Source organism: Gobio gobio, assembly GCF_949357685.1.
Source record: "Gobio gobio genome assembly, chromosome: 10".
NCBI classification, from domain to species: Eukaryota; Metazoa; Chordata; class Actinopteri; order Cypriniformes; family Gobionidae; genus Gobio; species Gobio gobio.
The window spans coordinates 23,831,975-23,904,063 of record NC_137116.1 but is presented as its reverse complement, the minus strand read 5'-3'; the positions used below and the strand labels follow the sequence as shown (position 1 = coordinate 23,904,063).

General features: G+C 38.9%; 2 protein-coding genes across 5 annotated transcripts; one reads left to right on the top strand and one right to left on the bottom strand.

The window, feature by feature from the left end:
* Positions 1-13,659: 13,659 nt before the first annotated feature.
* Positions 13,660-16,203, top strand: nkx6.3 (NK6 homeobox 3; the record flags this gene model as incomplete). The annotated part of the gene is made up of 3 exons (XM_079827109.1): positions 13,660-14,077; positions 15,094-15,263; positions 15,973-16,203. The coding sequence occupies 3 exons, from the start codon at positions 13,660-13,662 to the stop codon at positions 16,201-16,203; spliced, it is 819 nt and encodes a 272-aa protein (XP_079683235.1).
* A 3,183-nt stretch (positions 16,204-19,386) lies between these two features.
* Positions 19,387-69,604, bottom strand: inpp5l (inositol polyphosphate-5-phosphatase L). Of its 4 annotated transcripts, none has more exons than XR_013817367.1 (17): positions 69,077-69,524; positions 51,934-51,975; positions 50,999-51,099; positions 50,618-50,705; positions 43,739-43,802; positions 36,191-36,294; positions 34,330-34,382; positions 33,751-33,870; positions 31,707-31,785; positions 31,526-31,621; positions 28,702-28,776; positions 28,524-28,597; positions 27,827-27,938; positions 27,564-27,632; positions 27,381-27,440; positions 20,043-22,360; positions 19,387-19,776 (listed from the first exon to the last, which is right to left on the bottom strand). XR_013817367.1 is itself a non-coding variant. In XM_079827962.1 (16 exons), the coding sequence occupies exons 1-15, from the start codon at positions 69,134-69,136 to the stop codon at positions 27,399-27,401; spliced, it is 1,179 nt and encodes a 392-aa protein (XP_079684088.1). In that variant the 5' UTR covers positions 69,137-69,604; the 3' UTR covers positions 19,387-22,360; positions 27,381-27,398. The 4 variants fall into 4 exon arrangements, 2 of the variants coding, with proteins under 2 accessions (XP_079684088.1, XP_079684089.1); XR_013817368.1 differs by having other exon boundaries at positions 19,387-19,733; positions 21,090-22,360; XM_079827962.1 differs by having other exon boundaries at positions 19,387-22,360; positions 69,077-69,604.
* Between the last annotated feature and the right edge of the window lie 2,485 nt (positions 69,605-72,089).

The following is a 72,089-nucleotide window of genomic DNA, read 5'->3' as shown; positions in this document are numbered from 1 at the left end:
TGCTCATTGGCACTGAGATGCATGTGCTGAAACTCTCTGAGCAAAGAGCTCACGTCCATGTCCTCCTGTTGAAGAGATGTACATACTGCCTTATGCTGCCCTTCTGCAATGTCAATGTCTGAGGTGTATGTAAGGTGTGTGTGTGTGTGTGTGTGTGTATCACTATAAAGATAATTACCATTGAAGAGTTTCGGCTAGAATCTGAATAACTGTTGGATGAAGTCAGCCGGTGCCTTTGTTGTGCAGGATCAGGTGGAGGAGAGCATGATGGTGAGAAAGCATTCACATTCATGACTGTGGATGGTGTGTGTGCAGTCATCTGTGGAAAAAGTAATAGCCTAGTTAAATTGTATAGTAAACTAGTAGGTTGAGGTGCAAAACAGGTGTGGTATCTCCACAGTATTTAAGAACTGATTCATTTAGTAAATAAATAACAATTTCCTACTATACCTCATTTAAATCAATGTCCGTATCAGGAATTATATAAAGCTCGCTGTCACCCAGCTCCTTCTTCATTTTCTTCAGAGTGTCTGCATGTAATCTGCAAAGTCTTCCACGTTTATCAGCCTTTGCAAAATGGAAACCAATCAAATCCAGATTCACTAATGGATATCTGGAGCAAATGAAATGATTCAGCTTTCTCCAAGTCCAGTTTAGATCTATTCCTCTTGACTCCTGAACAGGTATGCCTAGAAAGCCATAGAACATATAGTAAGATTATTAATCTTTCAAACTGGTGTTAATTGTAAAATATGTGCACACTGTAGAGAACTGTTGATGCTGGTGATGTTTTTAAAGGGATAGTTCACCCAAAAGTAGCCAGACAGTTGACGGCACCCATTGATTCCATAGTATTTTTTTTCATACTATGGAAGTCAATGGGTGCCGTCAACTATCTGGTAACCAACATTCTTTAAAATATCTTCTTTTGTGTTCAACAGAAGAAAGAAACCCATGCAGGTTTGGAACAACTTGAGGATGAGTAAGTAATAACAACATTTTCATTTTGGGGTGAACTATCCCTTTAAGCTGAAAGTAGCCAGATAATGTACCTAAACCAGCTCTCGTGAGATCTGTACATTCTTTGGAGCTTGGGAATGCCGTCTGGTTTGCATACTGTACAAGGAAGAGACTTGGCTTCCAGTAAGATGATGTTTTCTGGACCGCTCTGGTGTCTAAGCATAATAAGGTCAATGGAATCAGTACACTGGGTTCTAAAACTAAAAAAGATGCTTGATGGATGGTTCATTATTGAAGTTGGCGTCTTAAGAAAACCTTTTCACCTGTTTTATGGTTATAACTATGCTCTTCCTCTGACATTTGTCTCGTCAACCAGTTGATGCCACCATCTACGGGACAAGCCGGGCATGATGTTCGGCTTCCCCTCCTGGAGCCTACAGCACATTAAACATTTTTTCAAAAAATGTTATACACTTTATAAGCAGATTCAAGTATCAGTTATGACTGAACTGAAAAACAAACTAAAATGAGGCTTTTCCCTCACACTTACCCAGAAGGCGGACGGCACTTGTGCTCCCGTACAAATCAATGAAAACCCACAGTGGATTATTCAGGTTCAGTCCTTTTGCTTTGAGATAATATTTCTCTCCACCCTTCTCTCGGACAATAACCATGCCTGCATAGTTCATCCAAATCTGAAGCTCAACACCACGCCTACACAATTCCTCTGGCACTGGCACAACACAGTATCCCTGTGCGTCCCTGAGGTTCGGTATAGAAGCAGGGGGTATATTGGTTCTTTGTGGGCAGATGTTAGTAAAACCCACACGGAGAGCTCCGTCCCATGACGAGTTGTGGTCCTCAATATATATACACAGCTTTTCGTCCACCTTTACAGTGCGGCTAAGATACACCAAACCATTCATAAAGGTTGAGGTGTCTCTGGATGCGAGTTGCCCTTCCTGGCTGAGGGTCACATATTGACCTGACAGGTCCACATTGAAAGTCATCGGACCCAGACATCGACTGCCACACATGCGATCGTGCTCTAATATAATACAAATTAATCTTACAGTCAGACTGACAAACCAATGAACCTATATAGAACCACTTTATATATTCTGACTAGTTATACTCACGCATTGTTGGTGTCTTTGCCTCATGAAAAGATTCTGATGTTCAAGATGGTAAACGCAAAGCAAAAAACAATTTGCGACTGCTTTTACTTCTCAAGCCTTTCTATACACCACAAAAAAAAGCCTGTTTTACAAGTTGCACTGGCTGAATGAATAAAAGACAAGAAGAAGGGGGCAGGCATATATGCCAGTGAAGCACAGGGAGTAAAATTACTGGCTGACTGAAGTTTCTGGGTTTTCCACACAGCGAATTACATTACAAGATGTCCGTTTCATTTCCTTAGAAATCTTAGGTGATGAGTGCTTAAGAAATATATATACAAACCCCATTTCCAGAAAAGTTCAGACATTACACAATACACAATCTGTGATTTGTTAATTTTCTTGAACTTTTTTTTAACTGACAAAAATTCAAAGAATAGTTTTCTAATGTCCAATGTTATTTTGTAAATATAAACACATTTTGATGGCTGCAACTGTAACGATATGGTTGTTGTGGAAAGCACACGACGAAGGTGATGATGTAACACAGTCTTTAATAAGCAGAAAATAAACAAAGAAGATACACAATCATGTAAAACATCAATGAGAACAGAAAAGGGAGTATAAATACACAGGGTAATGGAGGACACTAAACAGGAACAGCTAGACTAATCAGACACCATGGCAACTAATAAAAACTAATACAGAAAATGAATTAAACGGAACATAAGCTCCCCTTCCATAAGGTGTGACCTCGTGCTGTGACAGAAAAGTTTGACAAGAGGAAAGAGGGTGGAGGCTTCGCTGGAGGGTGTGGAGCTGGTGACGGATTGGAGCCTGGAGTAGTTAGCCACAGGCACCATGGTGGTGCTGGTGGTGAAAGGATCCAGGGCGGAGTCCTGACTGAAGGGGCAGACGGAACCCTGGGAGCAATCGGCGGAGGCAGAACCATGGTGAGTGGAGGAACCAGCGGAGCAGAGAGGTTGGCTGAGGCTGAGCTGCTGGCTCGCAGGACTGAGGTGGTGACGGGGACTAGGATGACCGGGACAACGCTGGCGCGAATGAGGACAATGGGGAGGTCGGAGGAAGGGAGGAGCCCGATGACGCCATAGGTGGGTGCAGGCAGGGTGTAGGCACGGTTGGAATCCCGGAAGTCCGTGGTGGAAGCTGGCCGTCAACCGCCAGAGGCCGACCTGGAGGGATGAGGGAGCACAGTGGAGTCTCAGGGCAGACGGGCCGCAGAAGCATCGAGGGCGCAGTGAGCCGAGGCAATGGCATGACATGGATGACATGGGCCTGGGGGCCCAAGGTGCAGCCGGGAACTCGGACTCATGCCGAGCTGGTGGAGGGGAAGCCCGATGCGAGGAAGATGAGCTACACGGAGCTAGTGGCGGGAGCAGAGACGAGGAGCTGGACAATGCCAGTGATGCCAACGAATACAGGGGACTGCCCGTGACCATCGATGGGACCAGAAGTCAGGCAGGGATATAGGCAGAAGAAGATCACTTCCGGACAGGACCTGCGAGGTAGATGAAGACTCGAGGGTGGGGACTTGGGTGGGAACTGGATCCGCGGACCACAGATCTATCAGGTCTAGGTCCGCTCCTGGCTCAGAGATGGACTGACCTGTATGCGTCGACTCCGGAGCTTTTCTGTTCTCCAGCTCTGGTTCCTGGACGAGCTTCGTGGGTGCCTTGGGCTTGCTGGATGTGAGGGAGGGGCCTCCGCTCTGGAGCATCCAGGCTAAATACCCCAGCCACTGGCGGTTCTTGGGGAGGAGGAGGAGGAGGAGATTTACTCGCTCTTGAGCGATCGGTTCTTCTGCAACGATATGGTGAAAATTAACTAAACTAAACATAACTGTGACCGCAACAAACTACAAAGAATTTGGGACAGAGGCAAAATAAAAGATTATAGAATATCCAAGTTAAATTCTTTTGAAAGAGTCCACAATTCACAGGTGAACTGGTATTGGTGAGGGTATTGTAATTGGGTGTACAAGGAGATTCTCTGTCTTTGCAAGAAAAGATGGGTCATAGCTCACCACTTTGTGCCAAATTTCATGAGAATTGTCAAACAATTCAAAAATCAAATTTCTTAATGCAAGATTGCAAAGAATTTGTCTTTCACCATCTACCATACAAAATATTGTGAAAAGATTCAGGGAATCCAGAGAAATCTCAGTCTGTATAGAGCAAGGCAGGTTACCTCCATTAAATGTGCATGACCTTTGAGTCCTCAGATGGCACTGCATTAGAAACAGTCACGCTGCTCTGTTAAATACAGCCACGTGCTCAAAACTGTTTTCACTTAACACAGTCTGACGCTGCATCAAGAAATGCAACTCTAATCTGTGTTACCCAAGGAGAAAGCTATACATTTGTTCAATGCAGAGATGCTACTGAGTACTCTGGGCCCGAGCTCATCTCATATTATCCAAAACACAGTGGGAATGTGTGCTGTGGTCACATGTTTCAGCTTGTTTTTTGGAAAAAAAACGACATCAAATTCTCAGTCCTAAAGATGAAAGGGACCATCCAGACTTTCATCAGCAACAGGTCCAAAATCAAACATCTGTCATGGGGGGTGCATCAGTGCCAGCGGCATGGGTGATTTGCATGTGTGTGTGAAGGTACCATTGAGGTGGAGGCGTATATTGGAACTGTTCAGAGACATATACTGTGTTGAGTGTGGAGTGTGTTGCAGCCCTAAAAAAATCTATTTTTTTTTACATTTACAAAATATAATTACGTTGGGAAGTGAAAGCATTGAAAATGTTTTCTTTGTACATTTTTCTGTTAAATAAAGGTTCAACAGAATTAACAAATCACAGATTCTTGATTGTATTGCATTTTACAAAATGTCCCAACTTTTCTGGAAATGGGATTGTGTACAGTATATATATATATTGTAAATTGGGTTTGTGTATGCTGTAAATGTATTGTAAATGGGATTGTTTATATACAATATAAATTGTAATGAACGAACCAGATGTCGCATTATCAGTTACAATCTTTAATTTATCATTTTTTTGCAGTATTGTGCAGTATGCAGTAGTTACTTATCACAGTGACTGGCTGCAGCAAACAGAACTCCACAGAATTTGAATTATTTTCTTTACAAAACTCTGCACTTCCATTGTGTATACTGTAAATGTATTGTAAATGGGATTGTTTATATACAATATAAATTGTAAAATTGTACTCTTTTTTTTAGCAATACGCTAATTAGAATGGGGGGGGGGGGTTAGCTTAATTTTCATGTAATGAAAACAACAAGAAATAATAAGACACACACACACCATATATAGTATATGGCAAGCTTATTATTTCTCATCAATTTAATGCATTAGCTAACAAAAACTAACAATAAGAAATATATTTTTTAAGTATTTATTCATCTTTGTTTACGTTAGTTAATAAAAATACAACTGTTCAATGTTAGTTCATATTAGCTCAGGTTGATTAAAAAAAATTGTACAGACATCTTTTGATTTAATAATCTAATATCTAATTGATCTAATAATGTATCAGTAACTTCTGAAATGAACACTAAGATTAATAAATGCTTTACCGGTATTTTTCATTGTTAATGTTAACTAATGTAGTTAACTAACTAACATTAACAAATGGAACTTTATTGTAAAGTGTTAACATTTAAACTTTCACATATGGAATCACAAATATTTCAGATGCGTTCTTTGGTAAATAAAACGCATACTTTAGAACAACAATGTTGATCGTCAGCTTGTGATTAACCAATGAGATAATTTTTGTTTTGAAGCCTTCTAATCCAAGCAACAATAGAAAGCTTAGTGAAAGGATAACTTTGGCTCATTGAAATACTGGTGAAACAAGACATGAGGCGAATAGTTTCATGATTGGTTTTTAAAAAAACAAACAGCTTACACACTGTATTATCCTTAATGATGTTTAAGGGTTTCAAGCTATAGAAATATGACGCTGACGCTGAGATTAATGCAGGGATCTCCCATCAGTTGAAATCTCCAAAGTGCCCTGCCCTGCATTTAATTTTAATGTAGAATACTGTAAACTTATGGAAGTTTTTTTTGTTAAAGTATGACATCTAATTATATTCATGTGTCATATAATATATCATATATTGTAAGTAGTTCAGGTGGGTTTGAAACTTTAAATATACATGTTATACCAATTATTGATATGAGCTATTACCAAAATGCCATGCTGTGATACCTGAGTTTCCATTTTACTGCAGTCCTTTTCTCAGAAATCATAACATACCTGGAAAATCCAGGGACCGGAATCATGAGATCAAGGGCCCATCCCACTTTCCTTTTCTGCACAAACAGGTATGTGGCAAGAATACTGTCATTACGAAAGCAAAAGTATGACTCCACTTGAACACACTTGACTCTCTAAAAAAATATGCATTTTGTTATTTTGTTATCTGTTTGGTTTTTAACCTTAAGACATTAACATTCATAAATCAAGCACTTAAATTGATAGTTTACCCAAAAATGTCATCAAAAAGTTCATAAAGAGATTGTAAAACTAATCCATATGTGAAAAAAGCCTAAATTCAATGTTATCATATAAAGTGATCGTGTCTCTACAGAACATTATGGACTAAACTGCTCGATTCATATGGATTAGTTTTACGATCTTAACTTTTTGAAGCATCAAAGGGGTAGCGTAGCTCAGCTGTGTAGTCAACTGAGGGACAGACATTTCTCAGATTTCATGACAAATATCTTCATTTGTATTCTGAAAATGAATGACAGGTTTGGAACAACATGAGGGTGAGTAATTAATGAAAGAATTTTTATTTATGGTTGAACTAACCCTTTAACACAATAATAAAAATGTCCAGAAACAATATAAAAACTATAAAAACTCAAATCAATTAATTTTTACATTAAAAAAAACCTAAATAATTTACATTCTGTAGCATAAGTTATGTATAGAATGTTTTCATTTTAATCACCTCATCTCTTTTTTATCTTTCATCATTTTGTGAAAGAGTCAAAAGACCTGATAAAGCATGCGGAAACTGAACAAGTAAATAATGATGCAACATGCCTGACATGAGGGTTGGTGATCTACCTGCTGTAAACACAGCAAATGAGTTCAGGTATCTATATTTATAATATATAAATAATTGCTGTGGACTTTTTGTATTTGACCCTTCAATATACATTTGCTAAAATGTGTAGCATACGTGTGCAGTGAGCTTCTGACCTTCCATAGCTTGACGAATGAACCAGATGTTGCATTAACAGTTACAATCTTTAATTTTAATTTGGCGATATTGTGCAGAATGCAGTAGTCACAAACAGAACTCCACAGAATTTGAATTAAACTCTGCACTTCCACAATTTGCTGAAGCTTCAATAAGTGTAAAATTATCAGGTCCATTTAACATATTTATTTCAATCCATTCTGCAGAATAATGGAAAATTTCACACTGTGCAAGTCCAGATTTTATAGGCATGTTACTTCCACCATTCAGATAAATTCTGAAGAACTTGCAACAGCTTTCTGCAAACATTTGGCAGTGTGTGTGGAAGCAAAAAAAAAAAACTATAAATAGAGAGCTTTAGAGAGCCTAGATGAACAGATCAAGAAGCACTGCAGAGATTAAACAAGATATGGTGTCACGTGTAAACAAGAATTCCATGTAGTGTTTATCCCTTTTCTCTTAAAGCTGCAGTGAGTAAGTTTGTTTTGTTTGAGACCTGCAATTGCAGTTATTTGCGGAATTATCATCTTCATGTGGGTTGTGCATTGGCACTAGACTGAGTAAACCAAGCCTGATCTGCCGGCGATTTGATTTCGCCCAGCAACTCAGTCTGGAAACCTGTACATTAATTTCTACTGCTTCTGTTACACTTTTGCAGGAGCCAGACTGGCTTATCCACCTGGCGTGCTATTGGTGGGTTTAACACGATGACGGATAGAGAAGCGATGGATCGTTGCCTTAGACTGTAAAAAAATGGGTTGTTGCCCGTTGATCATGCCTCTTGTGGTCTGATTGGTTGAAGGACTATCCAATTGCATACGTCATTTGAATTATGCTCGTTTATCACGCCTCTTGTGGTCTGATTGGTTGAAGGACTATCCAATTGCATACATCATTTGAATTATGCTCGTTTATCACGCCTCTTGTGGTCTGATTGGTTGAAGGACTATCCAATTGCATACGTCATTTGAATTATGCTTGTTTATCACGCCTCTTGTGGTCTGATTGGTTGAAGGACTATCCAATTGCATACGTCATTTGAATTATGCTCGTTTATCACGCCTCTTGTGGTCTGATTGGTTGAAGGACTATCCAATTGCATACGTCATTTGAATTATGCTCGTTTATCACGCCTCTTGTGGTCTGGTTGGTTGAAGGACTATCCAATTGCATACGTCATTTGAATTATGCTCGTTTATCACGCCTCTTGTGGTCTGATTGGTTGAAGGACTATCCAATTGCATACGTCATTTGAATTATGCTCGTTTATCACGCCTCTTGTGGTCTGATTGGTTGAAGGACTATCCAATTGCATACGTCATTTGAATTATGCTCGTTTATCACGCCTCTTGTGGTCTGATTGGTTGAAGGACTATCCAATTGCATACGTCATTTGAATTATGCTCGTTTATCACGCCTCTTGTGGTCTGATTGGTTGAAGGACTATCCAATTGCATACGTCATTTGAATTATGCTCGTTTATCACGCCTCTTGTGGTCTGATTGGTTGAAGGACTATCCAATTGCGTACAGAGTCATTTAATTTTTGCTCGTTTATCACGCGTCTTGTGCAGCAGAAAATACATAGCAGACTCCCCAGACCAATGTTCAATCTTAAATTGAGCTTGGTCTGGTGATAGCCAGACAACATCGGCACGGCTCCTCAGCACAGATTAATCTAATGTTTTGAGGAAACATGAATTGTATCTACCGGTGTAGATTTCGGAATCACAGATTCTACGTTTTGGAAGTAGGACCAAAATAAGAATTTTCACCGGAAAATGTAATCTGAACAATTAAGTAACATGTCTGCCACTTTTGTTCTGACCGACTCTTGACGCCATTAAAATGATACATTTAATTAATCCAGCTGCTGTAAAAAAAAACTATAAATGATCCGCTACCTTAGGGCTGTGCAATTAATCGAATTTCGATTTCGATTTCGATTTTGCCTCCCAACGATCACCAAAATAGTACAATCGAGAAAAAACTATTATTTTGCCATGTTCAGTTTTGCAAGAACACTCTTATTTTGTCTTGCGTTCTGAATGAAACGCACACGCGCTCATCCGCCCCTCCCGAAGCCACAAACTTTCTCAGATCGTGAGTCTCGTGTGCATATCATCCGCTGGAATTTAAAAACTCGGCGCGAGTAAAGATGGCAGAAGGAGGGCAGTTACAGCAGAGTTTGGTGAGCAAAAAAGGCTAAACCAACTCCGTTGTCTGGGAACAGTTGGCTTCGAGGAATCAGACTACGAGCAGAAACATGCTACGTGCAAGATTTGCTACATGGCAGTGGCTGCGACGCAAGGGAACACCACGAATTTGTTTAACCACTTGAAAATTAAACAGAGTGACCTATGACAATCTAATAAAGAAACAAAAACTGACGAGAGCAGGGGTGCCGTGTAAACGTCCTTTTTTCCCCTCATATTTTTCAAATAATTCTCTCTTTGTAAACTTTGTTTAATGCATGCGAGTGCTGCCGTATGTTTGAATATGACCAGTCGTTTTCACCGTCATCCCCCGGGTTTAGTGCCAGAAGACGCGAATGAGAAGTGGCGCGCGCTGTGAGAAAATGTTTCTCTGTGCGCTCATCCGAGAGCGCGCACACGTCTCACAGCGCGCAAATATTGAGTTCTCTTTCAAGTCTTGCTCTTGAACGGACAAACTCACACAAAACGTATGTCAACGTCCATCTTGATGAGTATCCTAGCAGACATAGTCTGTATATGCCTTAAGTGAACTTTATACAGTCGATAAAGACGACGCATATCCGATCCGGATTGAATAGCTTTTGTAAGTTTAATAGGATTCATCTTTAATTTATGCACTCAACTATGCAATGTTATTTTACATTTGATACATTTCTGTACCTGAAAACTAATGTTAGACGTACCTGAAAAGCATATCTAGCCGAACCATATTGTTGATCTTATTTATTTGTGGTTATCATTTTTACGTGAATACTTTTATACTTTGATTTGAATATATGTTATATTATTTATTTTAATAGTTCAAAAAGTACAACAAATGTTACAATTTCAATTGAATTGTTGAAAGGTGTATTTTTAATAAATACAACACATTCCCAAAGTCATGTGAAATAATCGTGTTACATAATCGTGATTTCAATATTGACCAAAATAATCGTGATTATGATTTTTTCCATAATCGAGCAGCCCTACGCTACCTGCAGCATCCTCACATGCGATAGCCTAGTAGCCGGACTCCTTCATGTATACAGATGTGACGCAATGATGTAAAGACGAACGGCGCCATGCTCGAATTTCCTGCGTAAACCTACCAGTGACACTCAAATCATAACACATTATTACAAGTTTACCGCTGAATCGGGCTAAGGTTAGGAGATAGTTTTAAACACTGGCTGGTTGTGTAGGCTACTGCTCAAAAATTTATTTTGGATCATTTTTAACCAAAAAAGTTTGCAGCTTTAAATCAATAATACAACATATAATGGTAACACTTTACAACAAAGTCTCATTTGTTAACATTAGTTAATGTATTAACTAAAATTAACTAACAATGAACAATACATTTGTTACAGTATTATTTATTAATCTTTGTTAATATAGTCGTTCAATGTTACTTTGTTCATGTAAGTTCTCAGTGCATTAACTAATGTTAACAAATATAATTTTTGGTTTTAATAATGTATTAGTAAATGCTGAGAAACACTGCAGAAGTATATTCATTCTTACTTCATCAATACCATATATATTAACCATATAATTATTATAACATGAAATCTGAATGGAATGGCTGGATTTCTATTAAATCTCTTTCTACTAAATGTCCTACAAAGCCAAGAGCCAGTTGAGACAAGTTCAGCAGCTTCATATTCCTTCTGATCAAAGAACAGATTGGTAGATGTTTTTTAAAGCATTGACAACTCTATGATAGATTCAGCTTTATATATTGTATTTGCCAGTGATGTATGCATATATTGACCATATTAGTATTAGGACACATTACTTTGCAAATGCAATTATTCATTTATTATGTGCTTTCAACACTTGTGCTTGTTCCTTTTGTCTTCATCCACTGAATGAGGGATTGTCAATAGGTCTCAAGGGAGATTGTTGATGTCTGACATCATGACTATCATCTATCGCCACCTAGGGAGGAAATTAGGTAAGCAGCCCAAACAATAAAATCCAGCTATAGGAATTATTCATTATAAAACCTAAAACTCAGTGCAAGAGGTTTTTGAATAAATGTTTGGGAATCCCTGCACTAAAAAAAATCAAATATGGTGAACAAACTGTAAGCATAAAGCATTTTATGTCATAAAGGGGTTTATTTTCATTAAAACAAACAGATTTTCTTAGTTTGTTTCTTTCTTCTTATTTTCTTTAAGGTATAATTGTATTATTATAAAAACCTTTTATACCTATAGAAAAACCTACAACACTGACCCAGGGGTTAATTTTAATTAAAACTAATATTAATAGACTTTTGCTATATAAAGGTCATACACTGTAAAAAAAATTTACATTATATATAAATACAACTGTCAACTGTAAAAATATTGTAACAACGCTACGGGAAAAAAATTATTCAGTTACGTCTTTTGATGATCAATGAATGTTTATGCCATTATTTTCATTAAAATTAACAGATTTTCTTTCTTTCTTCTTTATTTTCTTTAAGGTATAAATGTATCATTATATAAACCTTTTATACCTATAGAAATATATATAATAGTGTAATTTCAACTGTAAAAATATTGTAAAAACGCTACGGGGGAAAAAAAAAAAGTTATGTCTTTTGATGATTTATGAATGTTTATGGCATTCTTTTAGTGTCATGTGTGTTACCATGATGGTGTGTTGTGTTTGTGAATGGAGCTACTTGTGATAAACTTCTACGTGATTCTTCACCACCTGCATTATTATGGTGGTTTTCAGTATATGTTAAAGGTACAAAATAGATTTTAGTAGCTGTGTGCGTTGTTGTATTTACCAGTTTAAATTGCAGTTTTCTTGTTTATAAATTACAGTTTTATACTGTAAAATGTACAGGTTGTTCTGTAAATATGTTTATATATATATATATATATAAACCTTTTTATACCTCAAAAACAAACTACACCACTGACCCTCTGCTGGTGAATGATTGTGTCAAGAAATTACGAATTTATGCATGAATGAACCCAGACATAATCAATAGCTCAGTACAAACTGTAATTGTAAAACCCTTCTTGTGCTGAACAGAATATCAAACAGTCTAAGACCAGAAAGTCAAGGACAATGCCTAGTTAAAGGTCAAACTTTTTAACTTTTGCTCCCAGAAAATGGGTTTTACATTGCTGTAGGTTCTTTACACTTATTACAATTATATAACATCATTTTGTCATTTAGATTACCTTTGGTGCGCTTGTTACACTTAAGTGTACATAAACAATTGCACAACCTCTTTAAATAAACATATTAAACATTTGAGTTTTTCCAGACATTTCTTGATTAAATATGAATCAAAAGTGCTTTCATACTTTTGATTAAAACTTTAAATTGTTCTACAGTCCCAGAAATAAAATTTTGATGTATGTGCATATATTTTGAGGAATTACGTAAATAGAGATGGGAAGATTTTGCAGCTAATATTAGTAAGAAGAAAATCTGTCAGACATAGTCACCAAACATCTTCATTATTCATCTTCCACAATGCCACAATCATTATGAAGAAAACAACTACGTGAAATATATTCCTAATGACCATTCATGACGACAAAAATCCCATTTCCTCGTGTTACGCTTCCTAGCTGCACCTCCACAGCCACGGCAGACGGCCCATTAAAAAGCAACTTATTCTCACCCAGACTTTTTAAAAAACTATTAATCTGTTGTCAACCAATCAAAGGCTGCCCCACTGCGAAAAGACCAATGAGGAGATCCGGCACGTTGAGCGCTCAACCAATCAAGACAGGGCATTCTAATTCTGTCCATCATTATGAAGGAAGTGCCACCGCGGTGTATGGTGCTTCTTATTTATGACCTGCAACCAGAGAGCCAGTGGGACATTTGTCTGTGAAAGTGAGAGTGGCGCTGGGTGTTTACTTTGGAGTTCCGGCATCCATTATGGACTAGTTAAAAGAGTTGAGAAGAGGAAGTAACAACAGACTCTTACCTGACCTTTGAGGCATTTTGAACCTGGGGTGATGTGAGGACCACACTGAGCCCTGGAAATACTCCAGATTATCAAACAGAAAGCTGTCAGGTTGTGTTGAACTCAGATTAGACCCTTCGGAGTACTTGATGTCAGGACCTTGGTAAGAAATCATTCTGGAATCATCATCATCATCATCATTGGAAACAGAAGAAGAGCGCACACTAGTTTCCATGGAGTCCAATATTTCAGGGTCTTTCCTTTTCAACAACGGCTTGAACCAGTTCCCCTCAGACATCAAGGCCCCGGTGTGCCAGTACTCCATTCCCAACTCCTTCTACAAGCTCAGCCACGCCAATATCAACACTCAGCTCCAGGCTGGCACTCCGCATGGCATCAGTGACATCTTGAGTCGATCCATGATGGGCGGCCCGGGAACCCCTGCGCTATTGTCTGGGTACCCCTCCATGGGTGGCTTTGGGACAGCTGTACCCAGTCCAGGGGTGTATTATAATAGGGATTACGCCCCATCGGGACTGACCGCTTTCCCTAAACCTGGTGTTGAATGTTCGGGTATGAAGGGCAAAGGCAGCAGCTGCTGGGTGGATGGAGGGTATGAGTGGAGAGGAGCGAGACAGCAGTGTGGCAACAGTAAGTCTGTGCAAGACAGAAGAAGAACTTCAGATTCATTTGACAGAGTATTATGTGTGATGTCATTTACTAATACTAATTTACGTACTATTTAGTACATTTATGGAAATTGTTTGAATAATATATGACTTGAAGAGATAAGGTTGAATATTAGTCCAGTTAGTGTGATTATTATTAGTGTAAAACTGACCGTATGCGATGTAAATTAAACTTAAATATAAGGATATGGACAATATTCACTATTTTTCAGTAAACATGATAAGAAAAAATATCTTTTGATGAAAAAAACTTATTAAACAGTTATTTATTTTAAGATTTCAGTGGAAATGTTACAAGATTTAACAAATTAATGTTAAATAATGTATAATGTAAATGAAGTTTAACTAAAAAGGTTGTGGACGATATTTCAAATTACTGTTTTTTCAGTAAACAATATATAAAAATAATCTTTTAATGAAAAAAAACTTAAACTTATTAAACAGTTCATTATTTTTAGAATTTCAGTGAAAATGTTAAAAGATTTATTAAATCAGTGTGATATATCAGTGTATATAAAATTGACTGTATATGGTGTAAAATAAATGTAAATGAAAGGGCAATATTTCAAATGACTTTTTTTCAGTAAACAAGATATACAAATATTGTTTAATTAAAATAATTGTAGGCCTACCGTTTTAAACACTTGAAATTGAAATATAAATATAATTGTATTAAATATATTATATTCAAAAAATTATGTATATACAATATAATAAACATTATAACATGCCATCAAACATTTGACATTTTATTTAAGATTGTTCTATTCCAAGATCTCTTAGTTTCAGTTGTAACTAACTAATATGAATGTTTCTAACATAAAATAAAAAAAAATTATAGATGTACATTTTTTCCCATTTTACTAATTCATGCTTTGAAGTCACAAGGTTAAAATAAAACAGAAATGAAGTCATAGGAAATGTGTCAGCACATGCAGGTTTATAGTTGGGATACACAATCTTGTGTTTTCTCTGTAGATGGTGGGCATCACACTGAGACTGCGGGGAAAAAGAAGCACACAAGACCTACTTTCAGTGGGCACCAGATCTTCGCTCTGGAGAAAACCTTCGAGCAGACCAAGTACCTGGCAGGACCAGAGAGAGCCAGACTGGCATATTCACTAGGCATGACTGAGTCACAAGTTAAAGTAAGATAACTACCACACTGTAAAAACATATTTCATGATTTGTTATTATACAACTTCTTGTCAAACCAACTTTAAAAAGATCATTAAAGGGACAGTTCACCCAAAAATAAAAATGTTGCCATAATTTACTCACCCTCATGTCGTTCCAAACCTGTATGTTTTTGAGAAGATATTTGGAAGAATGTTGGTAACCAGACTGTTGACAGCCATTAACTTTCATAGTATTTGTTCCTATATGGAAGTCAATCGTACCAAACAACTGTTTGATTACCAGCATTCGTCAAAATATCTTCTTTTGTGTTCAACATACAAGTCATACAAGTTTGGAACAACTTGAGGGTGAGTAAATGATGACAGAATTACATTTTCTGGGTGAACTATCCCTTTAATGTGGTTCAGGTAACATTTTGAGTTTCTGTTGATTAAACCAATCTCATTCATTGTATTAACTCCCATTTTTTATTTCAATGAACTCAATATATATTTTTTGTAGCCTACTGTTTAATAGTTCTCCAGTCGTGCATTCTCTAAATCATAAAATACACCGTGGAAACTTGTGATAAATTGGTTGGGGATTAAAGTTGGTAAAGTTGTTGAGAAGCTAACATAGTAGGTTCTGTCGACATAGCTGTCATTCTCAAAGGTTTGTTGTGAGAAATTATTATTTGTATTGAGTTTTAACAGCACCTGCGTGAATGGTTCCTCTCAGGTGTGGTTCCAAAACCGGCGCACTAAATGGCGGAAGAAGAGCGCGACGGAGCCCAGCTCAACACAGGCCTCGCGTGGAGAGAGCGGAGGAGACGGGTCAGAGAACGAGGTGGAGGACGAGGAGTACAACAAACCGCTGGACCCCGACACGGACGACGAGAAGATCCGACAGCTACTGAGAAAACACCGTAGAGCTTTCTCAGTTCTGCGCCTGGGACCGCACCATCTCTAAAGGCGAACGCACGTTTAGCCTAATAGGCTGTATTGGGCCAACAAACACGCATATTCATACCATACACAGTTATACACTATATCAAAAACAAGGGGTCTCAAAATATACACACACAGTCCTTTAACCGTTCTCGGTAACACTTTCTATGAACATTTCACCATTTGTTGTGGTGGTCAAAATTGAACCTGCACAGCCTATTAGGTTCTACAAATTTAAACATTTACAACACAATTAATGAAATGGCTAAATGAAATGTAAATGTTTGGGCAGTGTGTATTGTACATTGTAGCTATATGTAGCCTATTGTTACAAATTTTCCCTAGAAAAAAGAACACGCACATTTGTGGACTAGAATTTTGAATCAAAAGATGCGACAACCAGGCCTATTCCTACTCTGTTATTATTTTAATAATTGTAATATTAAACTATTCATGGTTATTCATTTGATTATCTATTATAACATTTAGTACATACCATTTTTATTGATTATTGTGTCATAATACAGTGTATTATTTAAATATACCTTGAATAAACAGTTATCATAGGCTACTGTAACTGATGACAATTATTATTATAGGTTATATTACAAGACATTATGAATCAATTTTAAGGAATTACGAATATGTTGCATTAGGCCTAAAGGCTTCAAAGAAAGTGTTATCTTTGAATTCTGTATTGAATATTTTTCAAATATATTCAGAGATAAAATGCATTATAAATGCTCATAGAACTGCAGGGATATGAAGCGGATATGATAAAATGTAATCACATAAATCAATAACAAATTAACTGTATTTTCACTCTCTTTATATCATTACATCACTGTAGATATACATTCTTCATTTCTTCCAAAAGTTCCAAGCATTTCATGTTGTGTCAGTGAAGTTTAAATAACCTGCAAATGCAACCCTCTCAGTCCATAAATCAGGTCAAGTTCAGATGTTTAGCATGTTTTCCATAATGCCATACAAGCACTGTAGAGATACTATTATTTATTGATTTTTTAAAAACTCTCGAAGACAGGGTAGATAGATATTCCCCCAATAATAAATATATTCAACCATAAATAACAGTCAAATGTTTAACATCTAAAATGCATATATAAAATGCATAATCTAATGTATATGATCTGTAAATTAATTATGAAGAAAGTGCACAATAAATTGCTGTTTTGAATGTTGAGTTTGTACTGTTTATTTTAAAAAGCTCTATCTCTTTTCCAAACCGCAATATTAGTGAAAAACAGCAAACTGTTCAGCATGCTAGATAAAGAACAGTATAAAAGGAATGAAATTTTAAGAATATTAAGTTACATTTTAAATTAATGCATGAGTTTAACCTGTTGAAAAAAAAGGTTGTTTGAACTGTCAATAAATGTAAAACTTGCTCTGATAATTCTACAGGAAATCAACAGGCACTGGATATAAAGTGGTCATTGTCAGTTTGATGAATCTCATTTAACTAATGGCTCCTTTGAGATCAGTTGTCTATAGGGAGACATTAGTCAGATCTCAGATCCTTTAATCTAAATGAGAGAGCAGATGGTGGGAGGGTGTGTGTGTCTTGTTGAGCATCTGCTTGTTATGGACGTCTTAACTGCACACCTCAATTAAAGGGTCTTATAATGATAATGACTCTGGATTGATCAATCAATGTGAACAGAGTCAATGTGAAACAATTGACCAAACAGGCATCAATGGATCCTCTCAGTGATGCTAATTTTAGCACCTGTTGCAATATTTAAAATATTGAGAAACTCGATGGCTGTGTACGAAAGCTGTAAAAAATGCTTCTTCCGCAGGCAGCATATGAAGGTAGGAAGGGTGCTTTTCCCTGCAAGAAATTACTATTATATTAAAAAAAATATACGCTTGTCACATCATCAATGTTTTTGAATAATAAAAAAGGCTAATTCTTAATCCTACTACGCATTAAATTTCCCTGAAGTTTTTTTTTGTTTGTTCGTTAAAAAAGAAAGAAATGAATATGCTTATTAATTAAAAGAGGGTAATGGCTGCTGAAAATTCTGCTTTGCCATCAGAGAAATACATTTTATTTTAAAATATATTAAAATAGAAAACAGTTCTTTTAAATTGTAAAAATATTTCAAAATAATACTGGTTTTATTGTATTTTTTTTGACAAATAAATGTCTTAGTGATCATAAGACACTTTATTTAAAAACATTTTAAAAATATTACCGACCACAAACTTTTGAATGGTAGTGTGTTCATATTTTCAATAGCAATAGCAATTCACATCATCTCTATCGCAATTAACAGAATTAATAAATAATTTCAATATTTTAGTTTGAACAGATGTTACTATTTATTTACTCAATTTAAATATTCTGTTATATTGGGACACCCCTCCAAATCATTGAATTCAGGTGTTCCAATCACTTCCATGGCCACAGGTGTATAAAATCAAGCACCTAGGCATAGAGACTGCTTCTACAAACATTTGTGAATGAATGGGTCGGTCTCAGGAGCTCAGTGAATTCAAGCGTGGTACCGTTGCCACTCTAGAGCAGTGGAGACGTGTTCTCTGGAGTGACGAATCACGCTTCTCTGTCTGGTAATCTGATGGACGAGTCTGGCTTTTAGAGGATGCCAGGAGAACGATACTTGCCTGACTGCATTGTTCCAAGTGTAAAGTTTGGTGGAGGGGGGATTATGGTGTGGGAGTTGTTTTTCAGGGGTTGGGCTTGGCCCCTTAGTTCCAGTGAAAGGAACTCTAAATGCTTCAGCATACCAACCATTTTGGACAATTTCATGCTCACAACTTCAATTTCATGCTCACAACTTTGTGGGAACAGTTTGAGGATGACCCCTTCGTGTTCCAACATGACTGCACACCAGTGCACAAAGCAAGGCCCATAAAGAAATGGTTGAGCGAGTTTGGTGTGGAGGAACTTTTGGGATGAATTAGAGCTGAGTCTGTGAGCCAGGCCTTCTCGGTCAACATCAGTGCCTGACCTCACAAATGCGCTTCTAGAAGAATGGTCAAAAATTCCCATAAACACACTTCCTAAACCTTGTGGAAAGCCTTCCCAGAAGAGCTGTTATTTTTACAGATTAAGAATGGGATGTCATTAAAGTTCATGTGCATGTAAAGGCAGGCGTCCCAAAACTTTTGGCACTATAATGTATCTGCTAAAAAACAAAACAAAAAACAATACAACTTATCAGTTGTTGAATATATACATTTTATTAGGAAATAAGACGTATTTAAGAAAAACATTCATTGGTGCTGCAGAAGGTATAGTACAGTAAGGGGTCTTTAGACCATTTCAGGCCAGTCCAACATTCGGCAGCACATTAGATACGCCTAGAGTAAATGCACTGCAACTATTTTACTGCATCGTGCGTCGGTTATAACAGATCTACCAAACACAAGGTCTTTAAAAAGTCATAAAATTGAACAAAAAGGAAAAAACAATACGAGGAAATAATATAATATTTGGCACGTTATCAAGCTTAAGAGAGTCAAGAGTTTTTTTTCTCCTGCAGTTTTTAGGTATGAATATGACTGTTTAAAGGGATAGTTCACCCCAAAATTAAATCATCATTTACTCACCCTCAAGTTGTTCTAAACCTGTATGAGTTTCTTTGTTCGGTTGAATACAAAAGAAGATATTTTGAAGAATGTGGGTAACCAAACAGTTACTGGTCCCCATTGACCTCAAGTCAATGGGAACCAGAAAATGGTTAAAAACATTCTTTAAAATATTTATGTTCAACAGAAAAAAGAAACTTACAGGTTAAGAAGGTGAGTAAATGACGACAGGGTTTTTATTTTTAGGTGAACTATCCCTTTAAGCAAGATTCATTTGTTTACTCAAAAACATACTATAATTTCCTAATGGCAAAAATTCTGATCCTATCGACAAGTTTCCGCCTGGCCCAGCAGTCACCATTTTTCTTAAAACTTTTCACCATACCACTATCCATTTTCTGGATAGACACTATATAACAATATCTTTTTCAATGGTTCTGGAGTGGCTCCATGGCAAAACCTGATTTCACCAAGTACAACATGTTCCTGGAAAAACATTCCAACCAATCAGATTTGAGGGCAAAAATTTGTTTAGGCTTGCAACCAGGGTTAGGTGTTTCTACATCAGTGTTATTTCCCTATCATTAACCTCTTGTTTTTGGGATAACTTATGGATAGGGTTAGGTTTAGGAGTAGGGATATGGTTAAAAATGATGTTCCAGGATAAACAAAATATGTTGATCCAGGAACGTATCTAAAATCGTGACGTGCTAATCCATGACAATTCCTCAAACAAAGTCTATTTTTTTAATAAAAAAGAAGAAGAAAAGTCAGAGAGACACAGAAAGTAGAAATAACTTAAAGGTTAACATAAAATAAGCAATGTGATTGATTTCACAATTGCTATGAAAGAAAAAATCCCTTTTATTTCATTATACTATGAATGCTCACATCACTGCTAAGTAAAATACTTCCCCAAAACTAGTGCAAACATGAATGGCTACATACACGTGTAACTTAGCATGCTAATAACAGTGCACATAAATCTCATAAGACTGTAGTGTTTGTGTTTATCTGTAAAATCTCAAATGCTAAATGACATCGGTGCCGTTCCTACAGCGACTCTGTGGCCTCCTATTGAACCACGGTTTGAAGCGATGCCCCCGAGAACAGTAAATTATGTTGACCATACCATGAATCAACTTCAACAAGTCCATTATTGACAGATGGGCTGTACGATTTAACCCTCGCACGTAAATTATGCGTGGGGATGTTCAGATTATATTGATTTAATCAATAAATTCAGGTTCGGTTAAGAAATCACAGTCCTGTCATATCTGGATATAACCGCTTGTAGAGATTTGAAATGAGGAACATGTTGCTGTGGACATTTAAAGGGATATTTTAGCATAAAAGTGTGTCAACTTCAATCTTGAATATTATCCGTCTGATTATTAATACATTTCTGAGCATCAGTGACTCCAAACATCTCCAGATTGACAAACAAGGTGATTCAATAACAGTTACGAAGCCTTATGTATTTACAATTTAAAATCTTAACATAAAGCAACGCATTTACCACACAGAATCCTAGTATATGAAATGTGCCCATTACAACTAGCTTTAAACAGATTTAAAGCTGGACCAACACCAATAAAAACCTATATAGAGTGGTTAAACTTAACTAAACAACACGAAATACCCAAGATCCAACGTAATTAAAACAACAAACAGATCTCGAATGCTATGCTCACATTAGCATTCCACATTGCACTAGTGCTCTAATTAAAAGTCTGGGGGCTTCCAGGCCAGGGCACTCTGGGTGGGATTTCCATAATTCACAAGTGCTAATGGCTTTATAACTTGTCCCTTGCTGTCCTGTACATATTCTATTGATCCGAGAGTCTGACTAACAACCCCGCAGAGACAATGACTGAAGCCGAAGACACGCTGACAGCCATAAGTGCTGAGGCGAGTGTAAATGCAAAAGCACACGATTATGAATCCATACTCGCACATGCGGGAACTGAAAAGCAACTAGCTGAAAGCTACAGTGTCAGCCCACACTTACTCGACGCACATGCACACAGATGAAACGCAGATGATGAAAGTCAATGCAAAGTGATTCCGGAGTGAAACAGCGGCCAAAGCTTGTGCATCGCAGCAGCTTGCGTTTGGATACGGTGTGCTACTTTCAGCATACTTGTACTTGTATTCACATCCTTACAATGAGTAAAAGAAAACGAATGAAGCTGTAATTTTAAAATTCGCATTCTAAAAGCTTAGTTGTTTGTACAAAATCAGGAGTTGAGAGCTTTGAGAAGTGCCTTTGTGTTCTTTCTCTTGGTCCTTTCTTGATTTTGTCCTATTTTTCTTTGTTCAGAAGTTTCTGGAGTCACGCTGAACATACCTGAAGTCTTTGTTAAATGTGCATTATGATGAAAGTAAAACTATGAGAACATAGCTTTCAGAAAATGAACAGTTCCTGTCCTTTACATTAGGTGCCCACTTGAGTTTGCCAGGAGATTTCAGGGGTCCTGTAGGGGTTTTCTCATTGTCTTGGTGTGAGAGTGAGTGTGTACTTGATGTAGAGCCCTGGCGTGATCGGAAGAAATTATCACAGAATAACCTCTAGGTACACGTCATCAACACAGGAAGTCCTGAGAAAGAGAGAAAGAGTGTTTATCATCTAGAAAAGAAAACTTCTTGCACATGACAATTTTGTGACTTATTTGGTTTATGGGTATTTGACATGAAATTTTGGTTACACTTTATTTTAAGGAGTCATTGTTATAGTGTAGAATAGTTTAGAAAATGGTAATAAAATATGGCAAGAACTCAGAGTTAAACTGTGTCAGAACAAATTCATCTTGATAATGTCAGATAACGTTGATAGAAAGGTATGTAATGGATTACAATCAACCAATCAGCTGTCAGATGTTAAATTTAAGTACACAATTAGATAATACCAGTTTAGGTCAACCAATTACCAAGCAATGCTTCATTTTGTTCAGTAGGTGGTGTAAAAGTTCGCATTAGCAATTAAAGAAAAAACGCTTAAGCAAAACATGGTCAGGTTAAAGTGTCTGGATAATTTTGGTTTGGGTATAATATTTCACAGTTTACTTTATTTCGCTATCCTCATAAATGAACTATAGTGCTCTGCACCCACTAGTAAAATATATATATATTTATATATATATGTTGTCTGAATAATTTTTGGTTTGACTTTGTAACAAGGACACTATAAAATACTGAAAAACAAAATGGTGTCTTGTCCTAAGACATACACTTCCCATTATATTGAAAAAAAAATTAACCCCAGGGCCCGTATTCTTAAAGCTTCTAAGAATCCTCTCAGAAAGCTAATTTAACTTAGAAACTTCTACGCAGGAGTGTTAGCTTAAGAGTGATTCAGGAACGATCTGAAAGCAACTCTTAGAGAGGAAAATACAAAAACTTTTATCTTAGTGAGGAGGCGGAGCTGACCCCGTTGCTACATATAACAGTCGTTTGAAGACTGTGATTGGTTGGTTGTCCAATAAGGGCAAAAAGAGCACTTTTAAGTAGGGTCTATATAAGCCTTCACTCACTTTGAAATTACAGGCATCATTTTTCCTGTTTTACCATACTCTCTCGCTCACAGACCCAAATCATCACTGCCGCAGTTTAATTTTTCCAGTTGCCAAACATGTTAATGTAGTGATTACTTCCATTTCTGGCGCTATGGCATTTCTGCGCTCAGAGATGTTAGCGTGTCTCTAATAAGATCAGTCACAAACATGATTCCTGCACGATCTAATGTTTAGTGTCATTAATTCACTCGTGCATTGTGTGCAACACATTTCTTCTCTCTTTGCGTTTCATCCAGTTTCTCCGCTGCTTAAGAAACTCTTTAGCCTCTTAAAAGTCCTCGTCCGTACTCCTAACACTTTTGGACCTTAAGACTTCCTTTAAGGGTTAAGATGTTTTCTGAATTACTTTCTTCTTTACTAGGAATTTTTTCTTTAATTTTAAGAGGAAACGCCCAACTTTCTAAGAATTTTCTTAGAATTTTGTCACTAGGAGCTACTCTTTGCATTAAGATTTTTCATGAATACGGGCCCAGGTTTTTCAACCAGTCTATGGTTTTGTTCATGTAGTGGAAACATGTTATTAGTAAAAAATAAAACATAAAATAAAAAACTTAAGCAGTGTGAATAGAAGGAATGAAATTAGTTTTTTTTTATGTATAAGAATTAATCAGAAAATGTTGTATATTGAAATGTATAATATTGCTGAGAAGGTAGTTTTAAAGGAGTATTATTCTATTATACTGTATTTGATTCCATTTTCTTTTAATTCATTTTAAATAAAACTGTTCTTTTATCTTTCTTTTGTTCTTAAATCATTTAAAATGGCCTTTTATAATGTTTGTGTGTCACACAATCCGCTTTAGACCCCAATTCTTCGATTTAAGCATCAAAGAATACTAACGTCCATAATTTAAGTCTATTTGCAGTTTAACTGACAGACCAGCTGCAGTAGTACACCCATCTAAACACCAGACAAGCGTAACCTATAGAACACACATAAAACTGGCAGCAAAACAAAATCACTGCCCTAAAAATGCCAATATGGGACAACCATGCAGGATAGATCTGTGTTCTGTGTATCTGTAATTAATGAACACTAGTGCGTTTATGGTTCAGTGCAAGGAATTGCTTGCGTAGGCTTAAGAGACAGGGAATCCAACAGACATAGATCAGGAGACGAGCAGCGGGACCCATCTTCCATCATGTAGCACTGAGGTGCTTCATCTCGGCTCAGCGTCACAGTAAACGAGGGCCGAGGGGCTGCTAACGGCTCCTCAGGGAAGATCAGAACAGAACTCTTAAGTGGACTAACGGACATTCTGCGACTAAATCTGCTAATGAGAGAGGTGTACTTGGGTGGTTGACAAATAACATGGGCATAAACCTTTTTTCAACATCAAGATGGTATGCCTTTTTTCAAAGTCTTGATTTTGTTTTTGGGATTTAGTAGGTTTTCAGGTTTGAATGTTTAAAAAACATAAATTTTCACATTTTTACATTATTGCAGCACCTCTTTTCCCAGTCTGTCAGTAAAGGTCTTTGCATCGTGAGTCCGACATTTTCATATGGGTTTTTTTCATATTCGTCATCCGGTGGTTTTGAATACATTTTATGACGGACGAAAGTTTCGGAGGCCATGCCCCCTTTTTTGCGTATACCGTGGGCAGGAATTATTTAAATGAGGAAAATTGTAGCTTTTGTTACCTGTCAAAACCATTTTAATCACCTTTTTGTCTTCGTTATTTTACTTGTCATGCAGTGTGACTGCATGACAAGTGTGTAAAATGTGTAAAAGTACAAACATTCCATGTTTACTTAATGAATATTAAGACATGCATAATATAAAATTAGATGCATGATAATTATTGGTAACACTTTATTTTTGGCGCCGTAGTTACATGCTACTACATGTACTTACTATAGTAATAACAGTAAATTATGCATAATTACAAGTAACTAACCCTAAACCAAACCCTATGGCAAGTACATATAGTTAAATAATATTACCCAGTACTTATTTGAGTAAGTACAATGTAACTACGCCACCTTAAAGGCACAATATGTCGTTTTTCGCCTCTAGAGGACGTCTGTTCAAAACAACGGCGTAGCTTGATGACGCCGAGATTGAGCACGGATTCATGGAAGATGTTGTCTTCATTTCACAGCTGGTGGAAAAGAATCAGAATCGGGACAGGACTTGGGCAGAAATCATGTTCATGGATGAGATTATTAATATTACAGTAGTATGAAGAAGAGCATGGCCGAGTGTTGTGGGAGCTGAATGAAGTCGCTGAAGCAATTGCTAATGAGAGACGAGTGTGACACATGGCTCGACAGCAGCGGAGCTTTTATTATGCAACAGTCACCGCTTCCGCTTCTTCAAGTCAAGCGTATGTGGGGTAACGCAGAGCTGTTTTATCATATTAGATACATTTGAGTGTGTTGAAAATTATGTTATAACGTTACTATGTGCGTTCGCTCTGCAGCTGCTTAGAGACACTTGTTGCACACTGCATCAAGCTAGATCGATATTAGATTGTACTGTATTGTATGATGAAGAAAATGCTGTACTACTGTACAATAATTAGTTTTCTGTCTATAAATGTATCCAAACAGTTGTTCCCTTGTCTAATGAAACGTATAATGTATTAAAGCGTCTTTTGTGTTTCCATGGTTTCTACGAAATAAAACCGGAAATCGAGGCTAACACAGGTATGATGTCACTGGGTGCGTTCCATTCGACCGTAAGTGGACTGCAAAGTGGACTTCAGAGGGTATTCCGCCATCTTAAGTGAGATTCCAATCCAAAGGGAGCGAACATGTTCAGTCCGAAGGGTACTGTGAACGGCGCAGGGAAGAAGGGAACATCGATACATCACTTCACAGGAAGTGGAGAGTGAAAATCACCTAAATGTCTTTGCGCGTCGCATGCATCACCTTCTGAACTAATGATGGTGCAGAGCCGTTGGTTGGAAGAGTTTTTAAACAGCTCTGCGATTAAGGAGTTTAAATGCGTTTGAATATTAGTTATTATACAAACTAGAGTATTTATGAATGGTTATGGCAATAACTGCTACATTTGTATATTATAATTTATGAATATGTAAACAAATTAAAAGTGTTGAGAAGCACCTGAGGGCTGTCATGTTTTATATTTTACTTTATTTACCTCAGGAATGTTTACTGTGCAGCTGCACTTGGGAAAGAAAGCGCACGAGATGAGACCGCTACAAAGACCATTAAGAATAGCCTACATACATAGTTAACCAAATTAAAGCATTTTCATATTGAATGACAGGTGCAGCTTCAAATCTGTTCATAGTCAATACAGGTTATAAGTCAACTAATAAAACTGATGGACAATGTTTTGATTATATGTTTTAGATAGCCTATACTGTGTGTTTTGTTAATGTATATGCTTATTATATGGTTTTCAATTTGAAAGTAAAGTAAATTACAATATTAATTTATGTTAGGCTATATCATAATCTGCACCCGTCGTTGCCTTTCTTTGATGACATTGCAGGGCGTTCCAAATGAGTGATTATTGTCAGCGAAGTCCACTTCACCTGATATACCGTGCTCAGGGAGTAGGAAGCAGTGAACAGTGCGTAGGGACCCTGTCGAATGGAATGCACCCACTGACAGGGATAATGTAAGTACACAAGTCAGCTAAATATATAACATTGTTCAAGTCGTTTTCTGGATATTTTAATCCAAAAATCTTAAATGTTGTGTCTTTAAAATGAAGTGTAACCTAATTATATAAAAAAAATACAACTATGTTATACAAAGTTTTAGTTGAATTTCATCATGTCACACTGCAGATAATCTTTAACATATCAAATAAAGTTAATTCTCGATTTTTTATTTTTTGGGGTAATTCCTGAAATTATATATAAAAAATAGAACTGAATTAAATACCAATATAGTTTTATTGTATTTACATAATACCGGTATAATGTATTGTCCATAATATTGCAATATTTTTTTTTTGTTGTTGTTGAAAAATCAGATTTTATGCTTGTAAGCAAAGTCTTTGTTGTTTCAGGTCCCGCTACAAAAGCAGCAAACACAACACAAACAAACTAATGAAATGCCTCACCCTTTAAATCTCCTAGTGTCAATGTGCTACTTTCTTCAGTGGAAAAAACAGGAAAACAGGCTGGAGACGAGACATAAAACATAACCAATAATATGGTGAATAGTTATTATCATTCATTGATTCATCCATCAGCATTCGTTGAAACATTTTGATGAAGATGGGATGTTTGAGAGATCTGATCACCTTGTGGTCTCCCATGCAGATGTTGGAGCCCAGTGTGTTATAAACAACACCATTCTCATCCTCTTCCACCTGCAGACAACAAACAATAAATCTACAAATTTAGCTGTTCATTCATCTCAAACATGCACATTTCATATAATATTGTACCAAATGATTATTTATTTTATCACATGGATGTGGTGTAAAAAGATATGTAAAGATATGTATGAAAAAATAAAAAACCTTCATTAAGATCACAATAAAAATGATAAATGTAAGCCTACCCGGTGAATGATGTCTGCCGCGCTGTGGGACATTAGGATGCGGTCACACCATGCCGGGCATCGTGTGTTCATGTACTGTGTAGGTTTAGTGTAGTCTTCACTGTATGGGTAACTGAAACATTAAAATGGTACATGCAGAACTCAGACATGAAAATTGCATGGTTTTGGACTGACAATCACAATTCATTATTTAACCCTTCAGTATATCCTCACTTTGCATGCACTCTAAAAGCGAAAAAAGGTTAACTGGTATTTCAAAAATTGAAATGGGCCACAATATATTTATCAACTGTAATATGACGCACTATCGTTGAAAAGTTTAGGGCCGGAAAGATTTTTTTCTTTCTTATGTTGATCATGGCTGCATTCATTTGATTAAAAATAAATTCAAAACTGTAATACTGTGAAACGCAATATTGTGACACATTATTTTTAAAAGTAACTTTCCACAATTCTGGTCTTCAGTGTCAAAGGATCCTTATTCCTTATTCTAATATGCTGATTTTTATCAATGTTGAAAACAGTTGTGCTGCTTAATATTTTTGTGGAAAACATTCCCTTTTTCAGGATTATTTTATGAATAACAAAGTTCAAAAGAACAGCATTAATTTGATTCCAATCGTGCCGAACCAAACTTTTGAATGATAGTATTTAAATGATAGTTTTCAAAAGTAATGTATTTCTGTAAAAATCTCACCTAGGAGGAAACCGGATATCCTCCTCTGTGATGATGTCGTGGAATGCAGAGATCTCCTTATCGTACTTCAGCAGCTAAAAGGACAGAAAAATACATAAACACAAACACATTTCTAGTGATATACTCTTTTGATTATACTCAATTAAATTAGTCTCATTTCTTAAAACAAAGTTCAAACCTCTTCTCCGTTGTTTTCTCTGAACACGGCCTGGTGCAAGTATGCAAATAACTTGGTCTCTATATGAAGGAGAACCTAGTGATGGAGTGATAAAAAGAAGGACAGAACGAAAAAATGAAATATTGAAAAGAAAGCAAAGGAACAAAACATGAGTAAAGAAAAAATAAACATAAGGAAAGACAAAGAGTAAAGACAAAGGTGAAAAGAGAAGGACAGAGGTTAATGCAGGGCATAAAAAACTAGCAAAGAACGCAGAGTAACTCCAACTTTGCTGGCACAAAAAATGAAGCACAGGTCTGCAGGAGTGATCTAAATGCAAGCTCGCATTTTCAGGACTGGCAAGAAGTCAATATCAACCCTCCAAGAACCATAAATCTGGCTGGACAGTGTACTGGATATGTCTGAGCGCACACAAAAAGAAAAAATTAATCATCTTCTGGATGCAAAGTCAGAGCCCTTAACATCTATGTTTACAAAATCTCAGGAAAGCAAGAGTCACAGCAGATTTGCTGGTGGCTCTGAAATTCTGCATATTGTTAAATTTAGAAGAAAAATCTAAAAATGTCATAAATCAATGTGTTAAATTGACACAAATGTTTTTTCTCTAAATTTACCAATATGCAGAATTTCAGAGGCACCAGAAAATCTGCCGTTACACTTGCTTTCCTGAGGTTTTGTAAATATAGATGATAAGGGCTCTGACTTTGCATCCAGGAGATGATTCATTTTTTATGTTTGCATGATATTAATGGTACTATATAATTAATTGTAATATATTATTTAATTGTAATAATTTTTTTATATAAAAAATTGTGAAAGACATTTACATTGTTACAAAGAATTTCTGTCAATTTAGATCAATTTCATGCATCCTTGCTGAATAAAAAAAAATGTCACTGACTTTTTGAATGGTAATGTACACTGTATGTACAAAAACCAACAATTAATACAATGTGTAAATGGCCCATATATTTACCTTAGACAGACTTTTTTTTTTTTTACTTTTGTAATGTCTACTGAATTTTTATTTGTAGGCTTTTCTCAGAAAATATTGATATACAGTCCCCTCCAAAAGTATTGGAACAGTGGAACCCATTTGGAACTATTCCTTTATTTTTTTCTGTAGACTGAAAATATTTGGGTTTGACATCCAAAAATGTATATGAGACAAAAGATCAATCTTTCAGCTTTTATTTCCAGGCATTTACATCTGGATCTGATACACAACTTAGAAGATATAACCTTTTGTTTGAACCCACCCATTTCTCATGTGACCAAAAGTATTGGAACATGTGACTGACAGGTGTGTTTTGTTGCCCTGGTGTGTCCTATTACATTGATTATTCAAACAATAAATAGCACTAAATGTCTGCACTCAGTTTCAGATTTGGGTTTTGCCTGTGCAGACTGCATTTATAGTTAGACGTGTAACCAACATGAAAACCAGAGAGCTGTCTATGGGTGAAAAACAAGCAATTGTGAAGCTGAGAGAAGATGGAAAATCAATCAGAGCCATTGCACAAATATTGACCATAGCAAGTACAACCATTTGGAATGTTCTGAAGAAGAAAGAAACCACTGGTGTACTAAGTAACAGACCTCGAATGGGTAGACCAAGAAAAACATCAGCTGTTGACGACAGAAACATTGTGAGAGCTGTAAAGAAAGACCCTAAAACAACTGTTAGTGACATCAGCAACAACCTCAAGAGGGCAGGAGTGAAGGTATCACAGTCTACTGTCCACAGAAGACTTCATGAATAAAAGTACAGAGGCTACACCAGAAGATGCAAACCTCTCATTAGCAAGAAGAATAAGAAGGACAGGCTGGAATTTGCCAAAAACTACAGAGACAAGCCTCAAACATTCTGGGGCAAAGTTTTATGGACTGATGAGACAAAGATTAACCTCTACCAAAGTGATGGAAAGGCTAAAGTTTGGAGAACAAAGGATCTGCTCATGACCCCAAACATACAAGCTCATCTGTGAAACACGGTGGAGGTAATGTCATGGCTTGGGCTTGCATGGCTTCTTCTGGGACGGGCTCATTGATCTTCATTGATGATGTAACACATGATGGCAGCAGCAAAATGAACTCTGAAGTGTACAGAAAAATTTTGTCTGCCAATTTACAGAAAAATGCAACCAAACTGATTGAGAGATCCTTCATCATGCAGCAAGATAATGACCCAAAACACAGTGCCAAAGCAACAAAGGAGTTCATCAGGGGCAAAAAGTGGAAGGTTTTAGACTGGCCAAGTCAATCTCCAGACTTAAACCCTTTAGAGCATGCATTTTACCTGCTAAAAAAGAGACTGAAGGGAGTAACCCCCCAAAACAAACAACAACTGAAAGAGGCTGCAGTGGAAGCCTGGAAAAGCATTACAAAAGAAGAATGCAAAAGTTTGGTGATGTCAATGGGTCATAGGCTTGATGCAGTTATTGCAAGCAAAGGATTTTCAACTAAATATTAAGTCTTATTCACTTTAATCTATTTTAAGTTAATCTGTTCCAATACTTTTGGTCACATGAGAAATGGGTGGGTTCAAACAAAAGGTTATATCTTCTAAGTTGTGTATCAGATCCAGATGTAAATACCTGGAAATAAAAGCTGAAATGTTGATCTTTTGTCTATAAATTGTTTGATGTCAAACCCAAATGTTTTCAGTCTACAGAAAAAATAAAGGAATAGTCCTCACTGTTCCAATACTTTTGGAGGGGACTGTATGCAAATGTTTGTGGTTAATTTGATTAAGTAATCAGCATATAATATACATAATTCAATATCTGTTTTCATCAAAACAGCTTTAAAAATAAATAATCACCTTGTGGTCATTGTCTTTCTCTTCACAGATGATTTTTTCTACCTCGTTGCTACTGTCTTTTTTTACCGTCTGGATATCAGCCGACATGGAGAGGTTCTGTACACAAACAAATATTAATCTTTATATAATTTCTGTGTGTATGTGTTCTGTGGTCCGTGTGGAATATATCAGTCAGATCTACCTGTACTAGACTGAGCGTGTCTAGGCGGAAATTGAAATCTCCAAACAGGAAAAAGGGAAAATGACTGTTATCTGCTATCCTGCAAGACAAAGGAAAGAGTTTGATATTGGACCAAAAAAAACACATTACAACTCAATGGGCCCTATTTTAACGATATTAGGACGTGTCCAAAACCACTTTTGCAGACAGAAAAAACGGTCTGCGTGCCAGGCACATGGTCCAAAAGTTTTGTACCTAGTCTCTTAAAGGGTTAGTTCACCCAAAAATGAAAATTCTGTCATTAATTACTCACCCTCATGTCGTTCGACACCCGTCAGACCTCCGTTCATATTCGGAACACAAATGAAGATATTTTAGTTGAAAGCTGATGGCTGAGAAAGGCTTCAGACAGGCCTCCATTGGCATTCAGTACATTGACACTCCCAAGACCCATAAAAGGCACTTAAAACATTGTTACAAAGTCCATCTCACCACAGTGGCTCTACAATAATTTTATGATGCGACGACAATAGTTTTTGTGCGCAAAAAAAAATCAAAATAACACCTTTATCCAACTTGTTCTCAACTTCCGTGTGTGCCTCCACGACGCATGCGCGAGAATATGACGCAGATCCGGCGTTCGGACATATGACCCAGAAGCGATTTGTTTACGAGCAGAGGAAGACGCGCGTGTCTAAGCTGTTGGATTCTACATTGATCGTGCTTTAGGTCTCGGCATAGTGCTCAAAATGGGGCTTAAGTGTGTATTTCATGGATTCCCGAACGCCGGCGCTACGTCATATTCTCGCGCATGCGTCGTGGAGGCACACACGGAAGTCGAGAACAAGTTGAATAAAGGTGTTATTTTGATTTTTTTTTGCGTACAAAAACTATTGTCGTCGCATCGTAAAATTATTGTAGAGCCACTGTGGTGAGATGGACTTTTTAACGACGTTTTAAGTGCCTTTCATGGATCTTGGAAGTGTCAATGTACTGAATGCCAATGGAGGCCTGTGTGAAGCCTTTCTCAGCCATCAGCTTTCAACTAAAATCTTCATTTGTGTTCCGAATATGAACGGAGGTCTTACGGGTCTCGAACGACATGAGGGTGAGTAATTAATGACAGAATTTTCATTTTTGGGTGAACTAACCCTTTAATGAGTCATGGGTGTGTTTTGGGTGTAACGTGCAATAAAACAATCAGAGTCTCATCTCCCATTCCCTTTAAAAGCCAGTTGTGCTTGCACCATGTTGTATTCGCTATTTACATGGCGGAATTTGCGAACGGAAAGACTGAATGCTTCTCCAGAGAGGAATTCTTTTATGTTTAATATTTAAAAATGTTTGTGTGCTGCTGCGCGTCCCTGTGTGTGTAATAAGCAGAGTGTACGCACGTAGTGGACCCACCTATAGGCGCATATTACTAACGCACCCTTTAAATAACACAAAAAATACTGCGCTTTTGACTTTAGACCAGGTTTTTGTTGGTCAATGGCGCAGTCGTTTTCAGTTGCCTCAAAATAGCAACGCGCCAACAATGCGCCTGAACACACCTTGTTTTCAGACCAGCACGCCCATGGGCGAACAGATGGGTGTAAGTGCATTTGCTTTTTAAACAACGTGGTGCAGGACGTGAAAATAACTACGTCGGGCTGAAACTAGAAAAAAACACTCGCGCCAGTGTCGCGCCTGGTATGTATGATAGGGCCCAATGCCTTTTCTGCTTAAAGAGAACATAACACAGCATTTAACTGTGATGCATTTCTGTGTATAAGAGAAACTTGAAATAATGTTGGCCTGGACTCAATTCTATTTAGGCTTTGATTTGATCAAGAGTGAACTATGATATTATAGGTTAATATCATTATTTTTTCCACCATTGCGGCCTCGGTTTATGATAGATTATGAAAACAATCTTTTTTTTGTCTTCTGAATTTTGTGCATTAATGAATGTAGGGATAACGTGCACTAATGCATGTTATTTAATTAATTTCATGTTGTCTTTGCATCCATTGTCATTTTTATTACTTGAATGTATTTACACAAATAATTTAGAAGCACTAACCTGTTGATGACGTATCTGAGAGCTTTTTTGCGGTTTGCAGAATACACTGATGGACTAGCGTTGCAGGCTATGAGGTTGGAGGCGTCGTGAAACAGGTGAACGTTCACCAGGTCTAAACCCCTGTACACACACACACACACACACACACACACACACACACACACACACACACACACACACACACACACACACACACACACACACACACACACACACACACACACACACACACACACACACACACACACACACACACACACACACACACACAGATAAACACAAGATATATTATATATGGGGAGGGGGTCTCTGTGACTGATGTGGGACATTAGCTGATAGGATGGAGTTCACAGGCTCCATTCATTTATCACTCAGTCTTCAGGTTTCTGTACTGCTCTATTATACTGCTGCCATGTGTCTGCTATTAATGCGCTTCTGATGACATACTATTCCACTAACACACAGCTAACACAAAGTGTTTTCTTTGAGCTGAAGCCAAAGAACACCTACAGGATAGACTGTAAAGAAAATTATGGGGGACATCTCAAAAGGTGAAGAAGAGTGTAAGTGAAAACATACTGGTTGTGAATGATCCATCGTGTCCTCATGAAGCCTTTTCTGGACCACTTGAACTGTAATATAATGCACACACACATATGCATGCATATTAAAATTAAGATGGCATACATATCATTTTATAGACAGAGTACCAATACTTTTTTGTTCTCGCCGATTTTTTATATATATATTTTCATGAAATGACAAATCCCTTATTTATACCATGAAATATAGGACACTACACAACCCTCTACAGACACACTGAAGCTTGAGCCGCCATTGGCTAGTATTTGTTTTTATTTTACTCACCATACTTTTTACATGAAATGCAAAAACAGTGCAAATGAAAACTTCTAAATAAATATAAAATAAAATATTAATTTCAAACACTATTTGTTCTTATTTTCTTACATACTGTTTTTAATAGTCAAACTACAAGCAATAGCTCAAATAAGCACAATAGAACAAAGACACAATGATAAACAGTGCTTTTCATGTTTTTCAGGTAGATCTAACAGTAGTTAGAAATAGATTAGGTACAGAGATTGAAAAAAGTAATAAATGTAAAATAACTGTATAGTCTTCACTGTATAAATTAAATATAGATAAATCTTTATTTAAAGTTACAAATACAAAAGTTATTCGGTCAAGAGCATTAAGTAATTTTTTGCAGTGATTCTTTTGCTGTTTGATTAACATTAAAAACACAGACAGCAGCAGGGATATTAGGCTGCTGTCACTTTAAGACAAAGCACGGATCCAATATTACGCATACGTTGTCTTTTTCAACTGTTTACGTTCACTTAAGACATAACCGACTATGTCTACTCACCAGGACGGCATTTTGCCATCATTTTGTGTGAAATTTGCCGTTCAAGCGACGTGATATAGCTCAATTCAGTATTCGCCTTCCTGTGCTTGAATGTTTAAATAGGCAATCTCTCACTGTGAGTGCACGTGTGTGAGAGAAAGCAATAGATGGCGTTCTCAGCCAAGCAATGGTGCATAAAGCTCAGCAGGCAATTAAATTATATCTGCGCTAAACTCATTTTTGCCTCTAACTCAATCGCAGGTGGCAAAAACCGTACAATTTACTAGCCATTAGCAAATTTTTGGACTAATTAAAGTCACTAAGCTTGAAATTCAGTCGCATATGTGAGTAATTTACTCGCATTGTAGAGGGTTGCAACATTTAACAAAGATCATTTTTAGTTAATTTTATGTGTAACAAAATATATTGGGTCACATTTTCTCTCTTTGATGTCCATTCAGAGACACACAAAGTCCCACCTCTGAGGTCTTGCCTTCTCTGTAACTATATTCAACAATTAAAATCATACAATATGTCATGAAATTGTCACATATTCTATTGAATTAATTTTCAATTACAGTATTAAAACATAAATACATTTTAATACATGCAACATTTTAATATTTTAGTAATAACTGCTTGTTTAATATTAACTTGAATTTTAATTACCAAACATTTACATTTTACATACATCCTTGTAACTATATGATTTTCCCCTCATTATAAACTATATACTGTATATAATATTCAATACAATTATGACAACTAAAAAATAACATAATTTAGACCATTTTTACACCATGATGGGAAGATAAGTAAAAATCTGATTCCACAATTTTACATGGCATGAATGTGTTTAATGAATTAATGAAATGTTAAATCAATTCTTGTGTTTCAAGGTTTATGTAAAACATGTTCAACGTATTGTATGAAAGCATTTAAACAATACAAGTATGAGTAAATTAAACTGGTGCATCCCTAAAAATGTAGTCAAACACAGAAGTGTGTAACACATAGGTCTCTGAGTCTGAACTACAATTGTTTTGAAAAAGAATACCACTACACACTTACATCAGGCCAAAAGTTCTTGGGGAATTTCTCTTTTTCCATGGTAGTCACTCCTTCCAGGGAGCCCACGTACTTGTTATGGCCTGAGACAGCTTTAAACTCCTTCACTACAAGGAGGAGGAATAAACAAACAAGACATATTGTAAGAAAAACATGCAAATGCAAAATCAATATACTAATGTTGGAGTTGTCGTGCCGCTGTAGGCTGTGAGAGCAGGATCTATGAGGCACTGATTTGATAGGTCACCAAATTCATTGGTGCACTGATCTTAATGGCTCTTCTATTAGTGCTCTTCTTGAGAGCTTATTCATGAGATGCTGTGACTAGAACAGATGAAGCCTCGTGAAAAAAGCTTATGAGGTTAAATCCTGTTCTATCAGAGACACTAACCAAATGAGTCAAAGGAAACTATTTATTTCTGTTGTGTTGGTTGTAAATTTATTTCTCTGCTAATAGTCTTGTTTTTTTTCGACCGGTAAGATTGTGTGAATTTCACAAATTTATTTAAAATAAATTTTAAATTGTAAAAACATAATTCACATTTTTAATGCTTTTACCATATAACTCACTTCATTACATAATTTCCTGGGACATTATATATAGATACTAATATAATATATAAATGTGAATAAAACATTTTGAGAAGCAACACTGTTCCTCAACTGAAACCTTTGAATTCTCATTAATGAAAAGCATCCTAGTGTTTTTACTTCAAGTTACTTCACGCATTATTTCCAATGATGATTCTCATTAGTTTTGTGACTGTAGTTCTGTCATTTTTCTGTCAGTTAATACCATGTTTTTAATAAGCATAAATTTAAGTTCCCTTTCGTTCAGTCACTACGACGTAACGTTAGTGACTAACGAATGGGGGTTTCGCTTAGAAGCCTATCAACTTCGAGTTTTGAGAAAACGCCCAATGGCGTGCCAATGCCATGGGGCATGCAGAATTTGCATACGTAGCTCCGCCTCACTGCGTGAGTATATAAGGAAGTACGAGGCAATATCGCATTATGTTTCTGCTTTCGGAGCCAAGAGTACCTACCTCTTCACTCCTACAGCCTTCTGAGACTCTGTCAGCTTCTTCGAGACGTGCAGCTTTCCAGTCGGTGTTGGTGTGACGGCGCGTTCCAGTGATCGCATACTTCCTGCCTGCTGATCTGTGCAGTGGTCTGCATCCAGCTGGTGTGTGTTTCCCTGGGCGCTTCGGCATCGACTGCAAAGTTTCCTCTCACAAAAGAGCTTGCACGTCACATGTCCTTTTCAGGATGTTTCGTCCGTGCACTTCTGGGTGCGGTAGATCGCTTTTTTCTTTCGACGGGCATGAGCGCTGTGTGACGTGTTTGGGCTTTCAGCACGCTCAGGCAGCGCTCGTGGATGACTCATGTTCTCTCTGCGGGAACCTGGCCATCTCAGTGCTTCGATCTAGACTCTGTGAATTCCGTGCTGATGCCGGAACGAGAGTCCCCTCCGCCACCCCCCAATCTGCGGTCTCCTCTGGAGGCGGCACTTTGGCTGGTGACCAGGGTGATCTGAGGGTGACGGTGTGGAACAAAGCTCCGACGCTAGTTCCTCGGCCCACACCCCCCTCTCAGGCACTTGACCTGGTCCGCGCTCAGGCGTCTACATCGGGGCCGGCTCCTGCTGTCCCGACTGTGGCGTTTGGCGCGGCGGAGGAGGAAGTGATGTCTATCGCCGCATCACAAGGTGGGCTGGAGTCATCTGAGGATGATGATTCGGCTGTGCTGCCACCTTCGGGTGCGCCAGCATTGCCCGAGTCGGACCCAGAGTTGACAGCCATGCTGTCTCGGGCCGCCGCAGCGCTTGGACTGGAGTGGAACCCTCCGCCTCAGCCCGAGCGTTCGCGGTTGGATGATTGGTTTTTGGGGGCGGCGCGTCCGGACACCCGTCCGGCCGCTCCTCCAATACCTTTCTTCCCCGAGGTGCATGAAGAGGTCGCGCGTTCCTGGAAGGCCCCGTTGTCTTCCCGTGAACGTTTGGCGGCCTCTTCCGCCTTCACCTCTCTCGATGGAGCCGCGGCTCATGGGTACACTGGGGTCCCCCCAGTCGAACGTTCTGTTGCGATGCAACTGTGTCCACAGAGCGCTTCGTCCTGGCGTGGTGACCCAAAGCACCCCTCCAAGGCCTGTAGGTTTTCGTCATCTCTGGTGGCGAAGTCCTATAGAGCTGCGGGGCAGGCCGCCGCTTCTTTGCATACCATGGCAACTCTTCAGGCTTACCAAGCCAAGTTGCTGTGCGATATGCACGAGAGAGGGGCTGATCCAGGACTCAGCAATGAGTTGCGTAGGTGACCGCACGCTCCCTGGGTCAGGTGATGTCCACAAATGTGGTCCAGGAGAGACACTTATGGCTCACCCTGTCTGATATGCGCGACGCTGAGCGAACACGTTTCCTCAACGCCCCCATATCACAGGATGGGCTATTCGGCGGAGCGGTCGAGAGCTTCGCCCAACAGTTCTCGGCCGCTCAGAAGCAGACTGAGGCTATAAAATACATCCTGCCCCGGCGGTCAGCTGCTGCCTCCACCCCACCGCCCGCGCAGGTGCCTCAGCCTGCTCGCCGCCGAGGACGCCCTCCCGCGGCTTCCTCCGCCTCTGCGCCACCCAAGCAGCAGCCTCCACCCGGGCCGCGCAGAGGCAGCCGCAGGAAGGCGTCCCAGTCCGCTCCAGCCCCGCAGCCCGCGAAGAAACGCCAGGCTAAGCGGCGCTCCTGATGCGGACGGCTCAGGGATGGGCAGTTCTTTCCAGGAGACGGCGGCAGGGCCGCTCCTTCCCCCGGTGGAGGGCCGGGGGAGAATCTTTTGTTCAGCTGCTGGCCCCCGGGTCAGCAGCACCCTAATGTGGTTAAAGAAAGAACTGACAACCCCATCCCTGAGCCCCCAGAGATCGGTGACGGCAGTGCGCGCCACCCTCGGGTCTCGCCACTCTCGTCCCTCTCTGTCGCCAGCCCCCTGGCAGAGCAGACCCCAGTGGAACGCGAGTCCTTCCCTGGTCTCCTCTGTCAGGGCGCAGCCGTTAACCGTGCTCCTACCCGGGGACGCCCAACAGCCTCCCCTGTCCGCGCCGGTAACGCTGCCTCGCTGCCCCACCCAGGGTACGTCTGTCGTCCGTATGACCCCGTTGGTGCAGTCTCTGGAAGCCTGGCTTCAGCTTCCGGGGCTGTCCCGCTGGGTTGCCCGGACCATCAGGCTCGGCTACGCGATTCAGTTCGCGCAGGCTCCTCCCCGTTACAGGGGAGTCCGCTATACCATGACCGGGGCCCATGCCCCCGTCATGCGTGCGGAGATTGCCACTCTACTGGCGAAGGGTGCGATCGAGCCTGTCCCTCCAGCCGAAATGAGGTCGGGGTTCTACAGCCCCTACTTCATTGTACCCAAGAAAACCGGTGGGTTACGGCCAATCCTGGACCTTCGCATCTTGAACCGATCCCTTCACCGGCTTCCGTTCAGGATGTTGACTGCGAAACGCCTTTTGCGTTCGTCCGGACGATTGGTTTGCAGCGATCGACCTGAAGGACGCCTACTTCCATGTCTCCATCCTTCCTCGACACAGACCGTTCCTACGGTTTGCTTTCGAGGGGCGGGCATACCAGTACGCAGTTCTCCCATTCGGGTTATCTCTGTCCCCTCGCGTCTTCACGAAGATCGCCGAGGCAGCCCTTGCGCCCCTTTGGCAGCACGGGGTCCGCATCCTGAACTACCTCGACGACTGGCTCATACTAGGCCACTCTCGAGAGCAGGTTTGCGGACACAGAGATCTGGTTCTCCACCACTTAACCCGTCTGGGCCTTCGGGTCAACTGGGAGAAGAGCAAACTTTGCCCAGTGCAGAGGATCTCTTTTCTCGGTATGGAGATCGACTCGGTCGCCATGTACGCGCAGCTTTCGAGCGAGCGCGCGCAGTCTCTGCTGACTTGCCTCCGACAAATCGAGAGCAAGAATGCGGTTCCACTGAAACTATTTCAGAGGCTCCTGGGGCATATGGCATCTGCAGCCGCGGTAACGCCGCTCGGATTGCTTCATATGAGACCGCTTCAGCACTGGCTTCGCGATCGAGTCCCGAGATGGGCATGGCAGTCTGGCACGCTCCGGGTCCAAGTGACTCGGGCCTGCCTACAGACGCTCACCCCGTGGTCGAACCTCAGCTTTCTACGGGCAGGTGTGCCCTTAGTACGAGTTTCCAGGCATGTTGTCGTATCGACGGATGCCTCTGCCACGGGCTGGGGTGCCATGTGCAATGGACAAGCAGCCGCGGGCTCCTGGACAGGACCCCAGCGCCTCCTGCATGTCAATTGCCTCGAGTTGCTGGCAGTACGGTTCGCCCTGCACCGCTTCCGAGCGCTGCTGAAGGGTCAACATGTGCTTGTCCAGACAGACAACACGGCCGTAGTAGCGTACATCAACAACCAGGGCGGTCTACGCTCCCGCCGCATGTCTCAACTCGCCCGCCATCTCATTTTATGGAGTCAGAAGCGCCTGAGGTCCCTTCGTGCTGTCCATATTCCGGGAGTCCTGAACCACGCAGCCGACGAGCTCTCGCGGGTTCAGCCTCTCCCGGGAGAATGGAGACTCCATCCCCGGACGGTTCAGCTGATTTGGGAACAGTTCGGCGACGCACAGGTAGATCTGTTTGCCTCCCACGACTCTTCCCACTGCAGCCTGTATTATTCCCTGACCGAGGGCACGCTCGGCACGGATGCACTGGCGCACAGCTGGCCGCGGGTCCTTCGCAAATATGCGTTCCCCCCAGTGAGCCTACTCGCACAGCTCCTGTGCAAGATCAGGGAGGACAAGGAGCAGGTCCTTTTGGTCGCCCCGTACTGGCACGGCCGGACTTGGTTCCCCGAACTCATACTCCTTGCGACAGCCCCTCCCTGGCCTATTCCTCTGAGACCGGACCTCCTTACTCAGAGACGGGGCACCCATTGGCACCCGCGTCCCGACCTCTGGAACCTCCACGTGTGGCTCCTAGACGGGACGCGGCAGGTTTGAGTGGCCTACCACCTACTGTGGTCGCCACCATCACTTCCGCTAGGGCAGAGTCCACTCGGCATGCCTATGCGTTGAAGTAGAACCTCTTCGTCACCTGGTGCTCTTCCCGCCAAGAAGACCCCTGGAAATGCCCGATCGGGTCCGTGCTTGAGTTTCTCCAAGAGGGGCTGGAGCGAAGGCTGTCTCCCTCCACCCTCAAAGTTTATGTGGCTGCAATATCTGCCCACCATGATCTCTTGGAGAACAAAAAAGTAAGTCAGCACGACCTGGTCATCAGGTTCCTTAGGGGAGCCAGGAGACTGAATCCTCCTCGCTCTCCTCTCGTACCCTCTTGGGACCTCGCAGTAGTGTTAACTGCTCTGCAGAGACCTCCCTTTGAGCCTTTGCGGTCGGTTGATATTAAGTTTCTGTCCATGAAGACAGCTCTGCTGACCGCATTGGCCTCCGTTAAGAGGGTCGGGGACCTGCAGGCATTTTCGGTTGACGAAGCGTGCCTGGAGTTCGGGCCGGCTAACTCTCACGTGATCCTGAGACCCCGGCCTGGATATGTGCCCAAGGTTCCCACCACTCCGTTCAAGGACCAGGTGGTGAACCTGCAAGCGCTGCCTTTGGAGGAGGCAGACCCAGCCTTGGCATTGCTCTGTCCAGTACGCGCTCTCCGCGCCTACGTAGACATGACGCAGTGTTTCAGGACCTCAGACCAGCTCTTTGTCTGTTATGGTGGAGAGCGGAAGGGAAGTGCTCTCTCGAAGCAAAGGCTGTCTCACTGGATTGTGGACACCATTGCTTTGGCTTACCAGCAGCAAGGCCGACCATGTCCCCTTGGTGTGAAGAAGCACTCCACCCGGAGTGTGGCCTCCTCTTGGGCTCTAGCGCATGGCGCCTCGCTAGCAGACATCTGCAGAGCTGCAGGCTGGGCGACACCCAACACATTCGCCAGATTCTATAATCTCCGAGTGGAGCCAGTGTCCGACTATGTACTCGCCCCCCCGAGGGGCCGGTGATGGACCAGGTTCAGGTGTCTTCGCTTGCTCGCCACTCCACTCCACGGACTGGATACGTGCGATATTTCCTCAGGTGAGTTCCCCGAGAGCCCTGAGCTCCTCCAGCACTGTCGACACCGACATCAGTTCAGTCTGCCCTTTCGAGCCCAGACCCTCATGTCCGGCCAGGTGCCCCATGTGCATGGTTCCCTCTGGCGACCCCCACATGTGTATTTCACCGTAAGTCTCCGCAGTGAGCGGGTTTCTTCCCTTGGCGTGTCCCCGCCACCCCTAGGGTTAAAAATCCACCTTCGGCTGGTACCCTAGAGATCTTCCATATGCAACCCTCTCCGGGTCATATGTGTCTCTTAAGTCCTCCCCACGGGTAGGCATCTTGGCATTCCCTCACTGGGATATGCTTCCCAGTGTACCTTGGTAATCCTGTGTTAAGTGGGAGTCCTTCGTCCGTACTAGTCTTACGACAGGGTACTCACACTTACGCAGGGCACTGGAAGACAGCTGAGTGGCGGGATTATATTGGGACCCCCATTCGTTAGTCACTAACGTTACGTCGTAGTGACTGAACGAAAGGGAACGTCTCGGTTACGGATGTAACCCTCGTTCCCTGAGGAGGGAACGGAGACGTAACGTCCCCTTGCCACATCGAGCTGTGTTGCCTGGAACGCAGGAGTTCAGTCTTGGCTCCTCAAGCAGGTAACATAATGCGATATTGCCTCGTACTTCCTTATATACTCACGCAGTGAGGCGGAGCTACGTATGCAAATTCCGCATGCCCCATGGCATTGGCACGCCATTGGGCGTTTTCTCAAAACTCGAAGTTGATAGGCTTCTAAGCGAAACCCCCATTCGTTAGTCACTAACGTTACGTCTCCGTTCCCTCCTCAGGGAACGAGGGTTACATCCGTAACCGAGACGTTATCTTTAATTATGTATAAATACTATAATGTCAAACGCATCACATTTATACATACATAATAATTATACAGTACACACACATATTATGAAAACAAACTTTTATTTTAGATACGATTAATCGCGATTAATCATTTGACAGCACTAATAAATACTATATAGATACAATTTAGAAAAAAAATGTATCTTTATGTTACACCATATTTTTCTCTCTATTAAAGTACTACTCTTTAAATATTTTGATGTACTTAATTGTCATGAAAATACTGTGACGATGCCAAAATCTTGAATACCGAATTCTGTTAATGCATGGCATTCAGCGTTCAAATATTTCTGAATAAATCACAGCTCATCCACAGATAACAATGTATGACCAACTAACCACTCCATAACTGCTAAAATATTTTTACTCAAATATTTAATGTCCATTTATTGATTAATTTGCTAAAGAGCCATGTAATGAGCAAGACGATGCAAAATCAACTAGTTATTATCGTAAAATCAGCCCCAACATGGTGATCGGGATTTCTTCGGGAGTTCTTGACAGGTTTCATGAAATTCAACCATAATATTTTATAGTAGTATAAATACTTTATAGTATATTTATCTAAATAAAGCTCTTACCATTGAAGTCATACTGTAGGATATTTTTCAGTGACTTGTGGATGAAATACATGCTTCCCAGAGCCTAAAATCAAATAAATCAATCAGTCAAGCAAACAATCATACATGATTTCATGTGATCTTCTAATGAAGCCCTAATAATATCCTGGATGGATACTGGGCTAGGAATGACCTGACAGCTTAAAGTCATGCACAAGCAGGGGCTAATGGAGATCTCCAATGTCTGAACAGCTTAGAGATTTGATTTTTGATGATGTTGATGATGTACATTTACATTTACATTTATGCATTTGGCAGACGCTTTTATCCAAAGCGACTTACAGTGCCCTTATTACAGGGACAATCCCCCTGGAGCAACATGGAGTAAAGTGCCTTGCTCAAGGACACACTGGGATAGAACCAGCAACCTTCTGCATATCAGTTCAGTGGTTTAACCCACTGGACAACCATCTCCGTTGTACTCACTCCGATGTACTCACATCATAATCATTAAACCCTGACTTTTAAGACTCTGTTATAGTCGATTTCCTTCTGTCTGTAAAACAAAACTAACCGATCATAGACTTAGTTAGCCCATAGCTTTGGTACCCAAAAAACACCTAGATATGCCCATTTAATACTCCACTGACAAACCTCACACATCCACACTCCCCGTGTTTTCTGACAGCACGCTGAATGAATTTAATGTACTAGCTGCTTGCTCCGGTGAGCGCACATCAATCCAGCTCCGCTGAGATCAATACAGACAGAAAATTAAAACAATCACACAGGGATTAAACACAGGGCCCTGCTGTTGGCCCAACACAAGCCCCATGGATGGCAGAGAAAAATTACCTGCCGTTGAGGGATGTTTTGACATGAAGCATGCCACACCGTAAACACACACAGTCATGTTTTCTTCAAAATATCCATCCCAGGAGAAAGAAATAAATCTTGTGAGAGAAATTATGTTTTTTTAATATGACAGTGCTTTCTAGATGACCAGTCTTGAGAGACTGGACATTACAACAGGCACATGTGCTACCCAAGCACAACAGCTCCGGCAGGGAAAAGAAATTATTGGGGAGAGAGATGGGAAATTGGACTAGGAAATGTTGCAGACTGGATTAACCTTTTTTGAGTCTATTTGTTTAGAATTTTATATTACAGTTTAAAAATGTATAGTAATTATACTGTATTAATAATTTTAAAATACTTTTAATTAGGCTATATTATAATAGATGTTTTAGACATATACAATGCATCCGGAAAGTATTCACAGCCATCTCTTCAGCACTCCACCAATCAGTCCTGTATGGTAGAGTGGCCAGACGGCACATGACAGCCCACCTGGAGTTTGCCAAAAGGCACCTGACTCTGACCATGAGGAACAAAATTCTCTGGTCTGATGAAACAAAGATTAAACTCTTTGGCCTAAATGGCAAGCGTCGTGTCTGGAGGAAACCAGGCACCGCTCATCACCTGGCCAATACCATCCCTACAGTGAAGCATGGTAGTGGCAGCATAATGCTGTGGGGATATTTTTCAGCGGGAAGAACTGGGAGACTAGTCAGGATCGAGGAAAAATGAATGTACAGAGACATCCTTGATGAAAACCTCCTCCAGAGCGCTCTGGACCTCAGACTGGGGCGAAGGTTCATATTCCAACAGGACAACGACCCTAAGCACACAGCCAAGATAACAAAGGAGTGGCTACAGGGCAACTCTGTGAATGTCCTTGCGTGGCCCAGCCAGAGCCCAGACTTGAACCCGATTGAACATCTCTGGAGAGATCTGAAAATGGCTGTGCACCGACGCTCCCATTCAACCTGATGGAGCTTGAGAGGTCCTGCAAAGTAGAATGGGAGAAACTGCCCAAAAATAGGTGTGCCAAGCTTGTAGCATCATACTCAAAAAGACTTGAGGCTGTAATTGGTGCCAAAGGTGTTTCAACAAAGGATTGAGCAAAGGCTGTGAATACGTGTGTCTGTGATTCATTTTAATTTTTTTTTTAAATTGCAAAGATTTCAAACAAACTTCTTCCACTTTGTCATTATAGGGTATTGCTTGTAGAATTAAGGAAAATAATATTTACATATACATTTTTGAATAAGGCTGTATCATAACAAAATGTGGAAAAAGTGAAGCACTATGAATACTCTCCAGATGCACTGTATATATATTTTTTTCCTTTCTATTTTTTTTAAAGAATTTAATACTTATATTCAGCAAGGATGCATTAAATTGATCAAAATTGACAGTAAATACATTTATAATGTTACAAAAGATTTCAAACAAATGCAGTTCTTTTTTTACTTTCTATTAAAAGAATCCTATCTATTTTTCACAATATTACTGTTTTTACTGTATTTTGAGCAAATTAATGTAGCCTTGGTGAGCATAAGAGACTTCTTTCGAAAACATAACAAATCTTACCAACCCAAAACATTTGATCAGTAGAGTATTGTTAGCCATGCGCAAAGACAACAGACTTCAAATTACATACTTCCAGATTTCAATTCTTTAAAGCCACAGTATTAAAATTTTTGCCGCTAGAGCCTACTCAAAACAAAGGCGTAGCTTGATGACACGTTGATTTCGCCTTTATTGTGCCGCAGATGACCGCTTCTGCTTTTTCCAGTCATGCGTATGTGGAGTAACAGTGCGCTGTTTTATCATATTAGATACATTTGAGTGTGTTCAAAGTTATGTTATAATGCTACTCTGTGCTTTCATTCAGCGGCTACTATGAGACACACACTGTAGTAAGCTAGATCGATATTATTAGGCATGGTAAAACATGGTACTAAATCAAGAAAACAAGATTTAAACAGTAACACTAAATGTGTTGAGCTATATAATGATGATTCGTTTTCTGTTGATGAATGTATCCAAACAGTTGCTAGTCTGTCTAATAAAACACATAATATATTAAAGCGTCTTTGGTGTTTCCATGGTTTCTACAAAATAAAATCGAGGGTAACACGGGTGATGTCATTGATAGGCGACACATTGACACGGTTCATGTACTGGTTAAAATTGCTTATTTCCCTGGATTTAACGATTCTTGGAAACATTTCGGATAATGTAAGTGCACAAGTCAACAAAATATATAACATTGTTTGGTTACACTTTATTTTAAGGTGTCGTTGTTACAGTGTAATTATATATTGAAGTACTGAGTAATATTAATTAACTACATGTACTTACTATAGAGTTATGGTAGGATTATGGTTTGGTTTAGGGTTAGTTGCATGTAATCATGCATAATTTACTGTTATTACTATGGTAAGTACATGTAATATATATAATAAGGACACTGTAAAATAAAGTGTTACCCATTGTTCTAGTGGTTGTTGGATTTTTTAATCCAAGAATTTTACATATTGTGCTTTTAACACTTTAAAAGCTAAAGAACTAAAAGCCAATATATTGCTGTAAAGTATCATTACATACTGTTGACAAGGATCGACTGTATTTGAAATACCATTGAGGCATGGAAAAGATGGGTCTGTTTGACAAACAAATAACTGTGTGATGGTATAAAATAATCAAATCTTGCTAAAAATTTTGCAGCTTTTTATAATGAAGGTCCTCATTGCAGTGCATGAACTCTCACACACACTCTCTCACATACACAGGCTGTGTTAACACCCACCTTCATTCTCATTTGTCTCACATCATCTGTATTGATTTGTAATTAGTTTTCTGAGGGTTGTGAATCATCGCTTGACTGGAAAGAGAGTGTGTGTGTAAATGCAGAGAGCGTCTGGCACACATCGTACAAATGGTGTTTAGATAAAAAAATCACTTTTAAGTCAATACATTTTTATTAAACGCTGCACTGGCCTGATTGATGAAGATCGGTGTAAAGCTGCAAGTGTGCTGATCTCTCTTTAAGTGTGTGTGTATGTGGGTCTGGGGGTTTCGTTTTTTTTCTTTTGACAAAGATGATTTGTCTGCATCTATGACATTTTTATATTTGACATACATTTATAATTGGGAACAAAAACTGAAGCAGGTGTGGCAAAGGGTCTACATAGAGAAAAACTCACTAACCCTCTTGCATCAACAAAACAAATACACACTCACTCACTCACTCACTCACTCACTCACTCACTCACTCACTCACTCACTCACTCACTCACTCACTCACTCACACACGTACACCTTCAGTTTATTTATCATGTTCAGATGAGAGGGGCCTAATCAATAGTTTTAATCTGGAGTTAAACGTATTGACTCGGTCTGCTGCCTGGCCACTCCCGCACATTAACCCAGTCCATCAAGGTACAGACCAAACACATTGTGCACAAACACACAGACAGCACCTCTCACCTGGGTGGGCTGAGGGTTAATACCCTGCCAAACACCAGCAACTTCTCTCTTTTCACAGAAGTTACTTTGAGTAATGAAAGGGGTGCCTCTGGGCTCTGTCTTTGGTCCATCACTGTTGTTAGACAGCTGAGCAATAATTTACTTAAAGGGTTAGTTCACCCAAAAATTTTAATTCTGTCATTAATTACTCACCCATGTGTCGTTCCAAACCGGTAAGACGTTCATTCATCTTCAGAACACAAATAAAGATATTTTTTATGAAATCCGAGAGCACTCTGAACCCCCATTGACAGCAATTTAATTACCACTTTCAAGGCCCAGAAAGGTAGGAAAGACATTATTAAAATAGTCCATGTGACTCCAGTGGTTCAACCTTAATTTTATGAAGCGCGAGCGAGAATACTTTTTGCGCAAAAAAACAAACTAAAATAACGACTTTATTCAACAATTTCTTCTCGTCTGTGTCAGTCTCCTATGCAGTTTACGTTGGCAAGGTCCAGCGTCAGCATCACACGCATGCGTCGTGGTGTTCACAAGAACAGCTTCGGGCAATGGTAAGCCGGCGTTCTGGTGTAGCTCTGACGTATCTTGGAAACGTTGCACTGTATTTACTACGTCAACAACGTAGGAGACTGACAAAGATGTGAAGAGATTGTTGAATAAAGTTGTTATTTTTGTTTGTTTTTTGTGCACAACAAGAATTCTCGTCGCTTCATAACATTAAGGTTGAACCACCACTGGACTCACATGTGACGGGTCGGAGAGCTCTCGGATTTCATCAGAAATATCTTAATTTGTGATCCGAAGATGAACGATGGTCTTATGGTTTTGGAACAACATGAGGGTGAGTAATTCATGACAGAATTTTCATTTTTGGGGAAACTAACACTTTAAAGGGTTAGTTCACCCAAAAATGAAAATTCTGTCATTAATTACTTACCCTCATGTCGTTCGACACCCGTAAGACCTCCGTTCATCTTCGGAACAGAAATGAAGATATTTTAGTTGAAATCTGATGGCTCTGAAAGGCCTCCATTGGCACAATGGCACGGTTCACTCTCAAGACCCTTAAAAGGTACTTAAGACGTCGTTACAAAGTCCATCTCACTACAGTGGTTCTAAAATAACTTTATAAATCGGCGAGAATAGTTTTTGTGCGCAAAAAAACCCTAAATAATGACTCGAAGCGTTATGAATCAGTGAGCCGAATGATGATTCGGATCGCGTGTCAAACCGCCAAACTGCTGAAATTTGGCGATTCAAACTGCTGATTCGACTCGCTGATTCATAACGCTTCGAAGCTTCATGATGCCGTGTTTTGAAATCGTGATCACTATGTAAGTCGTTATTTAGGGTTTTTTTGCGTACAAAAACTATTCTTGCCGATTTATAAAGTTATTTTAGAACCACTGTAGTGAGATGGACTTTGTAACGACGTCTTTAGTACCTTTTATGGGTCTTGAGAGTGAACCGTGCCATTGTGCCAATGGAGGCCTTTCAGAGCCATCAGATTTCAACTAAAATATCTTCATTTCTGTTCCGAAGATGAACGGAGGTCTGACGGGTGTCGAACGACATGAGGGTAAGTAATTAATGACAGAATTTTCATTTTTGGGTGAACTAACCCTTTAAGAGGTCTTTGTAATTTTCTATATTAATACAGTCTCCCACTGTATGTTCTATCCAAAAATCGGACTGATCATGTTCTTGAGTTCAATTCACTAACACAAAGATCTGGTCGCAGCAGCTTACTGTGGGGAACAATTATCAGTTAAAAACATAATACAATTTCTGTCTGTTCCTCACAAAAAAATATTGGATGTCTTCAGAATACTTTCGAATATAGTTCATAAGTTACATCCACCTTATTTTGCAATGTATTGCAAAGTAAGCTATTTTCTGTGAATGTGCAAGACTCCAAATTCATTAGCGACTGTAGATAAATACCTAGAAGAAAAACAAATTGCAGTAAACAGTAAAACTATTTGCACTACAAACCAGCGTGGTTATGTGATGCTATAATAAATTAAAATTATATGATAAATACCATTTTGCAATATCCAGCAGCATAATGGACTGTTTTTGTACAGCCAAAATAACCGGAAGCAAATGATGTTCAATGTTACATTAAAGGTGGATAGTCTACTATTATTGTGCTTTTTCCCCCTTTTGCACCTTGAAATCTCCTGTCCTCATTCACTTTCATTATATGGAAAATAGTGGCCATTATTTGTTTGCATATGCATTAGGTTATAATGGCACGAATAAATGATGACGGAATTTATATTTTAAGTGGTCTGTCACTTTAACTTTAAAGCACTGCAGTTAGTATAGATAAGAATAGTACTAGAACAAACAGGAAGGTGAGTAAGGTCAGTATTGGAAGACTAATCTTAAAATGGTTGTAGAGCTCCATCTAGTGGACATCCTAACCAACCACAGCACTGATGTTGCAAGAGACACCACATCAAGTAATTGCATGACAGGAACTTGTTTCCCTTGAACTAAATCACCAAGGAAACAAGTGAAAATGTCAGATATTGCAACAAGTGTATCACTCACCGTGAAACTGTCCACAGCCTTGAAATGACTGTCTACATAGACACAGACTCTGTCAAAGTCTGCCATCTCAGAACTTGACTCAATGGTCCTATAATCAGAAGTAAAAAACAATATAATTCTTGCATATATATTGCACATTGGTAACAATCTGTTGAATAAATTGCTGTCACATCACCCAAAAAGCACTGAAAAATAATGCTATCACATTATTTGGATATTTCTGGATATGCAACAATACATCAGAGTACCATGTAAATACAACGGTATATAAACACAGTAATCAGTGGTCTGGTACTATCTGACACTGACATTATACCATAGTACTGCCACAGTACTTTTTAATAAGGTGAGGTAGTAGCACACAATTTGCCATATCCTCACCAGAAAAAGTTCTCTGCATGGCCCATGTTCAACATATAGTCCTTTCCACCAACTTCCTGAAAGTGCAGGGCGATGAAGCGTGGCTTGTACATTTGGACTGCCTAAGATGATAAGATTTACATTAGACATACAATTCATTCACTAGTGTGTTTATCAGCCGTTGCATTACTGAATTAATTCAATTGATCAAATCACGAGAATAATATAACTTTTTTTTTTTCAAATAAAAGTAGCTAATGTACTGTAACTTCTCCAGTCACGTAGATGTAGAATAGATATAATAGCTTCTAACCCAAGAAGGAATAACATGAGAGAGTATGATTTGGGGAAAGTCAACATTGTTCTGACATTAATAGTTTGTGTGGCACATTTCAACATGGATTATTTTTGTAAATTGTTATAGAAAAATATATTGAGCCAAGTGTAATTTTAAATGTAACTTCCAAAACAAATTATTGCTATCTTTGATCATTAAGTTGCCCAAATAATGTTACCAGGCAAAAAGACGACCAAAGACAATTCAAATATAAGGTAACAGATTTTGTATGCATTAGATTTCAAGCAGGAAAATCATAAAATCTGTGATTCAACTTCCTTTTGCTCACAACGTGACAACAGCAGATAACATAACATGATTTTATGGTGTACCAAAGACAGGTTGTATAAATGAGGCAAACACCTTTAGGTTTACAGTGACTGTTTAACAGAGTAAAGTTCACTCTGCAAAGGTGTGTATGTGTGTTTATATCAAGTTTGAACAGATGGAGAGCTCTGACAAAGAAATGTCCATGTGACTATTGGAACAGTAAAGAGCATGTAAAAAAAAAAAAAAAAAAAAACAAGGCTTGTGTTGTTTAGTTTTTTCACTATGCTACATTGAGTAGCATCAGATGTGAGCGTATGAATGAGAGACACGTGAAAGGCATCAAACTCACTGTGAAGAACTCTCGCAGCCAGTCTCCTTCAATCTCACCCACCTGAGGAAAAGAACCAGATTTCCCTGTTAGGGCACTTTTATAATACTAATAACATGGTCAGATAATAACCTCTGCTTTAAGCTTTGAACTGCATTGTGGATTACATTTACTGGGGAATGGATATCCTTTCAATTCAGAGCATTCAAACAGCTGAGATATCAAGTTTGAGTGATTTGATTGTCATTGCAGGCATTTCTGCCACTGAAGGTCTTAATCAAACCATGTAGAGGCATTGTGATTGATTATGTCCAGTAAACATAAGTGCTATTTTAGCTCTCAAACAGACAGACAGATAGACTTGAGGTGTGTTATGCACTTTGCACATTTGCTTTGTATTTCACAGCTGAATTTCAATTGATAATAAAACAATAAAACAGCTGTATAGTGATATATATATCATGAAGAATCTGAATGCTGTCACCTATCCATGGGGTGAAAGTACAGTGTTATCCCTCCCATTAGATTATAGAGTTACTCTTACCCCTTAACCAAACTGGACAAGAATAAATCCATAAAATAACAAAGAAAATATTACAAAGAAAAGATGATTGTATATGCAGCATATGCTGTTGACAGAACATATGTCTAACTCCATCCTAACACTTGAAGAATGAAGCTATTATGTGTTAGAAAGGAAACACAAAGATTTTGAACAAAGAAAAACATTAACATTAAAAAAACTGCATGAATAATTTAAGCCATTTACAGTGAGTGTGTGCGTTTGGTTAAGTTAAGAGCAAGTACAGAGACTTGCTACTGCCAATACATGCACATGTAATATACTACATGAAATAACCCCCGTACCAAATCTATACAGGTGGAGCTGGGGAAGGTGGAGGGTGTTTCTGAAGAGCACTGCAAACTGCTAACAGCAACACTACCGGTTTTTGAATGTTAAAGGAACATGCCGACTTTTTGGGACTTTAGCTTATTTAGAAGTACACTTAAACATACTTTTAAGAAACTGGGAATGTATGTTTTTGGACACTTAACTGCATGTTAACTGTGATTAAGTGAAAATGTATTATAGTTTACACTGATAATAAATGCAATTAGCTGAACTTTCTTTTTTGACTTAATAAGATAATAAATGTAATGATAAATAACACACTACAGTTAAAGTGAAAGTGCACTGCACTCTTATTAACTTTTTTTTAATGTTTTACTTTACCTTATGTGCATAATGTCTCTGTTTGTGCATGTATAATATCTGCAAAGTTATAAAGCTTATAGTCTCTCACAAAAGGATTTATTCTATCTAACAGAGGACACTGATCAAGACCGGCCTATAATGCCTCGATTGAAGTCCAGATATTCTTCTGCAAACGTCTATGTGAAATATTAGCAGAATGCCCATTCAAAGGCATACACAAAGCCTTCAGTGAATTGTAATGTTGTCTTCATGTCGTGGAGATGCTGTGAGTTTCGATGCAAAAGCAAAACCCCTTTGTTTAGCCATCTGAAAATTGAAAAAATTAGGAATCTGTAGTTCAAATGTATTTTAATGCTGTTCCTGAGCTGTACATCCCAAAGGTTAGCTTGTGAACAGCGCATTTTATGGAGGACAGCTTCCTGAAGCTGGGAGAATACAACACAGGCTTTACACACTTAAATAAACTAGAAATATACACTTCAGTATGTCTTTTAAACTGTAATTTATGTTGTCACTTCAGGACATTAAGTTGTTTCAGTGAAGATGAAAAATTAAACCGTTGTTATAACACATAACGTATCTGAAAGGTAAGAGTTACAGGATAAAAACACCACTGTAAAACATTTGGCTCAAGTTGTGCCTGCAAAATTGATTCCGAACTGCTTTATCATCTGCATTTTCAGAATCTAACTCAGGCTCAAACTAATGTGGTAATACAGACGGATAACAATTGCTTTAGAAGCCTTGGAAACGGAAATTCGCAATTAAGCCCAAAAAAAAAGCTCTTTGGGCTTTTCGGAAGAGGGGCTTTGCAGAAATTAGAGCGTTTCAGACAGACTGGCAATAGAGGTACTGCAATAATGTACAGTATGTGAAAATTAATTGTCAAGATCATCTGTCACCTTCAGGACTACATTACTCATAATCCTTCCTGGTCCACCACCTGCATGCATTCTTCAATCACCACTAGCTTTCTTCTATCACCTCATCACCCCAGCACCAGATATATGTTCTTCTGTTTCATTCCCTGTTTGTCGGGTGTTGTTTATGTAGTGTGTGTGTTGCCACTGCCTGCCTGTCTTATTGAGAACTATGGCTGCAACAACCTGTTTTGTGATTGAATAGCAGCCCAATTCTGCCTGAAACTGCAGATTCTGTGAAGGTCTTAAATAATGACTACTAACTATTCAAATGATTAGTATACTCAGGCACAATGTGAAAAGAGAACTGAAAAAATATACTAAAAATAAAAATAGTAAAAGTACCATTACTTTCCAAAAAACTACTTGAGTAAAAGAGTAGCTTATTTAAAAAAGTACTCATGAGTGATGAGTACTGAGCTACAGATTCTACCCCCTTATATACAAAATGTAGAGAATTAAGAACATCTATCATAAGGTTGCACTACCTTAGCCGGTTTGACAGCATGAGCTGCCAATTTCCTTGATGTTTTATTTTCAGACGTCAGAAGCTTGGTATTTTAATGTGATACAGTATCACAAGAATATCTGTGGTGAGCGCTCTATTCAGTCTTCAGCATTATTTTCCTCATGATTATTTTCTCTTTTTCTTTGTATTCCACTGTAACAGCATAAAAAAGACAACATATACTGTGCATTTGTGGTCTGCTCTCCCGATTTAACTTACGATATATACCATGAATAATTCACTGGAATGCACTAACAATCTCTCGTTTCCTCCCCAAATCCTCACGTCTCTTTCGTGAAAAATTAAATACAGTATTTTTTATCTAGCAAAATGACAGAAAACACTTTGAAATATTGATGAACATTTTTGATTAAGGCAACCTAAGTTAAATAATATAGACAAATATTACTACAGTGATATTTAACACTTCTGTAATATAGCTGTGGAAATAACGAGCTTTTGGGGGTATTCATGGTCTGTTGTAGTAATTTGTTAATGCATTTACATTTTTTGATTTCCTTTTAATGTTTGATGGTTGAAGGGTGAGTAGAATAATGTCACTTCATTCATTGTACAATGTACACAGTTTTTTTCAAAAGCGTATTATTGCGTACATAGAGCGAGCCTTTCACTGATTGTTTACAGTTTAACGGAAGTTACTTTCATAATTCACACAAAGCACCATGGGCAGGGCCGGCTCTAGCTCTTTGGTTGCCCTAGGCGAGATTAAGTTTTGCGCCCCCCCCTTAATTGTTAAGCCCACCGGCAACTATAGTTGCCAGTGTATAGTTGTCATTTTGTCATTTTCCTTCTGTAAGTATTTTTCTAGATATTATCCATGTTTTATATCTTAATGACACACAAACAGACAACCAAATAAAGGATTTCAAGAAAAGAAAAAAAGTATTAACTTCCAGGGAGCACAACGAAGGCAAACCCTCCCAAAGAAAGGATATTTTCATGTTACTAATAAGTATTTTTTGTTGACATATATATATCAACATAATCATGAAGGTCTCTAGAATCATCCAAACAAAACAAATCTTACAACAGATCTATAGTTTTTAGTATACTTAGTCAAATATAATACATTTGATTATGAATAAAGATTGATCTGTTGAAAGCAGTTATTTTGAGTTAGATGCTAAATGTTATCCTCTTATACATATTTGACATTGAAGGGGTGCATACAACATATTTGCCCACCGGCAACTATAGTTGCCACAGATTCAAATACGATTTTCAAGAAAAAATACAAAAACCTGGGGAAAATAAATGCAGAACATGCTTTTCAGAAAATATTGGGCACAAATGGGTTAAGTATTTATAAAAACTATACAAACAAAAATGCTCCTATAGTTACTCCAAGACTTAAAAAGCTAATTATGACTTAAATACACTCTAATAAATTGCACATACAAAAATGCTACAAAGAACGTTGGAGGATATTTAACAAATTATGACTCAAACTATGGATGAACAAACAAAAATGCTTTTATAGTCACTCCAACACTTAATCAAGAAAATTAAGACTTAAAGGATCAACTGCAATAAATTGGTCATACACAAATGCTAGAAAGAATGTTCAAGGATATTTACCAAATATTAACTCCATAAACTGTGCAAAAACTCTCTTAAGCACCTGTAAAGACACTTAAGCAAATTATGACCCATAAACTGGATTAACTTTACCCTCTACAAACAAAAGTGCTATTATGGATACACTGTACTTACCACTACAAAATTAAAATATATAAGTTCTTGTAGCTCTATCCCTATCTTAAATAATAAAAGATGAACAGTTGTTTCTGGCATTTCTATTCACCTTCAAAATTGATGCAGCATTAAAATTTGGCTCGTCTTGATTTCCTTATTGTCAGTGAAATGCGTAGTAATATGTAGATAACTAGCTAGCTAGTGATAGCTTGGTAACAGCAATAAAACATCCAATGCCGTCCAATATTAGTTGATAATATCGATAATACGAAGTACATTTATTTCGTTTGACACCTTTATGGCTGAGATGAGAAGACTTGCCTCTATACTGGGCTTTCTTTTGATCATCTGCCTTTCTCTTTTTCCGTCCCTGTGCACTCGAGGGTTTAGACCGCTTCATTTTTGAAGAACGCGCCAGTGATGAACACTTGCCTGACCTAACGTCTGAACGCCTGTGCTCGACAATACTCACCATCAATTCAATCTAATAATCAGGTTAAGTAATTAAACGTGCGGCTGAGGGGGCGCCCAAGGATGATCATGTTTAATAAACAATATGTTTTATTTCGCTTGTTTTAATTCTATGCTTAATGGGAAGTAAGTTTAAGGGCGCCACTAGAGGGCGCCTGGCTGCGCCCCCAACACATTTGTCGCCCTAGGCAACCGCCTAGCTCGCCTTTAGCAAACGCCGGCCCTGACCATGGGGCATAAGAAAAAGGTGGATATGCTAAAGTAAATAAATGGGAGTGGGAATTACTTTTCAATTCACCAATCGGTAAGCCTCGCCCCCCTTAGTTACTGTCGCTAACTCGGACAAACTTGCTAACAGTCTTACAATGACAGCTGTAGGGATGTGACGGTGAGGAAATTTTTCCACCGGTTAATTGATGTGTGACAACACCGGTAATACCGGTATCACCGGCGGAGGCTTTTAAATCACTAATTCTATCTAACCGAAAGTAACAAATGACAGACTCCCTTAAATAGGCGCTTTTACGTTTCGCTTTGAAACCAAATCTTCCGCGATCATCTAAGTCAGCTCCTCACTCTTAAATCTGATGAATGACTCCTGTCGCTGCCGAGACTCACGGTCGGATCCTGCTTTATTAAGCAGATACGTTCAGTTTTTATTTGTATTGTCTGTTCTCTAACTGAACTAAATTATTTTATTACTATAAAAAAATCAAAAAGACGGTGGGTGGTGCCACGGTGGGCAAGTGATGTAACCGGTGTTGAGTCTGGACACCGGTAACACCGGTAACACCGACTATCGTAGCAAGCCTAGACAGCTGTCAGTGTGAAAACCTTATCCCAAGATGTTTTTGGACACAGAATGTAGCGGACCCTGTCTGAATGATGACCAAACTTTACTGATGGTTTATTAAGTTTATTACATCGGTTTTTTTTCACTCCAAAAAAATAAAAAAATAAAAATCACCGTAAGAGTTGAACAATCAAAGCAGAAGTGCGCATTAACGTCTCACTCACAAACGCTCTCTCTTTGTTGCATTGTCATTAACATACACAGCAAATTATAAAAAAACACTCATACAACTACTAACAGTAAACAAACATATACAGACTGTATGCCTTTTCAGGGGTGCTAATAAACTGTAAATTTTGTATCTGAAAACAACTCCGATAAACTGCGAGTGCGAGCTCTCCCTTTCACTACCCGTAGACTATAATACCCACCAAAATAGGAGTACTAGTAAGACAGATAATGCAGACCTTAAACATATCTAAACAAATATTCTGTGGCACAGAAGGACCACCTCTCGTCGATGAGCATTCAAGTGGGACTTAAATATATAAAAGATTTTAAAATAAATGTGGGAGATTAATTTGGAAGCTAGGATTTACAGATCACAATGCAAACGGGAGAAGTCTCATGTTACGGTCGTCACGATCACTACACTGTACATCAACAATGTTCATGTACGGAACCGCAGAGTAAGATTAAATGAATGTACATTTAACCAGTTTAATATAGAGAGGTACTGAAATGCAGACCTATGTGTTTTTGACCTACACTGTTAACGTTACATGACGTGAGAACAGCTAACGTTAGTTATTTCGGTTTGTATGTTAGCAGGGACTCACTAACTTTAATCGTAACTTAATGTGAGTTTGACCACCAGAAAATCCTCTCAGGATACCTGGAATCAGTGTTACAGTACCCCAGGCACATCGTTTTACCATTTTTGTAGCATAAACACCATCAAACCGATGAGAGCTTCGGATTTTCCAATGTATCTCTATGGCGCTGAACTCTAAAGATGTCCGAGTTCCGGTCCCAGCGCAACTGATACTCAACTGCCATTGGTTCATCTGCGTTCGAGGGGCGTGGCTTACCGATAGGTCAATTGTGAAGAGCAAGACATTCTGCAATATTCTCCTGTACTCCAAAGCAATAAAGGGCCCCTATGATGTTTTTTTCGAATAATAGGTTCGCAATTAAAAGTTACATCGCAGCCATGGAAACATATTATATTCATGCTGAACGAGAGAGGTAGCTTTGTGAGGTGAGCCAAATTGAAACTTTTTTTGAGATCTGGTCACCCGATTTTCCACGAATTTAACAATAGGCTTACTCCATTTTATTCTACTTGACATGGAATCTCTAATTTATATAATCACATAATCAAACAAAGTCTTGACCCTGCGGAAGATATTTTTGTTCTTCACACCTTTTACTACAATTATTAGTTTTGGAACATCAGGAGAAAACATGAAGATATTAAAAAAGCGATCCTCTCTTTCCTGCTCGTGTCCCACATCCCTTTCCGCACAAAGCGGCATATGAGCACCTCTGTGGGGAAATATAAAACATATTTAACTAATATTTAACTTTCTTATATCCTTTATATTACCATTATTTGCTGATATTTATTTAAATGTTTCACAGGCTGTAGTATGTTGTTTCAATGACGAAAGTACTAAAATAAACGCACATGCTTAAATGGATGTTTGGGTCGTTTATATTTTTTATTTTCAAAATGTATGCTATTTAATTTTTTAATTATATATATATATATATATATATATATATATATATATATATATATATATATATATATATATATATATATATATATATATATAATCAATCTTAAACTATCTCAAATTTTCATTATTTTCATTCATTATTTCCTGATCGTCTTTTGCAACCGACATGCGCAGTTGAACCTCACATCAGTGTGACGTAGGCTGAATATTGGTCAATATTATGTGGTTAAGAGACTATTAAAAGTTTAGTGTTCAGCCCATTTTTTTGTCCAGTACAATTTCTGATAAAAAAAAAACTATTACAATAACGTGACTATTTGTAATTTGTTACTTCAAACCTCTGCTAAGGGATTTAGTGAAATAGTTTTTAAAAAAACTGCCACAGAATGACTGAATGTTACACAACATATTCAAAGATATCTGTATCTACTTCCTAATGACATTGGTTGCTACAAAACAGACCAGTTTTATCAGTGTCACAGATATGTACCCCTGTGGTCTACTATATTATAACCACAAGTGTGAAATTCACTTCAGTCCTCCTGTCAACTCATCGCAGTATAGTAGGGTACAGAACTTTCCAATGTTCATTTAAGAACCGTGATAGAAGGCAGACCATTGCCAGTATATCTGCAGGTTGTCTAAAACATACTGCGCTACATGTTGCAGTTTCATTTGTTTTTGTCTCTTTCATGCAATGGCCAATAAAAAAGTGAAAACATTGGCCACTCCCTTCCACAGCCTGTCATGCATGCAGTGAAACCAGGTCAAGCGAATTTGACTGCACAGCTGGTGAAAAAATAGATGGAGCAGCAGACCCTCATTGATTCTAGTGAATTTGACAGAGCCCAGAACAGAATTGCATCTGATGCAATTCACAGTGTTACTTTGATATTATAAAGACCTTTTATGGACTGTTGTTCACAATTTTTGTTTTCTTAGTTCCACTGAATTTGAAGGGTGGGGAGGCCAATGGAAACTTCCTTCATTTCATCTCTCAAGAGGATTTCCCAAATTTGCAATGCATCATTTCCTGTTGCCCGCTCCAGACGTGCTTACAGGCGACTTAAAATAGCATAGAACTAAGTTAATTGAATTAGCGTACTTTTACATGGCAGGTAAACACTACAGTGTCTAGAGGGGTCACTATCAGAGGGACAAGTAAGCTTTAACCATGCAGCTCTAATGAAGAGTTAATCAGATATAGTTGCAACTGAGCATTCGGTTATTCCATCATTGATCCGACATGTTCAACTCTCCAAAAGAAGCCCTCAGTTTACAAAAAAAGAAAAGAAAAAGAAAAACATCAGTCATTGCTGAAACACTCATTGCATAACAAAAAGGCCTTAACAAAAGTCTTCAGCCAGAAACATACTTCACGCAAGTATGCAAAAACAAAATTGTTGTTATTCAAGTAAGTTGCCATAAATATACTGACTTTAATTTGTTTAGCAAGATTTTCTGCAAACTTTTGCTCCGAAATAACAACACAGAAGATAGTTTACTCAAACACGCTATAGAGTCCTTGATATCAAGTCAAGTCACCTTTATTTATATGGCGCTTTATACAATACATGTTTAAAAGCAGCTTCACAGTGATAACAGAAAAAATTATACATTTTTGGCTGTTGTACAGCTGAAGTCAGTTAAGTGTTGAGTCAGTTCCATTGTAAAGATCATCAATCATTAAAGGCGTCATGAACTGGCTTTTTTTTATTTGTTTTGTATACTGTTGTCTGAGGTCTACTTGTGACGTTCGCATGGTTTTTACATTCAAAAACATCACAATGAATAAGTAACAGGCTATTTTCTGCCATGGTTTTGAGGCTCTCTCAAGGCACGGTCGGTTTTGATGGGCGTGCCGCACTGAAGACTTGGAAGTAAATGCCCACTGCTAGGATTGGATAAGCGTTGCATATTTAATGAGCTTCGGCTCCCACATGAGTACGCGTGAGGCATTGTTTTGAAAGTGTGTGACAAACGGCAACCGGAACACCGGAAACAAACACAATGATTTATCTCTCATCCACCCGCAATTAATATGAATGTTATTTTAAACTACTTGGCCCGCCCCATCGGTGGATATACGCGCGCGTCAATGTTGCAGACAGCATGATCAAAACTTCCGCAATTGTATTTTTCGTTCAAACATCAAGTCAAGAGAGTAGAGGTAAGACCTTAAGCCCGAGCCCGAGTCAGAGCCCGACCCGGCCCGAAATTAGGGTCGGGTCGGGACTAAAATGTCAATCATTACGTTCGGGTCGGGTCGGGCCGGGCTTCTTTCGCGCTGACTTTTTTAATAAATATATTTTTATAAAAATGTATACTAAACTAAGGAATACTTGTTATAAATAAATAATTTGGATAAAACAGAGAATGCGATGGTAATTGCTATATAACTACTACTAAACAGGAAGAGCAGAGCCAGAGCACGCTTTGTGCACGAGACGTGTCGTGAATGTAATCTTCCCTCCGCATGTCCCTCCGTCCGCATCTATTCTATTTTGACCAGGTATCCCCGATATGGAGCAGCAAGAAGTCAAGGATAAACTTAAGACAGGGGAATTGAAAAGGCAAACACGCACCGCCGGTAAGAGTGAAGTGTGGAAAAGCTTCAAATTGATAGTGGAAAATGATACAGAAACTTGTGTTGGCTTCGCTGAATGTAGTCAGTGTGGCGCTTTGCTTTCATATTTTGAAAGCTTTCAGTTTGTAAAGTTTATTTGTTTGTTCATGTTTGACATTTTTTGTATTATACATTCACTAAGCTTTTGCTTTTTATTCAAACATGATAGTTTTTCTTGTTTTCTTTCTTGTTTGAGTTATTTGTAACTATTAGTAGGCTTATTTTTACGCATTTACGCACTTTGTTTGGTTCTTTATTTTTTTAATAATGGTCTTAACACATTATTTTTGTTCTTATTTATTCAAATTAGTAATGTTGTATTTTATCTAGCTTGCCTATTTATATATTATGTTAAATTACTCTTTACAGCAGGTCTGTTCTTACGTTAGCAACCTATAGTGTGATTTTTTTATTCTAAAAGCGTGTTCCTGAAAATGTTCCTATTTATTTTGTTTCAATGCTTCTTAAAGCAGGTTGTTTTTTGTGTGTTCCAATGCAAATCATTAAAATAAAGAATGTTATTCTTTATTAATTTATCTAGTTTATTTATGTAGATTTATTGTATTTCTGTGTTCTTGCTCTTAGATCATTTCGTTAGCTTTTCCATTTTCAGACCAAATTAAAGCTTTTATTTTAAATTTCGTTTAAACAAAACTATAGAAATAACAATTTCATATATCTTTTCCCATTTATTAGATTTGCATTATTCTATTTAAAGCCTAGTGGGTTGCAGTATTTCTCCGTGTAATTAAGCGAGTGCGTGTTCCAGCGTTATTTCATTGTGCAAATGCATTTATCATGATCATAAAAATATGTAGATTATTTTAACCTTAAGAAATCTTGCATTTTTTCCTGCCAAAAATACTATGGGATAAATTGAAATTTCGGGTTTGCTTCGGGCTCGGGCCTGCAAATCAAGTTAATTGGTCGGACTCGGGCTGGGTCGGGCTTTAATGCCCGCGGGCCCGGGTGGGGTCGGGCTGGATTTTTTAGGCCCGATCTTACCTCTACAAGAGAGGAATGTTATTTCACTATTTATGATGAAATGTATTGGTAGCCCGTCTGAAAAGCCCCGGGACATTGGGCTGCCCTGTGACAGTGGTAAGTTATGTTTAGTTAGACATGTACACAATGTAACATTGTATTTGATCTGTAACAATGCAATACTATCACATATAAAACATTTTTACTCACATTAGTGATTAGATTCATGCATTCATGTAATATCATCCTGTCTGCAAATCCAGTCTCTTATTTACAAACGAATCCAGTGAAATGAACATACGTGCAGTGTCTTCCCCACGTGAGCTGGAACTTCATTAAAAATAAAGTTTAACCACTCATTCATAATATTATAATCCGAAGGAATCTTATGCAGGGACTGTGTTCTTCCACAACAATGTATTACTCTCTTCGGCATGTTTATAGCTTGGTAGCGCGATCCGTTTAGCTAACGAGTCGGTGGGCGGGGCTACAGAAGTAGTAATACATATTTATCTGTAGAGGTGGCGTTTCTGCATCCTATGACATCAGTGGTCGACATATTCTGAGAGCTCTCATTTTCTGGGCCTGGTGACTAACAAGGAAGTTTTCAGCTCTGAAACTTACATGATATTCTTATATTACGATGAACTTTTATATATCAAAGGCTCAAGGGAAAGTTGATTTCTCAGTTTATCACCCCTTTAAATTAGTTAATTTTATCTATAAAGCAGTTTTGCAAAAAAACAAAAACTCGTTAGGTTTTCTTAGACAGCTGTGTGTGTGGATCGTGCACGGCCAAACCGGCGAAATGAAAGTCTCAAACTCCAAATGAATCAAATAGGATCGACTCACAAACTCACAAACAAATGCAGTCAATGAATGCATGCGCGTCACCGGATCCACAAATGCACATTTTACTCGTTGCATGCACAAATTCTGACTTGCATTAATACAAAATTTGTACTCTATTTGTCTCTATTATTACAAATCGCTGCACATTCATGTAATTCTGTATTTTGCACACACAAGTTAAAAGACATTTGTTTGTGGATAGTAAAACATGTCTGCAACATTTATCAAGTTCATCGATAATTGTGTGTGCATTTATTAATCATTTTGAGTCTAAAATCATTCTGATATTAAATAAGAATTTACATTCTGCATAAACAACATGAGGTTTATTTTAAGGAACACGAGTTTGTTTAGCACTGTAACATACTTTTGTAATGCAAATAAAATAATGATTTAATATTATAAATCTTTGACAGATTGTAAAATAACATTAGAAAAGTTTAATTTCAAAAATCAGTGTCCAAAAATGTGCTGCCATTGTCGTGAAAATCGCTTAGGGCGTTTTCACCCATGGCTCATTTGGATTATTTGTTTCAGAACCTGGAGTGTTTTTGGTTCGTTTAGGCATATGTGAACACTGCAATCGCACTCTGATCCATACCAAAGCAATCATTCCGAGATTGCCTGTTGAGGTGAGAAAGCAATCCGACCTAACAGACCAGCGAACAAAGTGCTATCATAGTTCATATACGTGTAAATTCATAAACAGGAAATGTGTTATGTTCAATCAGCAGTGTCTGATCCTGTGACTTTTTTGTGGTTGAGAACTTCATCTTTATATATATATCATATATATATATAGGAATCAAGGCTACATTCATATTAGTGTTTGCATGTGTCACGACAGCTACAGATAAGCGAACCTGTCAATCCATCTTGATTGATGAAGCCAGGGGTGTCCAAACTCGGTCCTGGAGGGCCACTGTCCTGCAGTTTAGCTCCAACTTGCGTCAACACACCTGCCTAGAAGTTTCTAGTATCCTTAGTAAGACCTTGAGTAGCTGGTTCAGGTGTGTTTAATTGGGTTTGGAGCTAAACTTTGCAGGACAATGGCCCTCCAGGATCAGGATTGGACACCCCTGGATGAAGCAGAGGAACATAAACAGGTGAACTCTGACCAATTACTCACACGTGACTTGCATAAACACATTTTGGCTTGCTTTGAAATGTTGCCATGTGAAAGTGAACAGAACCAAAAAGAAAAAGCAACGTAATAAATTAAAGGGTTAGTTCACCCAAAAATGAAAATTCTGTCATTAATTACTTACCCTCATGTCGTTCGACACCCGTCAGACCTCCGTTCATCTTCGGAACAGAAATGAAGATATTTTAGTTGAAATCTGATGGCTCTGAAAGGCCTCCATTGGCACAATGGCACTTTACACTCTCAAGACCCTTAAAAGGTACTAAAGACGTCGTTACAAAGTCCATCTCACTACAGTAGTTCTAAAATAACTTTATAAATGGGCGAGAATAGAGAATAGCAAAAAAAACCTAAATAACGACTTACATAGTGATGACGATTTCAAAACACGGCATCATGAAGCTTCGAAGCGTTATGAATCAGTGAGCCGAATGATGATTCGGATCGCGTGTCAAACCGCCAAACTGCTGAAATTTGGCGATTCAAACCGCTGATTCATAACGCTTCGAAGCTTCATGATGCAGTGTTTTGAAATCGTCATCACTATGTAAGTCGTTATTTAGGGTTTTTTTGCGCACAAAAACTATTCTCGCCGATTTATAAAGTTATTTTAGAACTACTGTAGTGAGATGGACTTTGTAACGACGTCTTTAGTACCTTTTAAGGGTCTTGAGTGTAAAGTGCCATTGTGCCAATGGAGGCCTTTCAGAGCCATCAGATTTCAACTAAAATATCTTCATTTCTGTTCCAAAGATGAACGGAGGTCTTACGGGTGTCGAACGACATGAGGGTAAGTAATTAATGACAGAATTTTCATTTTTGGGTGAACTAACCCTTTAAGTACCTGTTTCAGAACAAAGCAAACTATGTACAGGTCTGAAAACGCCCTTACTTAATCACTTTTTTGCCTAAATGGATTTTAGAAACCATTAACACCAATTGTCTCTACTTAGGCTCAATGTTTTAGGAAATGAAGACATTTAGCATCTTCTGTGAGATTTCACTAAATGTTATCACCTCATTAGACATGATGAATCACAGCTAAATACACTAAACTCAAGGATCTTGCAAAACTTGAAAGGTCTGGTAAACCCTTCTTGTGGATAAGAAGAATGTAACCATTTTTGGAAGTCTGCTACAACATTTATACTGACCTATTCAAAAAAAGAAGCGACTAAAGGTTGAAGTCCTTTGGGAAAAGATATTCATCTGTTTACAGTCACAATGGACTGTGACATGTGCTTTTTCTCAGCCAAACATGGCCGGAGGAAACTGGGTACGGGGCCAAATTTCCACTTGTAGCCTCAGTCCTCCATACACACAATGAAGCCAATGCTCTAACATAAAACACTCCGGAAAGACTGGGCTGAACATGCATAGTATGAGGCAAAATGATTTCTGTAGCAAGACTTTAACTACATATACATTTTTTTAATAAAATTATCTATCCAGTTTTATCATCTGGAAATCTATTATTTAGAAATATAGTAGAATCCATCCCGTCATCAAGTCTCCTTTAGCTTAAAGGTGCAGTGTGTAATATTTATGAGGATCTATTGACAGAAATGCAATATAACATACATAACTATGTTTTCAGTGGTGTATAAAGACCTTACATAATAAACCGTTATGTTTTTATTACCTTAGAATGAGCCATTTCTATTTAGATACACTGCAGGTTTCCTTTCAGTGAAGTCACCATTTTGCGCCACCATGTATCTACAGTTGCCTTAAACGGACAAACTGCTACAGAGCACTAGCTACTCTCTGCTGTCTCAAATGACGACATCTTTGTCCTGTGTCGGCCCCCATAGCTTCTCTATGTGCTTCGAAAGGGAGGGGTGAGCGGTGGGTGGTTGCAATTCACAACCTCACCACTAAATGCCGCTAAAATTTACACAGTGCACCTTTTTGTAGTGGACAAACTACTTGCGTTAAAAACCTGATGAAGAAATTGAGCTAAAAGTTTTCTTCTTTCCCCACCACTGACGGAATTTTATGGCAATCCATGTTTTCACTGTTATATGGTAGTAGGGGGCGTTATTACACATCTTCTGAAATAGTACAGAATCTCCTGATCCAAAAACAAGCAAAGAAGAAGCAGAAACAAGTGATAGAAGCATCAAAAGCTGCCAAACGTTACTGAATTAAATGTCAATCAAGAGGTATAGGACTGTGGCAAGCTTTTGGGGTGTTGATGGACTCAATCTCGGTCTATATTTTAATAATCTTTTTGAATCCGATGATCCGGACGTGGTCTTTGAGAAAAACACAATTTTCTCAGCTTTTGTTTAAAATGTTGCTTTTTTAATGAAACTTACCAGTGTTGATACAAAAGAATGCATGAATATAGAATAAAATGTTTTTTGCATTGTTTTTTTTTAGCAGAGGCTCTGTTCTTCCTTTCTATGTCCAGATATTTGGTACCTCAAAATATCTTGGGGGCCATTACATTTTTGTGAAAATGATCAAAAATGCTGGCGCTGGCTAGCAACTTTTTTAAAAAACATATATATGTTGGTAGGGGGAGACTAGTCTATGGTTTCACAATATATCACCTGGCATTAAACTTATACAGTCTATTTAACCATTGTTATTTCACCAAAATGTCCACTGTCCGCCATAATTTATGGAAATGTTTCATGTTTTAAGGTATAATGGAATGGTTAAGCTACCCTAAGGGTGTACTCACACTAGGCACGGTTGCCTTGTACCATGCCCGAGCACGACTGTCAATTGAAATTCAAGGGTGGGACTTGTTTTTGTCTAAATTTATTGGATCGTTGTTGTTTACTATTGCTCAGATCTCATGTGATATTTTGTCCACGCACCAAAAAAACTCATCAGAGAAGAGATGTCTTTGGAAGTTACTTTGATTAAAGATTATGAGGGCACATTCATAAAAAAAAAATATGATGTGCATGGATAAATAATTTATAATGCAATATTCTATCAAAAAAAGAATTGCACATTTTGATTTCATGGGGACTTTAAATCAACAACACTACTGGAATAGGAACTAGTTTTTAATAAACAACTAGTGAAACTGAAAACGATACTAGTAATTACAAAAAGTAACTGGTAACATACAAATTGATGGGTCTGCCAGTTTTAAATAATGTAAAAACAACTTTTCATAAACTTCCAACATTACTATTTCACCCTTTAGTATGAAAGCCCATGTATAATTGTTTTTCTTCAGTAAACTAAAATAACACATCTCCATAACTGCAGGCCAGTGTGTGTGTGTGTGTGTGTGTGTGTGTGTGTGTGTGTGTGTGTGTGTGTGTGTGTGTGTGTGTGTAGTATTAGTAGCACTGTAATGCTGAAGTAGCTCAACTCCCCAGTTTCGCGGTAGCGCTTTGAAATATCTCAACTGGTTGTCAGTTTCCTGTTTTATTTGAATACACACACAGGCCGGTCGCGCGGTGTGTGATAGGTCGTTAGACCTGTGGGGAGGTGCTGTCATATAGCACACTGTGAATGGGAGAGGATATCACTCTAGACTGGGGACTCGTGTGCAAGAAAGGCCCAGTGGAGCGAAGAAACCCTGAAGTGGGTTCACAGCAATACGTTACCTGAAATATGGAGGTAACGTATTGAGCCGCGTGAGCACGTCCAGCTCTGTCATTGATAAGAGAGAGAGGCGTCGGAGCCACTCGCGAAGGACACGTTCAAAAAAAGCGAGACGCAACACTCGCGTCTCGAGAATCGTTTTAAAAGTTTTGCTTCTTTTAAATTGATATGGCAACTTAAAACGAGACGCACAAAGCTGAAAAATAAACGATCAAAGACTTCAGTATTTACAAAGTGTTTACATAAAAAAATACGGCGCACAATGACGCAAGGCGGCGTCTCTTATAAACGTCCCCTTAGAATATAACAACGGTTGAGTTACAACATTACACAGACTAAAATATAGCGCATTTATGATCCGTTTAAAATGCAGCTATTCATGTGGTGATTTGGCCTACTTATATTCATATAACGTCTATTTTCAAGATTATCTCAACAAAAACAGATAGCGTTGAACAGCGAGTTAGTCAAGTAACGTAACGTTACGTGTAACGTTAGTTGCAAATGAACCGCTTGAAATCACCAAAACATTTCGTTGCGTTACTCATTTATGATGTTGAGTAGGCTAATATTCCACCTGGAAAATAGTAAGGAATTTAAACAGGCGACTTACATTGTCAAACAGTGATCCAACGTTTGCAGTGACCAGTAAGACGTCCGTGAACATCTCCATGATAAGAAGCGAGGTGGAGAAAAGTCTAATCTTACGGAGGAAATCCCACTCGCAGCTCTTTATTGGAGGAGTAACAAACGGCTTACAGATAAGAATAGAAAAGTCTAGCTATCTTGCCCTGAAGACAGAGCCCACGAGAGCGACGCTCGCATCTCCAGTCCTGCTGTCATGAGGAAACATTCACATTCACGGTGTTTCTGTTCTTCAGTTGCTCAGCGGTGGACTCGGAGGGATTTCTCCTCCTGTCTTCATGGTAATTGGACTAGGATCTTAAGCTGAATTAACCCAGCGTCGAAGCATATGTAGCCTCGGAGTTCCTGCCGTGCAAGACTAAAGCAAACTAGTTGCGATGTCAATGTTATGTTGCATGCGAAGCTCCGCCCTACACATGTAGTAGCCTACTGTGAGCTACTGTACAAATGTGAAGCGTCAAAGTTTCCGTGTGTCAGTCAGACCCGACTACACACTAAAAAGCGAGCTATCTAGGCCTTCTATACTTTGGGAATTTGTGTCAGGTTTGCTTGTGTTACGTACACACACACTCACTCACATGTGGTGCATTTCATTTGTATATACTCACACACATATACATTTATATTTATTTATATAAATATATAAATATATATATATATATATATATATATATATATATATATATATATATATATATATAATGTAAAGTCCTCAACTCTTCGTTATTATATATATATCCTATGTATGTAGTTTGTATGGCATGTATATACAAAAAAAAATCTTATATTAAAGATAAAAAAAATAATTATCTCTGCTAATGCTGTAAAGTGTATACTATATAGGGAGCCCTTATACTTGCACATTACTAATATAACAACAGATGTTTTTACTCCAATTTGTTGATGAAATATAATAATTTTTTATACACTGTGGCTGTCATTTTCATGACAGATTTATTTAAACATACATGAAATAATTAAAGTTAAGTATGAATATATAGACTAATATAGTTGTATATATATATTGTATCCTCAACTTACAGTAACTTCAGATGTTGATTCATGTTTATTCTTTGACTAGGGAGAGATTGTGGCGTTCACACACATGCCGCACTGCCGCTTAAACTGACTGGGATATATTCGGCAGCAAGTGAACATTTTGTCCTCAAAGTTGATGTGTTAGAAGTAGGAAAAATGGGCAAGCGTAAGAATTTGGGGAAGTTTGGCAAGGGCCAAATTGTGATGGCTAGACGACTGGGTCAGAGCATCTCCACAACTGCAGCTCTTGTGAGGTGTTCCCGGTCTACAGTGGTCAGTATCTATCAAAAGTGGTCCAAGAAGGAACAGTGGTGAACTGGCGACAGGATAATGGGCGGTTGATGTAGTTAATGCTGGTTCTAATAGAAAGGTGTCAGAATTCACAGTGCATCACAGTTTGTTGTGTATGGGGCTGCATAGCCGCAGACCAGTCAGGGTGTCCATGCTGACCCCTGTCCACCACCAAAAGCGCCAACAGTGGGAAACTGGGGGAACTGAACCAATGGAAGAAGGTGGCCTGGTCTGATGAATCATGTTTTCTTTTACATCACATGGATGGCTGGGTGCCTAGGGAATACATGGGACCAGGATACACTATGGGAAGAAAACAGGCGTCAGATCAAGCATCTATGGGATTTTTGAACAAACAAGTCCAATCCATGGATGCCCCACCTTGCAACTTACAGGACTTAAAGGATCTGATAACATCTTGGTGCCAGATACCACAGCACACCTTCAGAAGTCTGCCTCGCTGGGTCAGGGCTATTTCAGCAGAAAAAAAGGGGGACCAACACATAATGGTATGCCTTATCTGTGTGTGTGTATATATATATAGATATATAGATATATTGTATTCCACAATGTTTAGGAGTGCATTTATGGGAATTTTTGACCATTCTTCTTGAAGCGCATTTGTGAGGTTAGGAACTGATGTTGGACGAGAAGGCCTGGCTTGAAGTGCTTTAACTCATCCCAAAGGTGTTCTATCGGGTTGAGGCCAGTCAAGTTCCTCCACACCAAACTCGCTCATCCGTGTCTTTATGGACCTTGCTTTGTGCACTAGTGCGCAGTCATGTTTGAACAGGAAGGGGCCATCCCCAAAAGTTGGGAGCATGAAATTGTCCAAAATGTCTTGGTATGCTGAAACATTAAGGGTTCCTTTCACTGGAACTAAGGGGCCAAGGCCAACCCCTGAAAAACAGCCCACACCATAATCCCCCCTCCACCAAACTTTACACTTGACACAATGCAGTCAGGCAAGTACCATTCTCCTGGCAACCGCCAAACCCAGACTCATCCATCGGATTACCAGACAGAGTAGCATGATTCGTCACTCCAGAGGACACGTCTCCACTGCTCTAGAGTCCAGTGGCGGCGTGCTTTACATCACTGTATCCGGATGCTTTGCATTGCACTTGGATGTAGCTGCTCGGCCATGGAACCCCATTCAACTAAGCTCTCTACGCACTGTTCTTGAGCTAATATGAAGGCCAAACAAAGTTTGGAGGTCTGTAGCTATTACCTCTGCAGAAAGTTGGTGACTTCTGTGCACTGTGCACCTCAGCATGCGCTGGCCTATTACTTCATGACTGAGTTGCAGTTGCTCCCAATTGCTTCCACTTAGTTATAATACCTTAGTAGTGAGGAAATTTCACGAATGGACTTATTGCACAGGTGGCAACCTATCATGGTACCACGCTTGCATTCTCCTGAGAGCGACCCATTCTTTCACAAATGGTTGTAGAAGCAGTCTGCATGCCTAGGTGCTTGATTTTATACACCTGTGGCCATGGAAGTGATTGAAACACCTGAATTCAAGGATTTGGAGGGGTGTCCCAAAACTTTTGGCAATATAGGCCAAAAGTATTGGGACACCCCTCCACATGATCTATGTTACAAAATTACTTATTGGATTAAGGACCTACAATCTCCAAACTCCAAAA

Coding starts and splice junctions, on each gene's coding strand:
- inpp5l (XM_079827962.1), bottom strand. CDS start 69,136: ATGGAGATGTTCACGGACGTCTTACTGGTCACTGCAAACGTTGGATCA. Junction 33,871..34,329: donor CGATGGATCATTCACAACCA/GTATGTTTTCAC, acceptor GTGTGTGTACAG/GGGTTTAGACCTGGTGAACG. Junction 27,633..27,826: donor CGGCAGACATCATTCACCGG/GTAGGCTTACAT, acceptor TGTTGTCTGCAG/GTGGAAGAGGATGAGAATGG.